Source organism: Cannabis sativa, chromosome 4, assembly GCF_029168945.1.
Source record: "Cannabis sativa cultivar Pink pepper isolate KNU-18-1 chromosome 4, ASM2916894v1, whole genome shotgun sequence".
NCBI classification, from domain to species: domain Eukaryota; kingdom Viridiplantae; phylum Streptophyta; class Magnoliopsida; order Rosales; family Cannabaceae; genus Cannabis; species Cannabis sativa.
The window spans coordinates 66,811,764-66,872,711 of NC_083604.1; the positions used below are offsets into that span (position 1 = coordinate 66,811,764).

At 35.3% G+C, this 60,948-nt stretch overlaps 5 protein-coding genes across 5 annotated transcripts; 3 read left to right on the plus strand and 2 right to left on the minus strand.

Annotated features, from left to right (window-relative positions):
- Positions 1-4,632: 4,632 nt before the first annotated feature.
- Positions 4,633-6,352, minus strand: LOC133037325 (uncharacterized). Its single transcript, XM_061114356.1, has 4 exons — positions 5,803-6,352; positions 5,517-5,708; positions 5,104-5,429; positions 4,633-5,024 (listed from the first exon to the last, which is right to left on the minus strand). Exons 1-4 carry the CDS (start codon positions 6,304-6,306, stop codon positions 4,886-4,888), a joined length of 1,161 nt encoding a protein of 386 aa, XP_060970339.1. The 5' UTR covers positions 6,307-6,352; the 3' UTR covers positions 4,633-4,885.
- Positions 6,353-16,623: 10,271 nt separating this feature from the next.
- LOC133037088 (uncharacterized) lies at positions 16,624-17,235 on the plus strand. The gene has a single exon (XM_061113902.1). The coding sequence runs from the start codon at positions 16,624-16,626 to the stop codon at positions 17,233-17,235; it is 612 nt and encodes a 203-aa protein (XP_060969885.1).
- Positions 17,236-34,434: 17,199 nt separating this feature from the next.
- LOC133037089 (uncharacterized mitochondrial protein AtMg00820-like) lies at positions 34,435-34,800 on the plus strand. The gene has a single exon (XM_061113904.1). It carries the CDS (start codon positions 34,435-34,437, stop codon positions 34,798-34,800), a length of 366 nt encoding a protein of 121 aa, XP_060969887.1.
- A 6,522-nt stretch (positions 34,801-41,322) lies between these two features.
- Positions 41,323-45,638, plus strand: LOC115714864 (O-fucosyltransferase 31). Its single transcript, XM_030643628.2, has 10 exons — positions 41,323-41,897; positions 42,857-42,919; positions 43,001-43,082; positions 43,212-43,282; positions 43,363-43,451; positions 43,561-43,764; positions 43,886-44,156; positions 44,353-44,580; positions 44,700-44,897; positions 45,107-45,638. Exons 1-10 carry the CDS (start codon positions 41,763-41,765, stop codon positions 45,314-45,316), a joined length of 1,551 nt encoding a protein of 516 aa, XP_030499488.2. The 5' UTR covers positions 41,323-41,762; the 3' UTR covers positions 45,317-45,638.
- Positions 45,639-46,820: 1,182 nt separating this feature from the next.
- On the minus strand, positions 46,821-53,416 carry LOC115712865 (mechanosensitive ion channel protein 2, chloroplastic). The gene is made up of 14 exons (XM_030641269.2): positions 53,234-53,416; positions 52,161-52,426; positions 52,016-52,075; positions 51,767-51,930; positions 50,772-50,895; positions 50,570-50,667; positions 50,066-50,179; positions 49,718-49,778; positions 49,146-49,295; positions 48,923-49,033; positions 48,646-48,813; positions 48,433-48,546; positions 48,212-48,268; positions 46,821-48,056 (listed from the first exon to the last, which is right to left on the minus strand). Exons 2-14 carry the CDS (start codon positions 52,236-52,238, stop codon positions 47,118-47,120), a joined length of 2,238 nt encoding a protein of 745 aa, XP_030497129.2. The 5' UTR covers positions 52,239-52,426; positions 53,234-53,416; the 3' UTR covers positions 46,821-47,117.
- Between the last annotated feature and the right edge of the window lie 7,532 nt (positions 53,417-60,948).

Genomic DNA, 60,948 nt, shown 5'->3' on the forward strand with positions numbered 1-60,948 from the left:
AATGAGTGATCACAATGACCAAAATTAAAGCATATTTGTTCTCAATAATGCTTTCTTTAATTGAATGAATGATTATAGTGACCAAAATCAAAGCAAATTTCTTTAATTAATAAGGGAAATTTTACTTTTTGGCTTTAATAATACAAGCCATATCAAAATTTATACCCTCCCTTAATTTGTACAAATTTAGTCCATTAATTACATGAACTTCCCATTTTACCCTTTTTTTTTCAAAAAAATAAAATAAAATAGGTAAAATCTGAAATTGATCTTTCTCTCTCTCTTCCCTCTTCCCTCTCTCTCGTGCACCACTCTCTCTCTCTAGAAAAAACTGAAAAATTTATCAAAAAAATTCTCTCTGTCCGTCCCACTCTCTCGTCCCTCTCTTTCTTTCCTCTTGAATGGTTGTTTTCTCGGTGGGTGTTGGTGGAAAACCGAAGCACAACCCAATATCACTCAAGAATCTTACACCATTATAATGGGTAAGTTGTGTTTTAAGCATTTTGTTTGACTTTATGTAGTTTAAAATTGTTATATGTGTGTTATTTGTTGGAACTGCTGTTTTTTGGTCTGAAATTGTTGAGATCTGGCAGATCTGGTTTTCAGTCGAATTCTGGGTTTTCCAGTGTTATCGATGATATATCGATAATATGTCGATGGTTTGTCGATGATTACAAAAGGAAAGGTCAGTGACGACCATTATCGACGTTATGTCGACATAATGTCGACGTTATGTCGACATTAAGCAGCAAACATATTTTTTACAATTTGTCGACAACTTGTCGATAGTTGTCGACAGCATGTCGACAACAAGCGTTTATCTCTTTTTAGAAGTTGTCGATATTTTGTCGACACCATGTCGACAAAATATCGATGCAAATGAAAAAAAGCCGTAAATAACATAACATAACATTAAAATAACATAAAATTAAAGGGAAATTTCATTAAAATAAGAAAAAAAACATAACATAAAAAAACATTAAAAAAAACAGAAAATAAAGTTCATAAAAAAAAAACAAACATTAAATAAAACTCACCACAAGCCATAACATAACAAATTATTTTTTTTTTAAATTCTTTGGCTTGTGGGTGAGCCTTGCAATACTTGCATAATGTTCCAGGCTTCACCGGTTTACCGTTAAAGATGCCTAGTTTGCAACGACGGCATCCTTCGGGGAACCCTGGTGGTGGAGCCGGCCATACACTAGTTTTGCAAAAATGTGCTTCAAGTTGCCTGAACCTGAACTCGTTCCCACATCGTTCTCTTTCGAAAGCTCTTTAGGCGTCAAAAACTTTCTGCATTTCAGGAGTAATTATGCCAACATCAGGCTCCTGCTTCAGCTCTTCAGGAGTTAAGATGGGGAACTTGCCTTTGTTCTTTCTTGGGGCCATATTTAGAACTTAAGAATAAGAGAAATTTTTAAGAGGAAGAGAGAAGTAGAAGACAAGAGCACTTATGAATAAGAAAGGGATTTTCTTTTATAGAGCAGTAAACATGTTGGGAATGTAGGAAAATTTAATGGTCATTAAATGTGTAACTGTACAGGTAAAACGCATGAAATGGTGTATTTGTCGACTGAATGTCGATACTATATTGACATGATGTCGACAACATGCCAATTTAGTGACACTGCTAACTTATTTGTCGATACCATGTCGACGTCATGTCGATAGCTTGTCGATAGGACACGTGTCTGACATGCAACGTGTCAGTTGGGAAGGGTTGTTGGGAACGTAGGTAAAATTTATTAACATTAAATGTGTAACCGTAAAACACGAAACGCATACACTGTGTGTTTGTCGATTAAATGTCGATGGTATGTCGATGTTATATCGATGGCGAGCATGCTTGGTGTGGTTGTCGACGTTATGTCGATAGTATGTCGACACAATGTCGACAATTAGTGCCCTAATTTCTGATGTTGTGATTATCGACATTATGTCGATTGATATCGATGGGATGTCGATTTTTATTTTTTTTTGGATGTTTTTTCCTTTACTCACCTTGTTTTTTTGGTTTGCAATTGCAGGAGAGAAAGTGTTCCTTGTTGTATCGTACGATGGTGTTTGGTTATGTGAGAATTATAATTGGATCTACAAAGCAAATAGCAGCTTGATGTTGACAGTTACAATTGAGACAACCCTACAAGAACTGCGACAAATTTTATATGAAGAGTTGGAAGTTGATCCGGTAGCGTATGATTTAAAGTTGGAGATTTGTTCCTTGTACATGAAGGGAAAAATGGTTGCGCCAGAGGTTATTAAGAGAGAACGCCAACTGAGAACGTTTTTAGAGATGAGGGCAACAATGTCAAATACAGAGTTTGTGCCATTATTCGTGACCAAGGTGAGAAAAGTTGGGAATTCGGAGCCTACGCCGCCTACTAATCCTCTCCCTCGAAGTGTGGTAGGGTCTTGCGTTCCCGAAACAGATGTTGGGATTGGTGTGAATGAGGAGGTTCCGACCAATTTAGAGGTTCCGACCAATGTAGGGCAAGAACAAGAAGCGACAGGATTTCATCAGTTTGAAGAGTTCGATACACCCTTCTACAATAACGATCCTATTATAGATTTGAATATGGACGATGAACATGATTTGGCAGTCGATGAAGCCGTAGCGGGACCATCGTTGAGGTTAGAGTGTGTACCGAGTAACCAAGGTACACAACGAGAACGACAACCTCGTAGTGAAAATCGCACTACACCTGGAACTAGCAGTAGTCGACAAGGCAGAACTGAAGAACATGCTCGTCATGCAACGTTCTCAACGTTCTACTCTTTTGAAGTTTGTACCAAGTTCAAAGCTCCCATGTGGACAAAGGAAGATATAATGGAAAATCATGAGCTAACTACTTGTTTACATAGTAAGGAAGCATGGGTGATAGAGCTTGGTAATTTTTATGAAAACAAGGAAGAACTGAGACAAGTAATGGGTAGGTTTGCACTTAATAACAATTTCGAGTGGATGGTGAAGAAATCATCCCCTGATGTGTTGTACGTTACATGCAAGGCTCCAGATTGTAAATGGAGATTGAGGGGGAGGAAGAAGATGCATTCTGACAACTTTGAGGTCACTGTATTTCACAATGAACACACATGTAACTTGAATGCGAGACGTTCAGATCACCGTCAAGCAGCACCATGGGTAGTTGGCCACCTTATTAAGGGGAAGTACACCCAAGATGGAACTAAGTACAAGGCTAAAGACATACAGAGGGACATGTTTGACAACTATGGTATCAGTATGAGTTATGTGAAGGCGTGGAGGTGCAGGGAGATGGGACTTACGTATGCTAGGGGTACGCCTGAGTTTTCATACATGAAGCTTCCTGGGTACTTGTACATGCTGGAACAGAAGAATCCAGGTACCATTACTGACTTGTACTTAGAGGATGAGCGGTTCAAGTACTGTTTTATATCACTCGGTGCATGTAGAAGGGGATTTTCTTTTTGTCGTCCTGTTTTGAGTATCGATGGCACCTTCTTGAAGACGAAGTACGGCGGTATAATGTTAGTTGCTGTGGCATATGATGCGAACAACCAATTGTTGCCGGTTGCTTATGGTATCGTTGACAGTGAGAATAACGACTCCTGGACGTATTTCTTACAGAAGTTGAGGGTAGCAATTGGCGTGGTTGAGAACTTAGTGTTTGTGTCAGATAGGCATCAAAGCATTGATCATGCTGTTGAACTCGTTTTTCCCGAAGCAGTCCACTGTGCATGCTATCACCACATTGTTATGAACGTGAACGCCAAATTCAAGACTGATGCTTTTCACAACCAAATATATAATGTTGCTTACGCATGGTCGAAGACTGAATGCAATAGAGAGTTCGAGAAGCTTAGAAAGATGAATCCGGCCATTGCTGCATATGTGGAGAGTATAGGGTTTGAGAAGTGGGCTCACCCTTATTGTTTGGGCGATAGATACAACATCATGACGAGCAACGCTGCTGAAAGCTTCAATAGTGTCACAGAAGAGTTCAGGAAATATCCAATAACTACTTTGGTTGAATTTATCAGGTTCACACTCCAATCGTGGTTCGTTGATCGCCTCGAAAATGCTGACAAATGTGCCACCCCTTTGGCCACGCTCTTTGAAAAAAACTTGGCAAAAATTCATGAAAATGCAAGGTACAGGCGCGTCCAACGAAATGGAGCCAATTTGTATAACGTTGGTAGGGGACCTAACGGTGAAAGAGGTGGTGATGTGAATCTAGTTGAAAGAACATGCACCTGCGGCGTGTTCACGTTATTGAAACTCCCTTGCCTTTATGCATGTGCCGCGGCATTGAAAACGAACACAAGTGTGTACACGCTTTGCTCATCTTATTATTCAAAAGAAACGTGGAGGAAGATTTACGATAATACCATCAATCTTGCTGGTGACGAGGATGATTGGGTTCTCCCAGAACACATCAAGAATATGAAAGTTGGGGTACCTGTGGAAAAGAAGCCTGTAGGTCGTCCAAGAAAAAGCAACGCTGGAAGAAGACGGGAGAACCGTTTCCCGTCTGGTGATAAAAAAGGTTCTGTACCACGAAACTGCAGCCGCTGTGGCAGTTCAGGCCACAACAGAGCAACATGCAAAGCCCGCATTTGAGGCGTCTTGTACGTATTCGTTGTAATAACATTTTTTCTATTGGGAAATTTGATATATTGTAATGATGCATATTTTGTCATAGTTATTTTTGTTGAGGTTGAATATTTTTCAAATATTTTAATTATTTTTAGGTTTAATAGTTATTTTTGTTGAATAATATTGATATTTTATATTTGAAACCACGAATAATTATCAAAATTTGAACGAAAAGAAAGTCTATATATACATAACTGTAATGTTAATTACACAAAATATACAATGTCCCAATAATTACACATATAATCAGCCGACATTTTGGTAAAATAAATCAACACACCACCGTTGACGAAACATAGCTATCCGGTCTGGCGTCACATCGGTCAATCCACGCTGCATCATGAGATGCTCCACATACTCAATGCAATAGACGCCACAATCACCACTAAATGCAAAATAAAATGTAAAGTCAGTCTAACGTAAAACATATTTTAATACTATAGTACTTTTTTATCGCTATGTACCTGGTTGTTGACTTCGGAACTAAGTCGTGAGTGGCTCGAGTCGAGTGCATTTTTGGAAGCACCGTGATGTCCCTGTTAGTTAACGCCATGATCTGGTTGTTATGTGGAAATTCCCCGGTTGCAAGGATTAGCGAGGGCAGCAGTTCTCCCCAAGTCTTCAGGATGGGTTCCATGGCGGTCCAATGACAGACGCTGGAATCACAGTCGTAGACATTAATTTTCCACAGCTCTATGTCGACTTCAAGTGTGACCCAGTGCCTTGCCTCGGGAAGGTTCAGAACGAAGTAAATAAACTCGTTACCCCTCCATCTCTCAAAGACTTGGGACTGTAATTACAGAGAACAACGAAACAATTAACAAACCATAATAATCTTCCCAAACAATTAACATTTAAAATCTTACTAAAACAATACCTTATGAACCCCTCTGCAGTAGTCCAGGATATAATCCTCCCACACAAAGTTTTTCCTCGGACCCTTGTGGCTCGTCCATGCACTGCTGATCATGCTGGTCACGAATGTGGAGAGAATGACACCCTTCTGAGGAAATGTCAGTGGATAGTCGGTGCGTCGCCTCCTCAGCATATGCATTGCTGCATCTATATGCTGCATATAAAGGGAAATGTCAGTTAGACAAAAAAATATATTAATTGCACATAAAGTTGTAAAGTGAAGTAATATTATAAAATACTTTACTTACGTCATCTGTAAGCCATTCCTTTGGTGTGAGCATTATCCAAAAGAATCCTGGACCGTAATCACCACTTCTCAAATCCCGAAGTCGGTGGTTCGGAATGAGTCCAACACACCACTTTCGGAAAGTGGTTAACAATTTCTCATCCGGTGGCTCCAGGGGATCAAAAGTCGAAGATGGCCTATGTCTCCTCTTCATCTCCGTATAGTCACCGAACCATACAGGAGGCTTTCTCTTCCTCTTCCGACTCTTAACCACTGCAGGTTGTGCCTCTATCGACAGAATCTCACCCTGCGACTCGGTGTCATGTACATGGATAACAGGTTGTGCCTCGATCGGAGTCGCTGGAGCTCCCTCATAAGGATCGTAATCGTCGGGGAAGACCTCCTCCTCTTCTACTGGGGGTGAAGCAGCTGGTGGTGGGGTAGATGGATCTGCTGGGGCCTCCGGTGCTGAAGCTGTCGTTGGCGGACGATTCAACATGGCCAATATGTCTCTGAGCTGCTCCATAATTACGTTCTGACCACCCTTCAGCTCTACATGGCTGGTCTCGTATGCCTTCTTCAAATTTCGACATGAGCGGCATACAAACCCGAGTGTCGGCCCTCGATCCTATCCAACCTCGCCACTAAATCGCTGTACCTCGCACCCCGAACGCCTGATGAAGATGGTGCACTGGGCTGAGGTTCTGAACCAGTGGCCTGAAAAAATATTTATCAAAAAAATACGGTAAGCATACGATAATTCCACAATGTAACAAATATCACAAAACAAAAACAATAAAAAATAAAGACATAAAAAAAAAAGTTCCAAAAATTGGTACCTGAGTGTCTGGGACCTGAGTCTCTGGTACCTGACTACCTGCCTCAGCCTCTGTGTCATCCACACCATCATCAACCAGGTTCTTCACACCATCGTAAGATATGGTCCTCACAAATGCCTCCTCCTCTGTCCGTGGAAGTAGCCCCTTCACCACTTCAAGATTCTGTTTATGGTTCAAAAAATATCAAAATAAAACCATTTAGCATTTATTACAAGCATTTATGTTAAATAATTATTCTGAACATAAGTAAAAATCATACCCGTCTAGAAAATAATGCGCTGACGTCTTTCTTCCCAATATCGCCTTTGCTCGTCCAGCTAAGCATCCTGGGGAACCGAATCCCGCGGTTCGTGCCATACCTCTTCCCAACCTCCAAAATGGCCTCGTACGCCCAATATTGTACTGCAGGTGCGAAGCCATATGCTGTGTATTTGCACTCGTGCTGAACATCCGAACTCAGCTTCTTCTCGTAGTTGACCTTCTGTTTCAACATGTCTTTTTGAAGCGAGTGCATGAGTCTGGCGAATGAGTGCTTCTCCCAAGGAATCCGGAAGAAGAACTCGAGGTCTTCCACATATCTAAGTATGTGAGGCATAATCAGCGCGTTTGCCTCGCGGCCCAGAAGCACTGACTCCACAAACAAGCACAAGCCGAGCTTGTACAAGTCTTCCGGGTTCTGACAGTTTGTGAACCTATCTTGGAGTGCTTCTGTCTTCACACTATCAGACCGGTTGAAATATCTGTTGATCAATCGGTCTGACCCCGAGCGCGCGACCTGCGCAGCCTTCTCCTCTTCTGTTGGCCCCGAGGAGAAGTCCAGGCCTGTAATGAGTGCAAACTCCAGCACCCCGAATCTGACCTCCTTCCGACCAACATAAAACCGCATCCTCAACTCCTCCTGAGCATCCACTTTCATTTTGTGGAGCATCAGCTGGTGAAATAACACCGAGGAGAATGTCAAGGGTACGGCATTCCAGAAGCTCCCGAAACGGCTTTCCTTCGCCGTGTTATTAAGGTTGAACTCCTCAAACCGAGCTTTGATTTTTGCAAAAATTCCAGTGCCTCTATATGTGACGCGGCCAGTAAAATGCTCGGGTGCTGGAATAATGAGTCTGGGAGCCATCTGAAAAATCAAAGACCAAAAAAATTTAAATGTAAAAAAAGCTAAGAAATGTCGACATAACATCGACATCATGTCGATATTCTGTCGACATTATCAAACATTCATAACTGGTCGACAAATCGTCGACATACAATCGACATGCTATCGACATTATCATAAGAGCAGTGACAAACGACCAACATCGACAACTTATCGACATACAGTTGACAAATCGTCGACATTCTAACAGTAAACTACCACAAGAATCAACTACACTTATTATCGACAACCTATCGACATACTGTCGACAAATTGTCGACATTCTAACAGTAAACTACCAAAAGAATCAACTACAACTTATTGTCGACAAACTATCGACATATAGTCAACAAAATGTCAACATTACAGGGCAAAACTACATAACATCAAACAAAGGTAAACCATCGACAAATTGTCGACATGATGTCGACAACCTGTCGACATCAATGTTCAAACACATAAACAGAAACCTATACATATCGATATCCTATCGATATCCTATCGACATTTCATCGATAACTATGTAAAAACACACAAAACACCATTGAAACATATCCAACATATACAACATGCAATAATTGACACCTAGATTCGCATATACAATCTAAAACAATGTTATCTGAAGCACATACACAAATTCGCATTGAAATTTCTAAAATTTAAACAGAAAAAAACTTACCGTTGGATTGGATTGGTTCAGTGGTTCGTCGTCGTGGTCGTGGATCGCTGTCGGCCACCGTGGGTGTTCGTCCTCTTCGTCGTCGTCGGTCGCCTTGGGTTTCGTGGGTTTCGTGGGTTCGTGGGTTCGAGGGTTTCGTGGGTTCGTGAGGCCGTTTCGTGGGTTGTGGGTTCGTGAGGGGTGAGGAGGACAGAGAGAGAGAGAGAGAGGGAACGTCTGGTTTAGAGAGAGAGGAGGACTGGTTCGTGATCGTGAAGAGAGAGAGAGAGAGGGAACGTCAGAAAGAGAGAGGGAACGTCTGAGAGAGGGAAAGTTTAATTTAGGGGGTATTTTAGGAATCTTTTAAAATTAGAGGAATAAATTTGTACAAATTATAAAAAGGTATAAATTTTGATAAAGGTTATATTATTAAGGGCAAATAATGAAATTTCCCATTAATAATCTTTATGATTAATTATAAATTAAAAAAATATATTAATTATAGTCTAGGTTTTAAAAGTAATTTGAGTTATTAAATTAATTAAAGACTATAAATTACTATTCCTATTAATTGGTAAAATATTTAATCCTTATCATAATAGCCCCCTTTATTTTATTTATTCAAACCTATTGAATAATGACGGTTATAAGTAAGATACAATGATAACAATGACTATGAATGCAATGACAATTATTAAATGGACGTACTGCTGTAACGCTCTATTTCATAGGGACGTCACGTGTGTGATTTTATAAATTAATTTAATACTAATATATTAATTAATTATTAAAAACTGTGAGGATAATAAAAATTTGACTAAAATAAAACACTAAAAACTGACATTATAATGACAGTAAAAAGGTGTTCCAGAGATACCTATTATAAAAGATTTACCCAAAAGACTATATACAATAGAAATTCGAAATACAATTCAAAATACAACAGATACAATTAGTCCAAAACAACTCCTGGCAATCCAACACGCAGGCCGGTGAGGTCAATATGTACATTGCTGGAGAAGACTATCATCTCATGGTTGTTCTAACTTTTTCTTGCCCTTACCTGTAGCACAGAGCACACGTGAGTCACATAGACTAGCAAGAAAAGTAATAAAGCAGGATACATTAAATAGCTAATTATACATCTCATTATCATAAAATGATTAAACCATAACATTTAACAGTATGTAATATAACCACTCATATGCATAGAAATAGATATGCTCATATATTTGTATTGCCTAACCAGGCAAGCCCGTATCATCATGTAATATCATATATAATATCATTGCACCACCTAATCATGTAAGCTCGTGCACAACTTGACATTAATATATCGCATCGTCTAATCAGACGAGCCCTATGCCCGGTAGTTATCATATGTCATTGACGCCTGTACCTACGCTCGATACATCGTCAGGAAAAAACCCAACAATAATTTTGATCTATGTCATAACTAGGCATTTTTATATCACTGACGCCCATACCTACGCTCGATACGTTGCCAGGAATATTGCATCACCTAATCAAATGAGCTCGTACCTACGCTCAGTACTCATCATATGTCACTGATGCTCGTACCTACACCCGGCACGTCGCCAGGTATACCGCATCACCTAATCAGGTGAGCCTATATATTATGTCCATAATATCATCACATTATCATTGCCTAATCAGACAATCGGTAATTTCATAACCTGTCATGCCATGTGGTACATTATACTAGTTTTCTTACCTCAAATTTCGGTTTAGGTATGTTGGTTGACATGCTTGGAGAACGATCGATAATCTCAGGTCCTATGTCATAACAATAATAAACTAATAAGTATTTATCCAAAAACACTACTTAACAGTTGCAAAGGACAACCTAGGGTTTCTTACCAAATCCCGTAGTACAAATAAACTCAAATAAAACTTATATTTTGGCTCTAAATCATACACCATATTGTAGGGCTCGTCATGAGCTTCGAAACGGTATATAGAACGTCCAAAATAAACACTCGAGTGAAAAGTTATGGACAAAATAAAATTTGGCTTTTCTAAAAACTGACCAAACGGAATTCCAGTTGGTACGGAATTCCGATTATGAACAGCCAGAACACGATTTTCCTCAACTTTAAACCCTCCAAACTAGCTCCAAACCTAACTAAATTATTACAAACTTCACAGGACACATATATATATCATTCATATAACAATCTCAACGTAACAAAAATAAAAAATAATTCCTCAAACGAAAGATGCCATGAAAGCCTAAACTTTGAGCTTTAAACTCAAGCTTGGTGCTTTTCCACCCCACAACCATCAAACCTACCAAATAAGCATCACAAATAGTCCTAAAACATCCTAGAAAAAAAACCCAAAACTCAACTAAACCCTATACATCACATAAAGAAATTTTAATTTCTCAAACCTGTAACTTCTAGCTTGAAACTTTAAGAAGTGCTATACCTTACCTCAAGTCCTACTAGGGTTATTTTTAGATTGAAATTTGAAGAAAAAGGAGTGGTGGTGTTCCTTATATCACGAAGAGGAAGGAAGAGAGAGAGCTTAGTTTTAAGTTTTTACTTTTCAAAGTAATAATATATATAACTTTTAAATTTTATTAATAATAATAATAAAACTTTATAATTAATAAAAGTTATTTATCAGTTTTTAGTCACTAAGAAATATCTAATCCTAGGACATTAGACCAAATCTCAAATACTTCTAATAACCCCAATACTTATACCATTAACTTATCATAATATTCTCATCAAATCTATTAACTAAACATGTTATGACATTTTTGACCCCCCGATTGAGTCTCTAAAGTCGCGAAACCTAAAAAAAAATTATTCCACAATAGCTCATATATAATTAATAAATTACGTTTATTTGTCCACTTATACCACATTTAACATTTATGCTAAAATAGATTAGTAGGATCATAATCTCACTTATTACCGATTAGCCTATGATATATATATCCTAATTATTTATCATTAGGCTTATCGGGATATTACAACTTCAATTTTAAAATTATATAATGAGTTTTCTATAGATTTATATTCAAACCTATTAGGAAATATATCAACAATTACAAATGAGATATGTTGATAATAATGACTTTGAATGTAATAGCAACTACAAGTGAGATGCGGTGATGATAATGATTTTGAATGTAGTAGCGACTACAAGTGAGATACGGTGATGGTAATGACTTTAAATGTAATAGCGACTACAAGTGAAATACAGTGATGACATTAATTTTAAAATTATACGATGAGTTTTTTTATGAATTTATATCAATTGTTAATTATATTTTTTGAATTTTAATTTAATTTACTCAAATGATATATATTTTAAAAACTAATTGTATAATAATATATATAATAAATCAATTTAAAAAATGAACATATAAAAATATCCAAAAAAAAAATAATAAATTTAGTGAATTTATTATTCAATGTTGGAATTTGTCATTATAAGTTCGACAAAAAATTTACCACTCAAAAGAACAATTCTCATTCTCCAAGGGCTTACTTAACTGAACAAGAATCCCTTGAAGATAATGATCCTCAAGCTCATGCTACCACCTCTGGTCATGACTTTGGAGATGATATATGTGACAGTCAGTAGTCCCGTGATCCGTAAGGGGAAACACCGGGTAAGCTGTGCAATCCCACACCGCCTGGGAAGGTCAAGTGGGATGATTCTGAGACTGTGTAGGTATGGGACTACACAGTTGAAGAGAGCTTAAATGGATTGATTGGTACTACCTATGTCAACAAGGTGCATCTTGTTTTTCGGTAGCCCATCTCGAAAGAACTCCACAGTTAAGCGTGCTTGGCCTGGAGCAATTTCAAGGATGGGTGACCTCCTGGGAAGTTTTCCTAGGATGCGTGTGAGTGAGGACAAAGCACGCTGAAAACACTCGTGTTGGTCTGTAGGGCCAGTCATCAATCCAGGAAGCAGCTAGAGTGGCGTACTCGTGTATAAGAGCCATTCATTCCGTGGGTGTAAGGACCCAATGGAGGCTTGAAGCGGGGACGTTACAATATGGTATCAGAGCAATACGGTCCTAAAGAATGTGGTTAGCCCTAACATGTAAAGTTCACCGCCATGAGATGAGCTCGACTCACTGTACTGTAAGTGGTTATTACTTATAATTAAGTTGCCTTAAATTTCTGCATGCGAGAGGGTAACATTATTTTCATGTAAAATTGATGATCAAAATGATCTTGATGTGTTTTGGTTTGTGTGGTTCAGGAGTTTAGAAATGCCTCCTAGAAGGTCAGTTAGAGTGGGTCGAGGTCGAGGTCGAGGCCAAGGCCAAGACCGAGATAGAGGCCGAGGTGATGGAGGGAGCAATGAACCACCTTAAGCACCACAGGGATGGGAAGAGTGCCTTGCCGCACTGGAAGGAATCATTCATAGGCAGGATGAAGAACTTCGTCAGCTGAGACGTCAACCGGAGCCGCCAGTCCAAATAAGGCAGGATCCAGAAAATAGAGACCCACCAACTGCAGTGGTATATCCTGCTACAGAGGCTAGACATGAGTTGTTAGCAGAGAGATTTCGGAAACAACACCCACCTGAGTTTGAGGGAGGCATAGACCCGGTAGTGGCTGAGGAGTGGATAAGTCGCATAGAAAGCATTTTGTAGATGCTAAGGGTGGATGGGAATGACCGAGTGAAGTGTGCATCTTACATGCTGAGGAAAGATGCTCGTATCTGGTGGGAGGTTGTGGAACAAACAAAGGATGTAGATACCATGAACTGGGACGATTTCAAAAGGGTCTTTAATGAGAAGTATTATAACTCAGCAGTTCTAGCAGCAAAGGTCGATGAATTTACTGGGTTAGTCCAAGGGAGTCTTACTGTGACTGAGTATGCACAAAAATTTGATAGATTGGCGAAATTTGCTCCAGATCTGGTACCTACTGATAGAGTGCGAGCACATTGATTTGTGGAAGGCCTGAAACCAATGGTTGCTCGAGATGTGGAAATTGTGTCAAGGGGTCAATTCAGTTCTGCTCAAGTTGTCGAAATGGCTCTTACGGCTGAGCGGAGTGAAAACAAAATTTGGAAGGAAAATGCTGCCAGGAGAGAATCGAAGAAAGGTGGAGCCAATTCTAATGACCACAAGAAACGAGGACAGGACCAGTCCGGGCAGCCAAGTCAAGACAAGAGGTACAAAAGTGATAATGACCAACGATTTAATGGCAGCAGTGGGCGAAACATTCCAGAATGCCCTAAATGTACCAAACGTCATCTCGGCGAGTGTCGCGCAAAAGCATGCTACAAATGTGGAAAAGAAGGACACATCAAACGCAATTACCCACTGTGGGGACAGACTGGGAACATAGCAGAACCCAAGAAAGATGACAAGTATGTTCCAGCCAGAGTTTTTGCCATCACTCAAGAAGAAGCTGAGGCCAGTCCTTTGGTTGTATCAGGTCAGATTCCTATGGCCAACACCACTTGTAAAGTTTTGTTTGATTCTGGTGCAACTCATTCCTTTATTGCTAGCACAATTGTTAATCATATAAATGCACCGAGTGAATTATTTACTGTGGGGTTTGGGACCATGTTACCATCTGGGGAGGTTGTAATCTCTAGAAATTGGCTTAGGGGTACACCTGTCAGGATAGATGGTAGAGAATTATTTGTAGACCTGATTGTATTAGATTTATTTGATTTTGATGTAATCTTGGGCATGGATTTTCTTACCAAATATGGAGCATCAATTGACTGCAAGCAAAAGAAAGTTGTTTTCACACCAGAAGATGGAGAGACATTCGAGTTCAGGGGGGTAGGAAAGAAACCCCGCACCCCTATTATTTCGGCAATGAAGGCTGGACAACTATTGCAGCGTGGGTGCTTAGGGTATCTAGTTAATGTGGTTGATGACACCAAGAAAATTGAAAGAAAGCTGGAGGAAACACGGGTAGTTGCTGAGTTTCTTGATGTATTTCCAGAGGAGTTACCCGGGTTACCACCACACAGAGATATCGAATTTGTGATAGAATTAGTGTCCGGGACGGCACCAGTTTCCCGCGCACCATATAGAATGGCACCATCTGAATTGAAAGAACTCAAAATACAGTTGGAAGAGTTGCTTAAGTTAGGGTTTATCAGACCTAGCTACTCTCCGTGGGGCGCACCAGTTCTATTTGTTAAAAAGAAAGACAGTACTATGAGAATGTGCATAGATTACCGAGAACTGAACAAGGTGACTATAAAGAATCGGTACCCATTACCGAGGATTGACGACTTGTTTGACCAGCTTCAAGGGAAAAAGGTGTTTTCTAAGATTGATCTTCGTTCAGGATATCATCAGCTAAGAATCAAAAATGAAGACATACCGAAGACAGCCTTCAGAACGAGATACGGGCATTATGAGTTCATGGTGATGTCATTTGGACTTACAAATGCCCCAGCAGCTTTTATGGACCTCATGAACCGAGTCTTCAAGGAATATCTGGATCAGTTTGTCATTGTATTCATAGATGATATATTGATTTATTCCAAGACAGAGGAGGAACATGAGGAGCACTTACGCTTGACCTTGCAGCGATTGAGAGAACATCAATTGTATGCCAAGTACAAAAAATGTGAGTTCTGGTTGTCCGATGTTGCATTTTTGGGCCACATTGTCACTAACGGGGGAATAAAAGTAGATCCTGCCAAGGTTGCTGCAGTGAAAGAATGGCCTAGACCAAAGACCGCCTCAGAGGTTCGAAGCTTTTTGGGTTTAGCAGGCTATTATAGAAGGTTTGTTGAGGGGTTCTTAAAAATAGCAACACCCTTAACAGAATTAACTAGGAAGAATCTAAAATTTTCCTGGTCATACAAGTGTGAGCAAAGCTTCCAAGAGTTGAAGAGTAGACTTACTTCAGCACCAATCCTTAGTTTACCAACATAAGAGGGACAATTTGCGGTATATTGTGATGCATCTAAACAAGGGTTGGGTTGTGTTCTAATGCAAGAAGGGAAGGTAATTGCTTACGCTTCAAGGCAATTAAAAGAATACGAACAAAGATACCTGACACATGACCTAGAATTAGCCGCAGTAGTTTTTGCACTAAAAATTTGGCGTCATTATCTCTATGGAGTGAAATGTGAAATCTACACTGATCATAAGAGTTTAAAGTACTTTTTCACCCAGAGGGAGTTAAACATGAGGCAGAGGAGGTGGTTGGAGCTAGTCAAAGACTACGACTGCGAGATAATGTACCATCCCGGCAAAGCCAATGTGGTAGCGGATGCACTCAGCCGTAGAGGTCCCTGACTAGTTTCCACTTTACAAGGGTATCAAGGGAATTAGTGGAAGACATGGAACGAGCTGGTATAGAGTTTATTACAGGGCAACTTGCAAAGGTCACACTCCAATCCACTTTGTTAGAAAGAATTAAGGAGGGGCAGACGACAGATCAAAAGCTCAGTGAACTAAAGTAAGAAATTTTGAATAGTAACGCCAAAGATTATGAAATATCAGACACGGGATTAATTCGGTTCAAGGGACGAATTTATGTGCCCGATAATGATGAGCTCAAGAAGGGGATATTGGTAGAAGCTCATACTACACCTTATTCAGTTCCTCCCGGGACCACTAAAATGTACCATGACCTAAAAGCATTGTATTGGTGGCCTGGTATGAAAAAGGATGTAGTTGAATTTGTGGCCAAATGCTTAACATGTTAACAAGTCAAAGCAGAGCATCAAAGACCAGCAGGATTATTACAACCACTTAAGCTCCCTGAATGGAAGTGGGAAGAGATTTCCATGGATTTTGTGACTGGGTTACCTAAGACTACAAAGCAGCATGACGCCATTTGGGTAGTTGTGGATAGGTGTACAAAGTCTGCTCATTTTCTACCAGTACGCATGACTTACTCCATGGACCATTTTGCTGAACTTTATGTGAATGAGATTGTGAGATTACATGGGGCACCGTATTCTATTATTTGTGATCGATATGCTCGGTTCACTTCATCTTTTTGGGAAAGCTTACAGAGAGCAATGGGAACTCGATTGAAGTTCAGTACTGCATATCATCCAGAGACAGATGGTTAGACTGAGAGAACAAATCAGATCTTGGAAGATATGTTGAGGGCATGTGTGATAGATTTCCAAGGATCATGGAGCAAATACTTGCCTTTGATTGAATTTTCTTACAACAACAGCTATCTGTCTACTATCGGGGTAGCACCCTATGAGATGTTGTATGGAAGAAAATGCAGGTCTCCACTACATTGGGATGAGTTGGGAGAGAACAAACTCCTAGGGCCAGATGCAGTTCAGCACACCAACAAAGCTATTCAGAAGATCAGGGCTAGAATGATCACAGCTCAGAGCAGACAGAAATCTTATGCAGACCTGAAGCGGAGGGACATTGAGTTCGAAGGGGGTGATCATGTGTTTCTTCGAGTGACACCACGAAAAGGACTCTCAATGAAGAGATTTGGCAAGAGAGGGAAACTAAGTCCCAGATATGTTGGTCCATTTCAGATATTGGACAGAGTAGGCAGTGAAGCTTATAGAATAGCTTTACCGCCATCATTATCTGGGGTGCACAATGTATTTCATGTATCTCAACTCCGGAAATATGTGTCAGACCCATCGCATGTTTTGAGCTATGAAACACTGGGTTTACAGGAAGACTTGTCTTACAATGAGCGCCCGGTAAAAATTCTTGATCAAAAAGATAGAATTTTGAGAAATAAGACAATTACCTTGGTGAAAGTCCTATGGAGAAATATCGTGGTTGAGGAAGCTACTTGGGAGCTAGAGTCTGATATGCGAGAACATTATCCAGAATTATTTGAGTAAAATTTCGGGACGAAATTTTCTTTTAGAGGGGGATAATTGTAATATCCGCTAACTCCGAAAGGGTATTTTTTGTAATTTTATTTAGTTGAGAGTATTTTTTTTTATTTTACATATTTATGGATTTAAATATGTATGGGATTATTTTTATGATGATATAATATTTGATTTTATTGGCATGTGCATAATGCCTAATGGATATATATATCTGGATATTATTATATGGGTATATTATTATAGTATTATAAATATTATTATTATTATTATTATTAACTTATTATTATTATTATTATTATTATTATTAATGTATTATCATTATTATTATTATTATTCTTATTATCATTATTATTACTATTATTATTGTTACTGTTATGCGATATATATGCGCACGTTCGAAATCGAACCGAATTTTTTGTGGAATGAGAATCGTTCTACTTCGGTTCAATGCGATCTCTTTGTTTGGGTTTAAACACGATAGAAATTAGGTTTTGACCTCTATTTTCGTACACCAAAAACAAAGAACGAACGAGAGAGAGTGAAATATACGGCGTATACGATACCGAAAATTTTCGTTTCTTCAAGCGGAGCACAACCTGGGTGAAAGTGGGGGTTTGGGATCACTTATATACGACCTAAGAAAGCTTTTTAACGTGGTATAAGGAGCAGAAGTCGTCGTTTTGAGATTCGCCATTTTTGAAGCTTCAAAGGTGCGGCTTGGATATGGACTCGAATTCGAACGTGTTTAAGCTTGTTCTTGGGTCAAGGGAGGTTATATTTGAGTGCATGGGATCCTAAGGATTGTTTTTGACGTAAGAAAACGAAGCTTTAACGTCTAAAACGAAAATATAACATTTTGACTCCATTAAAGACGGTACATCGCCAACGAAGAAACGACCCCGATCTGCCTTCTCGGACCACTTTTCTTGATCGTTTTGAGGTCCTAAGCACTGTGGAGAGCTTCCCCAATCAAAAGGACGCTTCAAGAGCAATCGGAGACAAAGTTACACTTTACCGGCGACGAAACCGACGAGAACACCGGCGACCGCGTTCTGACCGTTTCTGAGGTGTTTTTCTTAGATATTTTTGTATATTTTGATTCCTTATTTTATTCTAAGGTGCTTGGTGAAGTTTCATAATTTTCTGAATTTATTTGGAATTATTGTGAATTATTTAGTATAATTAATAGATTAATTATGAAAAATACTTAGGTTGTTCAGAAAAATCTAGATTTATTTTATATGATGGGCTATGATATATAAACTGTTATAAAATTGGTAGATTGAATTTTCAGGCGATTATGTATTTTTCATGAATTATTGATGTTATTTCTTATTTTAATTATGAAAAATATCTAGGTTACTTAGAAAATTCAAAAAAAATTATTTATGACTTAGTAAAGATTATAAACTGTGTTAGAAGAGTTAGATTCGGTTTTTAATCAATTTTAATATTTTTCATGAATTTGCTTAATTAATGCTCAAGTTAATTATGAAAAATAGATAAGTGTTGTTAAAATAGTAAAATGTATTTTTGTAATACCATTTACTGCCTATGATATCAAAAGGAATAGGTTTTATTATTTATTAGTTGTTGTAGGTATTTATTATAATTATTGGTGATTAATTAACTATTTATTTGAGTTTTAATGAGAATAAATAGTATTTTAGTAAATTTTAGGTAAAAAGGTGTTGTATGAATTTATGTTTTACGTTAAGAATGTTTGTTTGAGTCCATGCAATATGTTTGTGTGAATCAAAATAATAAATGCTTATGTATGGTGTGTCATACAAGTGAAATGGACCTATGTGTTACGTATTTTTACGTAAGTTTCTGTATGAGTTTAGAGATTCATACTTGAATGTATTTTGAGTGTATTATTGTGTTAATGAATGTTTAGGATCTTGTTCTCAACAAGGAATTTTGTTGAGGTGCTCGAGGTAGCAAGTGTGGTCTTAGCAACTGAGGTAAGAAGAGTGGACATCTGTACACAGGGTGTATGTTATGCATACAACTTGGGATGGGTTGCTATTTAATTTGATTGTGTTGTGATTTCCTTATATTTTGTGAGCATCGTTAGCATGAGAATAATATTAGGGTCTTGCTGCTTGTGTGAGCATAACACTTGCAGGTTATGACTTTATCATGGGTGAGTACAACTTATGGTAATTAATTGCCCTGTTAATTGCCAAGTGTGTGAATAACACAAGGCAGGGTAGGTTACCTCATGTCTGATCAACATGAGAGAATAGTTGATTATCGTATGTGAGTATAATGTGCGGTATGAGACTTGATGTGTGCATGTGAGAACAACATGCGTTGTGGATATATTTATGGAATGTGAATTACTGTTGATTAATATTAAAGAGTAAATTATGTCAAGTAACTAGTTAGGAGGGTTATGTCCTACATAGCTCTTCTTACTGGGCGTTAGCTCACGGGTACTCTGTGTGCAGGTAAGGGTAAGGCTAAGCAGTGAGAATGAAGAGCTCGAGGCGTGGACCGCATGTTAGGGGGCTGGCACAGTATTTTGCTTTTAATGTTTTTAATTTGTAAACATTGTGAAACTGTTATTTTGATTTAACTAGTTCTTATTTAAGTTTACGGTACTAAAAGTATTTGGTTTTAAACAGTGAGATCTCATGCTTAGATATTTTTTTTCAATAAAGAAGTATTTTATTGTCTTTATCTTATTAAATTGTTTTATACGGACTATCCTATGTGACATCTCGGGAAATCAGGTAATTGTAATATCCGCTAACTCCGAAAGGGTATTTTTTGTAATTTTATTTAGCTGAGAGTATTTTTTTTTTTATTTTACATATTTATGGATTTAAATATGTATGAGATTATTTTTATGATGATATAATATTTGATTTTATTGGCATGTGCATTAATGCCTAATGGATATATATATATCTGGATATTATTATATGAGTATATTATTATATTATTATAAATATTATTATTATTATTATTATTATTATTATTATTATTATTAACTTATTATTATTATTATTATTATTATTATTATTATTAATGTATTATCATTATTATCATTATTATTATTATTATTCTTATTATCATTATTATTACTATTATTATTGTTACTGTTATGCGATATATATGCGCACGTTCAAAATCGAACCGAATTTTTTGTGGAATGAGAATCGTTCCACTTCGATTCAATGCGATCTCTTTGTTTGGGTTTAAACACGATAGAAATTAGGTTTTGACCTCTATTTTCGTACACCAAAAACAGAGAACGAACGAGAGAGAGTGAAATATACGGCGTATACGATACTAAAAATTTTCGTTTCTTCAAGCGGAGCGCAACCTGGGTGAAAGTGGGGGTTTGGGATCACTTATATACGACCTAAGAAAGCTTTTTAACGTGGTATAAGGAGCAGAAGTCATCGTTTTGAGATTCGCCATTTTTGAAGCTTCAAAGATGCGGCTTGGATACGGACTCGAATTCGAACGTGTTTAAGCTTGTTCTTGGGTCAAGGGAGGTTATATTTGAGTGCATGGGATCCTAAGGATTGTTTTTGACGTAAAAAAACGAAGCTTTAACGTCCAAAACGAAAATCTAACATTTTGACTCCATTAAAGACGGTACACCGCCAACGAAGAAGACGACCCCGATCTGCCTTCTCGGACCACTTTTCTTGATCGTTTTGAGGTCCTAAGCACTGTGGAGAGCTTCCCCAATCAAAAGGACGCTTCAAGAGCAATCGGAGACAAAGTTACACTTTACCGGCGACGAAACCGACGAGAACACCGGCGACCGCGTTCTGACCGTTTCTGAGGTGTTTTTCTTAGATATTTTTGTATATTTTGATTCCTTATTTTATTCTAAGGTGCTTGGTGAAGTTTCATAATTTTCTGAATTTATTTGGAATTATTGTGAATTATTTAGTATAATTCATAGATTAATTATGAAAAATACTTAGGTTGTTCAGAAAAATCTAGATTTATTTTATATAATGGGCTATCATATATAAACTGTTATAAAATTGGTAGATTGAATTTTCAGGCGATTATGTATTTTTCATGAATTATTGATGTTATTTCTTATTTTAATTATGAAAAATACCTAGGTTACTTAGAAAATTCAAAAAAAATTATTTATGACTTAGTACAGATTATAAACTGTGTTAGAAGAGTTAGATTCGGTTTTTAATCAATTTTGGTATTTTTCATGAATTTGCTTAATTAATGCTCAAGTTAATTATGAAAAATGGATAAGTGTTGTTAAAATAGTAAAATGTATTTTTGTAATACCATTTACTGCCTATGATATCAAAAGGAATAGGTTTTATTATTTATTAGTTGTTGTAGGTATTTATTATAATTATTGGTGATTAATTAACTATTTATTTGAGTTTTAATGAGAATAAATAGTATTTTAGTAAATTTTAGGTAAAAAGGTGTTGTATGAATTTATGTTTTATGTTAAGAATGTTTGTTTGAGTCCATGCAATATGTTTGTGTGAATCAAAATAATAAATGCTTATGTATGGTGTGTCATGCAAGTGAAATGGACCTATGTGTTACGTATTTTTACGTAAGTTTCTGTATGAGTTTAGAGATTCATACTTGAATGTATTTTGAGTGTATTATTGTGTTAATGAATGTTTAGGATCTTGTTCTCAACAAGGAATTTCGTTGAGGTGCTCGAGGTAGCAAGTGTGGTCTTAGCAACTGAGGTAAGAAGAGTGGACATCTGTACACAGGGTGTATGTTATGCATACAACTTGGGATGGGTTGCTATTTAATTTGATTGTGTTGTGATTTCCTTATATTTTGTGAGCATCGTTAGCATGAGAATAATATTAGGGTCTTGCTGCTTGTGTGAGCATAACACTTGCAGGTTATGACTTTATCATGAGTGAGTACAACTCATGGTAATTAATTGCCCTGTTAATTGCCAAGTGTGAGAATAACACAAGGCAGGGTAGGTTACCTCATGTCTGATCAACATGAGAGAATAGTTGATTATCGTATGTGAGTATAATGTGCGGTATGAGACTTGATGTGTGCATGTGAGAACAACATGCGTTGTGGATATATTTATGGAATGTGAATTACTGTTGATTAATATTAAAGAGTAAATTATGTCAAGTAACTAGTTAGGAGGGTTATGTCCTACATAGCTCTTCTTACTGGGCGTTAGCTCACGGGTACTCTGTGTGCAGGTAAGGGTAAGGCTAAGCAGTGAGAATGAAGAGCTCGAGGCGTGGACCGCATGTTAGGGGGCTGCACAGTATTTTGCTTTTAATGTTTTTAATTGTTAAACATTGTGAAACTGTTATTTTGATTTAACTAGTTCTTATTTAAGTTTACGGTACTAAAAGTATTTTGTTTTAAACAGTGAGATCTCATGCTTAGATATTTTTTTTTCAATAAAGAAGTATTTTATTGTCTTCATCTTATTAAATTGTTTTATACGGACTATCCTATGTGACATCTCGGGAAATTGGGGTGTTACAATATGGTATCAGGGCCTTGACCCAGCCGGAAGTGTGGTCGACGAGGACGTCGAACCCCGTAAGGGGGGTGATTGTGACAGTCAGTAGTCCCGTGATCCGTAAGGGGAAACACCGGGTAAGCTGTGCAATCCCACACCGCCTGGGAAGGTCAAGTGGGATGATTCTGAGACTGTGTAGGTATGGGACTACACAGTTGAAGAGAGCTTAAATGGATTGATTGGTACTACCTATGTCAACAAGGTGCATCTTGTTTTTCGGTAGCCCATCTCGAAAGAACTCCACAGTTAAGCGTGCTTGGCCTGGAGCAATTTCAAGGATGGGTGACCTCCTGGGAAGTTTTCCTAGGATGCGTGTGAGTGAGGACAAAGCACGCTGAAAACACTCGTGTTGGTCTGTAGGGCCAGTCATCAATCCAGGAAGCAGCTAGAGTGGCGTACTCGTGTATAAGAGCCATTCATTCCGTGGGTGTAAGGACCCAATGGAGGCTTGAAGCGGGGACGTTACAATATAAGATGGTATGTTGACTTTGGGGCCACAAACAATGTTGCTCTTGGTATGGAAAACCTGGACAGTGCCATTCCCTACCATGGTTCAGAGACCCTTATAGTTGGAGATGGTTAGAAACTTATAATCTCTCATATAGGCAAAGAATTTATTCCCTCTAATTCTTCTTCCCCTCTACAATTCAATTCCATTCTAAGTGTTCCTACTATTATAAAAAAATTTGGTTAGTGTGTCTAAGCTCACTAATGACAATAGTGTTTATCTTGAATGTCACAAAAATTATTATTTTGTTAAGGACACGGACACCGGAAATGTCTTGGTCAAAGAGAAACTTAAAAGTGAACTATATGCTCTTGGTGAGATTTCTTCCAATTTCTCCTAATCTACTTTCCAGTGCCAACTTGCTACAATATCCAAGTCTGATGCGCCTTCATCAAGTCTCTCCAGCAATGAGCTTTCTTTCTTTAATAATGATTGTAATTCTACTGTAGTGAATCCAATATGTCATGACAATTTTACTCAAAATTTTATTAATAAACATTCACATTTTTTTTTTTAATTTCAATCTCAAGTTTTTTTATCCTCTGCTGCTAATGATGTTAATTTAGGGCTTAGAAAACTTGGTCACCCTTCACCTAATACTCTAAGACAAATTTTATCTCAAATGTCCTTGTTTAGTTAACTTAAAAATCTAAATTTCTGTGATGCTTGTCAAAAGGAAAAAAGCCACAAGTTTCCCTTTCCCTTGTTCTCCAGTAGGGCTACACAACCTCTTGAATTCCTTCACACTAATGTGTGGGGACCTTTTCACACACCATTCATACATAGTTTTAGATATTATCTTCACTTTATTGATGATTTTAGCAGATTTACTTAAGATTTTTCCACTTACTCTTAGATCTCAAGCTTATGATGTTTTTAAACAGTTCAAAAGTCTTATTGAAAAAAAAAATTCAGGACCAATAAAATATGTCCAATCTAACTGGGGAGGAGAATATAAATCTTTGGAAATTTTTTGCAGGATCAAAGCATTACATTTCAGCATCCCTACCCACATTCCCATGAACAAAATGGATGTGCAGAGAGGAAACACATGCACATCACAGAGACTAGTCTCACCTTCTTAGCTCAAGCAGGTTTGACACGTTCTACTAGTGGCATGCCTTCTAATGTAGTGTTTACACCACTAATAGAATGTTATATTATTTATTATATAATATAATATTTGAGATTAAAATTGTGATATGTTATATATATTATTACATATAATATAATTGGGAATTATATGCATGTAATAATCACAATATTATGTGATTGGGAGTTACATATAGTTGTAATATATAAGAGGTGGAGTTAATATTTTATAACTTCCACATGATCACTAATTAGTGTGTAAAGAGTGGTTACACAACTTAATTTTTGAAATTCAAAAACTATAATTCAAATATAGTTGTTGGCGATTGAATTTTATCATTTATAATGTGTATAAGTGATATAAAATAAAGTGTGAATGGTAGGTTGGAGTGTTATTTGCAAAAGCTGAAAAATTTAATAACTAGTTACTATTTTTTCAGCATTAATAGTAAAACGTTTTTTGCTATTGGGATGGCTTTTAACAACTCTCATAATCTCTAAATCACCCATTTAATCCCATTTACACCCCATTAAGAAATGGTAACAACCATTGGGTGTGTGATGTTTGAATTTCAAAGTTTGTGATCCTAAACACTATAAATAGAGGCCTTGGTTCACCCTTTGAGACACACTCTTCTCTTCTATCTTTCAAATACAAAACTAGAGAGTTCTAAGGCTTGATAATTCCTAGAAGTATTTCCACAAAGCCCTAAGTGTTTCATAGAGGGGAAAATAATCTTCTTAGGCAAAGGTGTAGAAACTTTGTTCAAGCTTTTGGTGATCCCCATCTCCACTTTGGGTGTTTGTTCTTCTTTCTTATTTTGTTCTATTCTCAAGTTTTATATTGTTCTCTTATTCTCCTCTAAACACTCCTATATATATCCTATCATATATTTATATTTTGACTATATAGTATTATATATATTATATATACATACTATATATACACTTTTTATATCTCTACTATATATCATCTATTATATATATATTCTATATCATATATATACACACTATTATATATATGCTTTATATAATTTACATTTACTTGTATATTTGAGTTTTGAGTTGTAACTCTTTTCTTTTATTTGTATTTTGTGCTTTGGGATTGTAACTCTTTATTTAATATATTGTCCTTGTAATATTTTGTTTAGAGTTGTAATTGTCTTAGTCTTTTATTCATCTTATTTTATTCTTCCATTGTAATTTCTTTATTATTTCTAACAATCAAGAAGATTATTTTTGTTTTCAATGGAAGGAGAAACTATCAAGATGATGAACCAAGACTTGGTGAGATTGGACCGCTTTGATGGCACCAATTTCACTAGGTGACAAGACAAGGTGAGGTTCCTCCTAACCACTCTCAAGATTGCCTATATTCTTGAGTCCACCTTGGAGCCCTTTCCTGCACCTACCGACAAGGATACCGATGAGGTCAAGGCACAAAGGAAGAAGAGAGAAGATGACAATCTTCTATGTAGAGGACACATCCTCAACTCACTCTCGGATAGGCTTTATGACCTATACACCGACACTAAGGATGCCAAAGAAATTTGGGATCACCTTGAAAATAAATTCAAGGCCGAGGAGGAAGGTACAAAGAAATTTTTAATTTCTCAATATTTCGATTTAAAATTTCTTGATGGTAAACCTCTTTTACCTCAAATTCATGAGTTGCAAGTTATTGTTAATAAATTCAAAGTGCTCAAAACTGAACTTCCCGAGGCATTCCAAGTTGGTGCAATAGTGGCAAAATTGCCACCATCTTGGAAGAATTATAGGAAGAGAATCCTTCATAAAAATGAGGATTACTCTTTGGAAGAAATCCAAAAACATATTCGAATCGAGGAGGAATCGATATGTAGGGATAAGCTTATGGAGGGGTCTAATGATGAGACTTCCAAAGCAAATGCAACTTCCAAAGTTCCTAATAAGAACAAGGGAAATACCAAAAAGGGTAATACCTTGGGTCCAAAGTCTAAACCAAACCAATTTAAAGGTGGAAAAGGTCCATGTTTTGTGTGTGGCAAACTTGGACACTATGCTAAGGATTGTAAGCATAGGAAAGACTTTAAGGGACCCAAAGTAAATGCTATCGAGGAGGATATCGTTGTTATCCTTAGTGAGGTGAATTCCATGCAAGGGAAAGTGAATGGATGGTGGTATGATACATGTGTTGGGTTTTATGCCCTAAATAAAACTCTTTACAATTTGATCAGTTATCAATATAAGAAATTTGAAGTGATTGATGTTTGCATGAATTTTACATGCTAATGGTTTAATATGTTTATTACTATTATACACAGAATCAGTTAAATCCAGATCATATGTTCAATCACAATTACAGTATCGTCAACACAGTGGAATGTGATTGTGATCATATGAATCAAAAGACTTGGTCCCTGTTTCATAAGTGTTATTGAATTTACACTAATGTGATAATCATGGATGATGTATACTTACACTTGGAGTAAGTGTTATGTTCTTTCCAGGACATTAGTAAAGTATACTAGTTTTGAATGTATGGAGTATACATTGGACTGGACCGATATTGCAACTAAGTTAAGATATTACAAACTTACCGTTATATATATCTTTCCAAGTCAATATCAGTAGTTAATCTTAAGATTAAAAGAATCTCAATCCTGATATGCTTAGGCTCAACTTAGGAGTACTATTCATGTTCTTTGATTTATTAGTTAAGCCTACTTTTAGGTCAGGGTGATACGTGTATTTTGGGAACATGATAGTATGATTGAGTGGGAGTGCTGAACATAAATATGGAATCTATAGCTTCTACTGGTGTATAGAAGTCAAGTGATGATTCCCTTCGAGCTTAGCAAATAGAAGTAAATGGATGAGCTCTTGTTTAACTGACTAATTATTAGATCACTAAACACCATTTACAGGTAGCTAAGTGTTTTAAGGGGCAAAATACATTGAGGGGTGAGAACGGTAAAGAAATCCCATCTCGATGTAGATCATCTATATAGAGGATCTTTAAATCACAATAAGATTATATCAATGGTTAAATGAGATAGCGTATTGATATCGTGGAACATACAATATGCTCTATATAAGTCTGAGAGTGCAATTCTAAGTTCTAAGAGTGGATTCAACAAAGAATTAATAAGTAGGAATTTACTTGGTAAATTTGGTTCACTTATTGGAAGCTCAGCATATAGATCCATGGTCCCCATTCTAGTTGAGAACATTCTGCTTGTAAGACTCATTAATTGATTCGTGATTGATCAATTATAATTCTAAAGTTAGACTATGTCTAATTTTATGAATTTTCACTAAGCAGAGGTGAAATTGTAAAGAAAAGAGATTCTAGGTTTATTTATTTATTAATGGACTTTATATGTCTAGTTAATAATTAAATTAAATGACAATATTATTTAATAATCTATTTTAGTTATTAAATAATTAGTTTTGACATTTAAAAGGTTAGAATTGGAAAATTGGCGTTTTTGAGAAAATAGAAATAAAATTTGATAAAACTGCAAAATCAAGTGGGGCCCATTAACACACCATGGCCGGCCACTTATTGTGGAATTTCAAATTAATATTTTCATTATTTTAATGCTAAATAATTCCTAACCTAAACCTAGTAGTTACCTATAAATAGAAAGTGATGGCTCAGTCAAATAACAAGTTTTCATAAGCCTTTCTGACAGAAATTTCTCTCTTCAGAAAAACTGAGCCTTCCCTAGTTTCTATACCTGGCCGAAACCCTCTTCTCTTTTCTCTCTTCATAAATTTCGACCCTAGTGAAAGAGTAAGTGCCCACACACAGCAAGCAGTAACTCAATCATAGATTGGAAGACTGTGAAGGATAAAACTTGAAGAAAAAGGACATTCGGGCTCAGATCTTGATTATACTCTGCTACAGAAAGGATACAAGGGTTAGAGATCTGAGCGGAAGGAGACATTAATTCTACTGCATCAATGTAAGGTTTTCTTAACTTGATATTTGTTTAATTTATTTAGAAAGTTCATATTTAGGGTGTTTAAACAACATACTTGTGAGTAGATCTAAGATCCTGGTAAAATAAATTCCAACAACATGTGCCACCGTTCATGTCACATATGACAAATCATTGTTCAAGACCTTTGAAGAGTCAAAGGGTAACCATGAGATCCTAATGGGCAATGAGGTCAAATCAAAGGTAATAGGCAAAGGTACCATTGATGTGTTTTTCACCTCCGGTAAGAAAGTCACATTGGTGAATGTGCTTTATGTGCCCGACATGAATAGAAACTTGATTAGTGGTGACTTATTTGGAAAGCCCGGCCTTAAGGCCATTTATGAATCCGGTAAGCTCATACTTACCAAGTCTAATGTATTTTTGGGCAAGGGGTACTCTTGTGAGGGAATGGTGAAATTGTGCACCAATGATGTAACTTTTAATGTTAGCAATAATAAAGCTTCTAGTTCCACTTATATGATTGAGCATAATTCTTTATTTTTGTGGCATCTTAGATTAGCTCATATTGGTTTTTCTACTGTGAAAAGAGTTAAAAAATGTGGCATGATTGATTGTGATATAAGAAATTATGGTAAATGTGAAACTTGTGTAAAAGCAAAGATGGTTAAAAAACCTTTTCCAAATGTTGAAAGAAATTCAAAATTGTTAGATTTAATTCATAGTGATTTATGTGAATTAAATGGAATTCTAACTAGAGGTGGTAAAAGGTATTTTATTACTTTTGTTGATGATTATAGTAGATATACTTATGTATATTTGTTAAAGCAAAAGGATGAGGCCTTTAGTGCTTTTAAGATTTTCAAAGCGGAGGTTCAAAATCAACTCAACATGAAAATAAAAGTGTTGAGAAGTGATAGAGGAGGTGAATACTTCTATTATAAATTTACTCATTTTTGTGAGGAAAATGGTATAATTCATGAGAGTTCGGCACTACATACACCACAACAAAATGGTGTAGCCGAAATGAAGAATAGAACATTTCTTGAAATGGTCAATTCTATGATAGTGTACTCCAAGTTGAATAACAAATTATGGGGGGGGGGGCACTTTTAACCGCATGTCATATTCTTAATAGAATACCTATGAAGAAAAATGACATGTCTCCATATGAGTTATGGAGAGGAAGAAAACCAAATATTGGTTACTTCAAAGTGTGGGGGTGTCTTGCTTATTGTAAGAAGACCGAACCAAATAGAACCAAGTTGGGTTCAAGGGCCATAAAATATGCATTTGTTGGTTATGCCAACAATAGTAAGGCATATAGGCTATTGGATGTGGAATCCAATGTTGTAATTGAATCTAGAGAAGTAGAATTTTTTGAGAGTAAGTTGTATGAGGACAACTCTCAAAGTTCCACACCTCTAGGTGAAAATATTTTATATGAAAATAATTCTCAAGCTTCTACTTCTAAAAGAAGATCTCAAGAGGAGAACACTACTAAAGTTGTAGAACAACCCATTGAACCTAGGAGAGGTCAAAGGGTGAGAAAAGAGAAAAGTCTAAATAAGGATGAAATAGATTCTCAACTAATTTCTTTCTACGTGGTAGAAGGGACTAGAGAAGAAGTAATAAGGAAAATTCCTTTAATACTTCTTATTGAGGATGATTCTAAGACTTTTTTAGAAGCCATGCAATCTAGAGATAGTGCATTTTGGAGAGAAGCAGTTGATGATGAGATGGACTCAATTCTCTCCAATGACACCTATGATTCTATCTCTTCTCTTAGCAAAGTAGGTTCAAGTAACACTTTTGGCTTGCGGGCTCAGGGACTGCAGTCAGCCGCTTCCCCTGTAGTCGTCACTGTCCCGACATCCATAAAGTCTTTAGTCCCGATCATCAACACTCGACTGAAGGGAACGAAAGAAGGGGAAGGAGAGGGAGGTTTTTCTTGGCCCGGATTACCTGCCTAACCCCTCGCTCCGAGGGACCGTAGATCGGAAAGCACCTTCTAAACCACCCCATTCATCCAAAAGAGAAGGGAAGGGGCCTATGTATTTGCATGACCCCTGCAGATTTTACCCTATCTACACCCGGAGCCAATCCCCTATCGGTCCTGCCGCCACGCCGCAGAACGGGAGCTCGTGTGAAACCTTTTATTTCTGGCGTAACAGCGGTGGAACGTAACAAAATATTACGGTCGTTGGATCTTCCGCAAGGATGCAAAGCAATTGGGTGTAAGTGGATATTTAGAAAGAAATATCACACTGATGGCTCTATACAAACCTTTAAAGCTAGGTTAGTTGCTAAAGGTTTTAGGCAAAAGGAGGGCATTGATTATTTTGATACTTATGCTCCTGCTGCTAGAACAACTACCATAAGGGTGTTGTTTGCATTGGCTTCATTACACAACTTGTATGTTCACCAAATGGATGTAAAAACGACATTCCTAAATGGTGACCTTGATGAAGAGGTCTATATGGAACAACCTGAGGGGTTTGTCCTACCAAACAATGAACATAAAGTGTGTAAGTTGAAGAAATCCTTATACGGATTAAAGCAAGCTCCGAAACAATGGCATGTCAAGTTTGACAATGCTATTCTTTCAAATGGCTTTAGGCATAACAATGGAGACAAGTGTTTGTATAAAAAAACTTGTAAAAATTATGTGATAATTTTTTGCTTATATGTGGATGACATGTTAATCCTTAGTGATAACATGAAAGGAATAGAAGAAACTAAGAGGTTTCTTTCTTCAACCTTTAAAATGAAAGACCTTGGGAGAAGTGGATACTATTTTGGGTAACAAAGTTACAAGGCATAGTGGGGATTTTGCTTTAGGGCAAGCACAGTATATTCAGAAAGTGTTGAATAAGTTTAGCCATCTAAAGGCTAAAGAGGCCAACACACCATTCGATCATAGTAAACCACTAGTTAAAAATAGTGGTAGAGCAGTGGCTCAGTTGGAGTAAGCAAGTGTTATAGGGAGCTTTATGTACGCTGCCCAATGTACAAGGCCCGATATATCATTTGCGGTGAGTAAACTTAGTAGGTTTACTAGTAATCCAAGTGTGGATCATTGGAAGGCAATAGGGAGAGTTTTGGGTTATCTAAAGGAAACCAAAAACCTATGCCTTCACTACTCCAAATTTTCTTCAATTTTAGAAGGATATACTGATGCAAGTTGGATAGCAAACCTTGGGATAATTTGTCCACAACTGGTTGGGTATTTACCCTAGGTGGAGGGGCAGTTTCTTGGGGGTCCAAGAAACAAACTTGCATTTCTCATTCCACAATGGAAGCGGAGTTTATAGCTCTATCTGCCACTGGAAAAGAGGCTGAATGGTTAAGAGATCTCTTAATTGAGATTCCAATTATTAAAGAGGATGTATCTACAATATAGCCAAGCAACATTGGCTAGAGCATATAGTGGAGTATATAATGGGAAGTCTAGACATATTAGTCTAAGATATGGATATATAAGTGAGTTGATTCAAAGAGGAGTCATCTCAATATCCTATGTGAGATCAAGTGAAAACTTGGCGGATCCGTTTACAAAGCCACTAACTAGAGATTTAGTGGAAAAGACTTCTAAAGGGATGGGACTAAGACTCCGTAAATCGGTTCACAATTGAGGGTAACCTATCTTAATACTAGTAACTTTACTAGTGTTAGGTTCAATAAGTAAGAACAAATCAATGTGTGAACAAATGTGATAAGTACTATATGTCCCATCCTATAAAGTTGTGAAGTACTTAGTGAGTTACCAATTTGAGGGTTAGACTTTTCAAAAGTCTTTAATATAATTCAGTTTGGAAAACAAGTATTTTGGTAACAAATACTGTAAGAATTCTACCTATATTGACCTAAGGGTGGTGCCGCCCTAAATGAGAAATAGGGAGTATATTTTCTCAACAAGGTCAATGAATGGAATGTGCACAAGGCCATTAACGGTGCAAAGCGAGACATGAGGTCTTGGGTGAACCTAGCAAAGGTGTGTGTGTCATTACCATTTTATTATAAAGAAAAGTTGGTTCAATGCTTTGTCAACCAAATTTTCAATAAAATTTGTGATGATTACACTATGGTTAAGTTCAAGTTAAAAAACACTTAACTTTATGCACTTAAGCAAGGACTATACAGAGAGTGTTGATTTATTCAATCAAAGTGGGGGATATATGAGATATTTGATTGATTAAATAAAGTGTTACAATGAGGTATCACAAATTTTAATCTAGTGGGGGAATGTTATATTATTTATTATATAATATAATGTTTAAGATTAAAATTGTGATATGTTATATATATTATTACATATAATATAATTGAGAATTATATGCATGTAATAATCACAATATTATGTGATTGGGAGTTACATATAGCTGTAACATATAAGAGGTGGAGTTAATATTTTGTAACTTCCACATGATCACTAATTAGTGTGTAAAGAGTGGTTACACAACTTAATTTTTGAAATTCAAAAACTATAATTCAAATATAGTTGTTGGGGATTGAATTTTATCATTTATAATGTGTATAAGTGATATAAAATAAAGTGGGAATGGTTTGGAATAGGTTGGAGTGTTATTTGCAAAAGCTGAAAAATTTAGTAACTAGTAACTAGTTACTATTTTTTCAGCATTAATAGTAAAATGTTTTTTGCTATTGGGATGGCTTTTAACAACTCCCATTACCTCCAAATCACCCATTTAATCCCATTCACACCCCATTAAGAAATGGTAACAGCCATTGGGTGTGTGATGTTTGAATTTCAAAGTTTGTGATCCTAAACACTATAAATAGAGGCATTGGTTCACCCTTTGAGACACACTCTTCTCTTCTATCTTTCAAACACAAAGCTAGAGAGTTCTAAGACTTGATAATTCCTAGAAGTATTTCCACAAAGCCCTAAGTGTTTCATAGAGGGGGAAATGATCTTCTTGGACAAAGGTGTAGAAACTTTGTTCAAGCTTTTGGTGATCCCCATCTCCACTTTGGGTGTTTGTTCTTCTTTCTTATTTTGTTCTATTCTCAAGTTTTATATTGTTCTCTTATTCTCCCCTAAACACTCCTATATATATCCTATCATATATTTATATTTTGACTATATAGTATTATATATATTATATATACATACTATATATACACTCTTTATATTTCTACTATATATCATCTATTATATATATATATTCTATATCATATATATATACACTATTATATATATGCTTTTATATATCATATATATATACACTATTATATATATGCTTTTATATATCATATATATACACTATTATATATATGCTTTTATATAATTTACATTTACTTGTATCTTTGAGTTTTGAGTTGCAACTCTTTTCTTTTATTTGTATTTTGTGCTTTGGGATTGTAACTCTTTATTTAATATATTGTCCTTGTAATATTTTGTTTAGAGTTGTAATTGTCTTAGTCTTTTATTCATCTTATTTTATTCTTCCATTGTAATTTCTTTATTATTTCTAACATAGCATGCCTACTAGAGTCCTTGAAAACATTAGCCCTTATCAATGCCTCTTTAACAAATGCCTAACTATCAATTTCTCAAGCCTTTTGGTTGCATCTACTTCCCTCATATGAGGTCATACTATTCTCACAAAATCAGTTTCAGATCAAAACCATGTAGATTTTTGGGTTACTCACCAAACCACAAAGGCTATGTCTGTGAAAGCACTACTGGCAGAAAATACATTGCAAGAAATGTAGTATTTAACGAGCATCAATTCTCATTTCTTACACCAAATGCTACAGATTAGGTACTTCCCAATCCTTCCAACTCCTTACCTTCAGCTTAGTTTTCACCTAACATGGTCCAACAATATTCTAACATAGATGCTTTTGTTGTGTCTAGTGCTTCTGTCCATGAAACTACTGAGCAAATTGACTTTTATAACACCAAAGTTCTTGAGGTGTCTGGTGATGCAACACAATCACCATAGTCTCCTAGCTCCTCCCTGTCTCATGTCAGCCATACTACTACAGTTATTGAGGCTATTGCCACTACTGATACTTCCCAACAGGATTCCCCTTGTTGTGACACATTTTCTCAGCCTCTAATTCATACACATCCCATGACAACTAGATCTTAAAGGGGCATCCACAAATCTAAGGTCTTTATGGCCACCAAATATCAATTGTCGTCTTCCTTGCTCCCAACTGAACTAATTTCCACAAAGGCAGCCCTTAGTGACCCTAAATGGTATGCCTCTATGAATGATGAATATATTTCCTTGAAGAAACAATATACATGGACATTGGTCCCTTACGCCCCAGGAATGCAGGTGCTAACCAACAAAAGGATGCACAAGATCAAACTGAAAGAAGATGGTACAATTGATAGATTTAAATCCAAACTTATTGCAAAAGGTTTTCTACAAACACTTGACATTGATTTTGAGGACACCTTTAGCCATGTGGTCAATCCTGCCACAGTTAGAACTGTGCTCACTCTTGTCGTCTCTTATGATTGGGAAGTTACTTAACTTGATGTGAGCAATACTTTTCTGCATGGAACTCTAAATGAACTTGTGTACATGCAAAAACCAGCTGGATTTGTTGATCCAACTAAGCTTACCCATGTTTGCAAACTGAACAAAGCTCTCTATGGGCTTAAGCAATCCCTAGAGCTTGGAATGACAAGTTGAAACAAATACTTCTGCATTGGGATTCACACAATCCAAATTAGACACCTCATTATTTATTTTTAGTTCAGGACCAACACTCATCTTGTTATTGGTGTATGTTGATGACTTTCTCCTCACAAGTCCAAATAAAGCTCTCATACAACAACTGATTAAGGATCTCAATGCCCACTTCTCACTAAAAGATCTTGTCCCTATCCATTACTTCCTTGGTGTGGAGATTGTTCAAAATTCTATTGGTATGTACTTGTCTCAAACAAAATACATTACAAACTTATTGGTTAAGCTCCATTTGGAAGGTGTCAAACCCAGCTCAAGTCCAAGAAGCTCAGCTCACAAACTCTCTCTCACATAAGGTGACCATTTTCCTAATATGCATCTCTTTTGTAGCACCATTGGAGCCTTGCAATACCTCACTCTCACCAAGCTAGATGTAGCTTTTACAATCAACAGACATAGTCAATTCATACATGCTCCTACTACAACTCATTGGGAGGCACCTGAGCGGTTAATGAGATATTTCAAAGGCACAATTATTGAAGGCAGTCTCCTCAAACCAACACCTTTTCTCTCCCTATATGGTTACTCTGATGTTAATTGGGCCAGCTACCCTGATGATACATTATTAACTGGGGGTTATGCCATGTTCCTTGGAGATAATCTGATATCTTGGTCTGCCAAAAAGCAGCCAATTGTTGCACAACCCAGTACCAAAAGTGAACTTCGAGCCTTAATTAGCGAATGATGACTCTAAATAAAGTGGTTTGTCTCCCTTTTTTCTGAACTTCAAGTACAACTGCACAGACCACCAATCTTATGGGTTGATAATCAGGGAGTTGCTGCTCTTGTAACTAACCTTGTTTTTCATGCTCGGTGTAAGCATATCAAAATTAATATGCACTGTGTCAGGGATCAGATCATTGCAAATCAACTTCATGTTCATTATGTGCCATCTGTTGATCAAGTTGTTGATTTACTCACTAAGGCCCTCTCTACTGACTGATTACAATACCTTAAATCCAAACTCAAAGTCAATCCTACTCCCTTTCGTTTGAGGTGGGAATATTAGCTAATATTAACTAATAAATCGTTAGTTAAGTCAATTAGAGTTGGCTATACTATTTAATTAGTTAGATTATTAACGTTCTTGTTGATTACCGACTGTAACTAATTCTTTTATATTTTTTAGGGTTCGTTTGGTACATTGTATTACACCGTATTGTATTGTATAGTATTATATTAAATTGTATTTTATGTAAAACTATATGTGGTATTAACTTTTATGGGCACCTAAATATATAATATTTTAGTATAAATTAAAGTTTAACATAGTATTACATAAAAATATGCTATATAATCCAATTCAATATAATACAATACAATACGACATAATATGACGTTCCAAACGAGCTCTTATTCTATAAATAAAGGCACTTGATCATTTTAGATTAATCAAGCATTTTAATGATAATTCAGTGTGTTGTTTTTACAAAACTCTCTCAGCTTAAAAGTCTTTTTACATTAATCTCACTTTATTTAATTTAGCGAACTTCTTTCATAATCTTAGTACATAGAAATATCCCATCAATTATAGGTGATATTATAATGTTTTGAAACAAAAAAATTAAATTAAATCAATATATAGGAGAGTTTTAAGAGATTGAGTTGGCATCCTATATGAGTTTTCTTAGCTATTCTCTATTATTTCAATTTTTATCATTTGTTTAATTTTAATTATTCTTTTCACTTAATAATCTAATGGCTTTTCAGTTTTTTGTGGTTGAGAGAATGACTTTTCAGTTTTAATGTAATGAATAATAATTGATAATTAAGTATATATCTTTTTTTAAGAGTATTTACGTTCTCTTGAATATTTAATATAATTAATAAGGACACATCAAAAGTTCCAAAAAATAACTGAAAATATGAAATAAATAAAAATTTTGACTCTTTGAATGTTTTATCGATTTAGTTTTCAAAAAAATACACATATATATAGGTAAGTATTTCAGCCAAGCATCTAAGTTGGAGTATATATCTAGAACATGAAATCCAATTTGTTTTAGTTCAGAAGAATAATATTCTGTTTTGCTTTAAGAATACACAGTAAGTTCTTCCACCATATATAATTATATAATATAATTAAGCTTCTTTTCTACTATTTTCATTTTTAATAATCTTTTCTTGATTACATATTTATATATAATTATTTAGCTGGTTATTAAAATTTGATTAGCTTTCAAAATACAGTAAAAAAATTTTGTCTCCATATATACATATATTTATATATAATTTAGAATTTAGATTACCCAACTTTTTTCTTTTTTTTTTTCTCTAAAATTTTTAATATTACTTCATAAATATAATATTACTTTTTTTGCATAAGACTTTGACAATTAGAATTCGCTGAAAATACATATATATATTCGTATCAATCGAATAGATTCATGTTTGAATATCATCAACTATTATTATTATTATTATTATTATTATTAAGGTGTAAAACCATTATAATTACACTATTCTTTTATTATTTGAATTTGGATTAATGTAATTTTTTTTTTTTTTTGGAAGATTAGTGTAAATTTTGTTTATAGTATTAAACTCTTCTTTTTAGTAATATTTCTTTTTTAAATTTACCTTATTAATTTAATACTTAATCAACAAATTTTTTAATAATAATATTTTTTTTTCAAAATAATAATAATAATAATAATAATAATTTTGATCATAATAATAATGATGAGATTGTGTTTCACATAGAAAGAATTATGTTTCTTCTGTTCATTTTTTTTTTATAAAGGATATATTGAAATAAAAGTTTTGTTATTTTAATATAATTTATTATTATTTATTTTTATTTTTTTGTTTTTTTTTCAGTAAAAGAAGTGTATCATTTACTCATTATTATATAATGAAGTAATATTTATAAATATCATGCCAAAGTAATTCATATAATTATCTTAATTATTTGTTAAAAAAATTATTAAACAAATGTGTTGAAATAAAAATAAAGATAATATAATAATATTTTTACATATAGAATTTTTATATATTCTCGTATGGATTAATTATGTTTAACTTTTCAAATAAGTTGGACATTTTTTTTTATAATCTAATATATAGTTTCTCCTTTTAATATTATTTTTCTTTTGTAGTAGTCAAAATGAAAGGCAACTAACCGGAATTTAAGAAAAAAAAAATATAATTACTTTTACAATTAATAGTTATTAGTATTCTATTAAAAAATATAAATATATATTTGTTAGTATTTACATGTTACATCTTTTTATTTTTTGGAGTTTTTTTTTTGTTTTTATTTTTACACTTCAAAATAATTTATTTTTGTATTTTTACGGAATTTCACACAGAAATTCCTATAGCAACTAACGGAGCAACTAAAATCGCAACTAAAATCCGTATAACAACCCATATAGAAACCATCGGAGAAATCACCAGAGCAATCTAAACCGTAAATTTGAAAAAGAAAATGTTAAAAATTAATATATGGGATAATTCTTCTTATTTTTTTTAAAAAAAAAAATTAATAACAACAAGAAAAAGAAATAATAATAAAATTAAAATTGTGATTAGTATATTGATACTATTATAATAATGAAAATTGAAATAGTATAAAAAAAATCTAAAAAAAATCTCGAGTATGTATATTTCTCCACTGCTTAAAAATATGTAAGTATATATCTATTTATAAAAATAAAGATATATTTATGTTTATATATAAGTTTATATTTATCAAAATATTATATTTTACATTATATCACTTAATTTGTAAAATAAATTTTACAAAACTAGGATCGCTTCGCGCGGCTTTATTCTCTAGTTATTTAATAATATGGAATATTTAGTTGACTACGCCAACCTCAAAATAGCTTATAATAAACCTTTGAGATCTTGAGCTGGCAGTGTAATTAGTATGTAAAGTCTCTCATTATATATATTCATATGATCCTAACCAACTTTTCAATGTCATGAGAGTAAACCAACCTCCAAAAATATAATTTATTTGAGATTTTTAGCACAGCTACTCATATAAATAGGGTTAATAAAAGTAGTAGATATAACAGATGGAGACTCACTATACTACAGTGAGGTCAATAATAGAATGTAGAGAACCATTATTTAATACGTACAAGTAAATATTCTATGGATTATGGAATTCTGATTAAGAAAGGCACTGAAAAAAAGAGAGTTGATGAAGAAGAATCTCATCACTATATGCCAAATATTTCTTTTCTAACTAATGCATAAGTATCCAATTATATGCCCCCCACCCCCAGGCCCCATCTTTCTCTTACCATTAAAAAAAATCCTCTTACCAATACTGGGATAATATTACTATTAATTATATATATTAATTGGTTTGATCAAATGAAGAACTTTCAGTAACAAATTACAAGGTTTCAGTTTTGTACTAGACCATATTTTGTTTTGAGAAATTAATAAAAATTCATTATATCATAAATGTTACTTTGCCAGTTATAGTAGCAACCATATACCTGAAAAAAAAGGGTTTGCTTTGGGTTTTTTCCATTATTTGTACGAGTAGTGATATTAACACTTTTTTTTTATCACTTGCTGAAATTAAAGAAAGTAAAAAACCAATTTTTTTATAAAGTAAATACTATTTTAGACTTTATGTTTTATAAAAATTATTAATTAGACTATCTATTTTGTTAAATGATAAAATAGACCCTGCATTTTTTAAAATAGTACAAATAGAACCTTAAATTAATTTTTTATCATAATAAAATTTAATTATAATTTGATTTAAAAGTGTCATGACAAAATTATGTGTATTTTCTGTATCTGTTCGTAGTAAGAATTGTCTTCAAGTTGGTTATATTAAAAGAAAAGTTATCGAAAATTAAGCTCATAGTTCTACTTTTACTATTTTAGAAAATACAATGTTTATTTTGTCATTTAACAAAACAAATGGTATAATCAGTAACTTTTGCGAAATAGTCCAAAATAGTATTTACCTAATTTTATATCACTATATTAATTTTTTCCTTCCCTATTATTATTGCTGTTGCTTGACACGTGGGTTTTAATGAATTATTTTACATCTCAGTTATAGTATACACTATCAATCAAAAGTTTATTATCATAGGGTGTATTTTCTTTTGAGTATTGTATTATAAAATTCCATCAAATATATGTTATTGTACAGTACTTTTGATGTGATTATAATATAGTAATACATGTATATACACAGTGAAATATATAATAAACATAATTAGCATGTGAACTCACTATGCTAGATACGGCAATAGAATTTTATAAGAAAATAAAAAATATAGAACAAATAGAAACTAATTTATCCATCTTTATTGATTGGGAGGGAAATTTTTTGTTTATGCTACAAACAGAAGCAAATTCCCAACTTTTGTGAGTGTCTTTTTATTTTTTTCTTCTTGTGTTCTATACTACTACGCTAACAGTTACTATAGTCATACATATTATAATTTATAGTGATAATGGAGAGTTGTTCTTTTAAGTGTGCCAAAGTAAAAGTTGGTATTTTTTTCCAACGCATATGGAAGGATATGTTTAATATGGTTGTATAGTATAACACCATAAATATATATTTTTGACAGAAAAAAAATACAAATATATTACCATGCATAATAAAACTCGGTGCATAGTTATGTTAATGTGAAAAGGATTGATCATTTTTTTGTAATAAATAAATAACAATAATGAACCAAATCAAAATCTATTCTCTCAATTATCAAATTAGGGAATCCAAAATTAGATCTTTAGACCCGAGATGTTTTCTCATCTACTAAAAAAAATCAAAGGGAAAATATATAGTAGCCACAATAAAACAAAATACATTACATTTTATTTTTCAATGTATATATACAAATTATTTTGGTTGAATATATACAACAAAATAAGAAATAATAATTAATGGAAATAAAATAAATCCAGCTCAAATAAGGTTGGCCTAATTTAGACAGAAATAGCAGACACTGACTGGAGCCCCCCATAGCCCATATCTCAACCACCATACTCAATTCACTCATGCAAAGTAAGAACTTTGATAGATACATAATTAATAATTAAAAAGAAGAGGCCTTTTTATTTATATTTTTTCCTAAATTAAAGAAGATACTATTGTGTCGGTGAATGGAAATGCAATAATAAAGAACAGAAGTGTATAGTGATCAACTCCAACGGTCCAATCTGCGAAACTCATACAACCCATTATTGAGAAAGTACTGTAGAAGTAGATTGATATAGAGATATAGGGGTGTAGACTCCAATGGCCTGTTTCTGTCGCTTTGTTTTATTTTTACTATGTTGTTAAACTTTCACATGAACCCAAAGGCATAGAGCAATTGCATTTTTGTAAGTGTTAACGGACAAAAAATCTTAAAGAAAATACTTTTATCCATGAGGCCCCTTCTGAAAAGGACACGCTCTTCTATAATTTTTATGTGGTGGAAAGTGACCAGGTGTCACTCTATATGAGCTTTGCTCTTTCTTTCTTGTACTCTCTATCTCTCTCTCTCTCTCTCTCTCTCTCTCTCTCTCTCTCTCTCTCCTCCTTTCTATCTCTTTCTCACTCTATCTCTCTACCATTAATGATGGCTGCCTGTCTTTACTTCTTTTGCTAGCTGTGTTTTCTTTCTTTCTTTCTTTCTTTCTTCTTCTTCTTCTTCTTCTTCATATTGGGTCTAAAGGTCTTCGCTTTCTGACCAAAACCCACCTCTCAGTTTAGATCTTGAGGCTAAGGCTGAGATTGAGTGTCTGAGCCACCCAATCCTTTTTGTGGGATGACGAGGTTTCATCACCACATTCATCATAGTCATAGAGCTGGAGCCATGGCTGGACTTTTAGTGCTTCTTTTTCCCATTTGGTTTCCCAGTTTGTTCTCCCCATTGAGCCATGCGTCCCCTTCCGCCTTCGCGGTATGCTCTTTTTTGCTTTGTTGATTTTTGTAGTTTCTATTTTCATATTGCGAAAAAAGGGTTTCTTTTTTTCCCTCTTAATTGTTTGTTTTTCCTATAAAGTGGACATTTTTGTCTCTGTTTCTATAATGTGAGTGTTCTTTTGCAATGGTTTTGGATGAAGGGTTTTTGCTTTATTAATTTTAGTTCCTTCATTAATGGTTGGAAACAAAACAAAACTATAATTGTGGGAGATGATTGCAAAGGCTTTTTTTTGTTTTGTTTTGTTTGTATTTGATTGTGTTCTTCATTCCTCTTTCCCCAATCAAAACTGACTAAAGGCTGCGGAACTATTCATTGGATGACAAGTAACTACCCTGCCACTGTTATGATTTTTCCTTTTCGTTGGAGGGCAGTTAGAGAAGAATTCAAAGGTGGTCATTCATAGGAGTTATCCTGCAGTATCCAAGTAGCTCTAGTAAAAATTCAATTAATAGATTTGGTAATATAGTTCTCAAAACTTGTGTAACTTTGTGTGTGAAAAGGAAGAAAAAAAAGTGAGCAATGGATTGAGGATCATTAGGTTATTGTGTTCACATGTGAAAATACTTCATGGATTATAGGTCGTATTTGGTCTTTATCATGTATATCTAACTCTTTTAATCTGTGACACACATGGAAAGTGGTCACGGATGGATAGCATACACTGAAGTTTCATGCAAAAAGAAGGGGAAGTGATTATGTGATATGGTATCACGGAGGATCACCCTTTGTTCTAGAAACTTTATAGCACCATTCTATGATTTTCTTGGTAACATCACATTGATTGAAACGTTTATCATTTTTTTTACACCATTTCCATGTATTAATTTTAACAGTACTATGAATTGAGGGGTATCTTAGTCTGCTACTAAAAGTTGTAGTTTATCGAAAATCAAATTGTTATGTACTTATACAAATGCTAATGAATGAGTTTTCAGGAATGGAATGCTCCTAAACCGAGGCACGCAAAGCTACTGAAGAGTGCTTTGCAAACTGAAACGGTAAGGATTTGACTGCTAGATAGTTTGATCCTGTTATGAGTAAGTACATAAGTTTCTAAATTTGGTTTTTTATTCTTGCAGTCGAGCCTACAGCGATCAGACCTCTGGACTCCACTAGCCAATCAAGGGTGGAAGCCATGTGTCGAATCTTCAAGTGTTCCTTGTGAGTGATTAGAAAAATTGGATTCTACAATATACATCTTTTGAATTATTCTTTGACATGAGATATAAGATCGTTGAACTATTATCTTTTTTTATTATTATTGATATTGGTGTGTTTTGGCAATTGTAGCATTACCAGAGACATCCACAGGATTTATTCAGGTCTTTCTTGACGGAGGATTGAACCAACAAAGAATGGGGGTAGGTATTTAAGGTTACAGATGTTCTTCAATATGATTTTCGTTGACATATATAATCAAGTGCTAATACTCTGTTTGTAGATATGTGACGCAGTAGCTGTTGCCAAAATACTGAATGCAACTCTCGTAATTCCATATCTAGAAGTGAATCCAGTTTGGCGGGATGCAAGGTACTTGCAGAGCCCAAAAATTGTTTCATTTTTGTTATGAGTTCTTCATTTTTTATGATTTTGCGTGGAAGACCAATCTGAATTAAATACCTTTTTTTTTTCCTACCAGCTACTTCAGTGACATATTTGATGTGGACCACTTTATTGATGTGTTAAAAGATGATATTTCCATAGTTAAAGAGTTGCCTTCTGACTTTGCCTGGAGCACAAGGGAATACTATGCAACAGCCATCCGAGCAACGAGAATCAAAACAGCACCAGTTCATGCTTCGGCGAACTGGTATCTGGAGAATGTGTCACCCATACTAGAGATGTCAGTAGCTATAAACCTGTTGGTTAATGTTGTAAATGAATTGAGTTTTTGCGCATATGTAACTTTTTCAACTCAATGCTGATTAATGGCTAAAAGTTCCAGTATGTTGAATCTTTTTTAGGTATGGGATAGCTGCAATTTCTCCATTCTCTCACCGTCTGGCATTTGACAATTTGCCTATGGACATTCAACGGTTACGCTGTAAAGTCAACTTTCAAGCATTAGCTTTTGTTCCTCATGTTAGAGCACTCGGAGATGCTCTTGTAAACAGACTTCGATATCCTTCTGACACAAGATCTGCACTGGGAACCAATAACCTTCGAGAGACCACTGATGCTAATGATAAACGCCAGGCAGGGAAATTTGTTGTGTTGCACCTTCGGTTTGATAAGGTACACCCCTGTTTTGGAATGGATATACTAGCTTGTAGACTTCATGGTTTCTAGCATTTATTTACAAACATTTAATTTCAGTCATTTAGGTAGTACTATGTATTAATCATATATTCAAGTTTAAAGAATGTCCGAAGCATATCTGCTGCTGATGGTCTCTTTCCCTATCTCTGTCCCTGATATTGTTATTCTACAGGACATGGCAGCTCATTCAGCCTGTGATTTTGGTGGGGGGAAAGCTGAAAAACTTGCTCTCGCGAAATACCGACAAACTATATGGCAAGGAAGAGTCCTTAATTCCCAATTCACTGATGAGGAGTTGAGGAATCAGGGTCGTTGCCCTTTGACTCCAGAAGAGATTGGATTGCTTCTAGCTGCTTTGGGATTCGACAATAATACTCGTTTATATCTTGCTTCCCACAAGGTTGGAATTAAGTTCTATTTAGTCCTTGTGGCTTTTTGGTTGGCAACTAATCATTTTATGGACACAAATTCATGCTCCAGTTTCCCAGGGTTCTTAATTTGTGAAATTGGCTTGTTTAGGTATACGGTGGGGAAGCTAGAATTTCAACTTTACGAGCATTGTTCCCACTAATGGAAGACAAGAAGAGCCTTGCTTCTTGGGAAGAACGGGCACAGATTCAAGGAAAGGCATCTTTGCTAGCTGCTGTGGACTACTATGTTAGCATGCACAGTGACATATTTATTTCTGCTTCTCCTGGAAATATGCACAATGCCATGGTGAGTACTTGTAATGTGCTCCCACACAGAAATTTCTTATTAATCTTTTGACTTCCTATTTTCGGATTGTATAGTCTAGTGTTAGTAATAAACCGAATCTATTAATCAAAAACAGATGGACAAGAAAGTCATTATGAAATTCTGCCATGTAAGTGAGTTAACATGATGCTTTATGAATCAATGGTACTTAGTTTTAATTTTGTCAACAGGTGGGACATCGTACTTTCAACAACCTAAAGACCATTAGGCCAAACATGGCATTAATGGGTCAGCTATTCCAGAACAAAAGCATTAGTTGGTCTGAATTTCAGCAATCAGTGATAGAAGGGCACCAAAACAGACAAGGGGAGATCAGATTTAGGAAGCCCAAACAATCCATTTACACATATCCTGCTCCTGATTGCATGTGCCAAGCCTAAGAAGATAAATAGATATATAATATAATGTGATATTGAAGTTGGCTTAGGAGAAGAGGAGGCTTCCCTGTGTCTCAAATTTGTTTATCACAACTACTGTTTGTTGTTTGTACTGTTTGATAAATAAGAAGAGAATAGTCCTGTTTTTCTGAGTCATAGAACTAGACAGGTACTTCTAGATTCTTATGGGATGGATGTATTATTATTAGACTACTACTAATCAATGTGTTATTTGTTTGAAACTACACTTATTTGTCTGTAATTGTTATACTGAAACACCAACACGGTTGTGATGATGATATACATAAAGCAGTGGTTCTCACAAGATGTGTTTGTTGTTTTTTTTTTGTTCCCATCTGTGTGGATGTTATTTGAGATATACCATACTCTATTGTCAAATTCGGCAATTGGATTTACATGGTTAACTAGCCAAGTTAGTCCACACCACATCCAACCAAGAATGCGAGCTGTAGTTGATTGGCTGTTTTTTGTAACTTCCACCAATGTGTTCATACCAAATAAGTAAAACAAAAAGAATGTGAAACAGTAGCAACTGGCCAACTGATTACTTGTGTCACTTTTCTCCACACAGCCAGCTGTTGAGGAATCCTTTTCCTTTTCACCCTTTTTATGCATTTTGCCAGAAGACTTAATAAGTTACCTATGATTAATAAAGGGTTTCCTCTTACTATTTCAGCCCTAAAGTCAAGAAAGAAGGTATACCATCTGGTGAGTGGTGAGGAATCAGGACCCATGTCTAAAATATAATTTTACCTTACTTTAACCATAATGTGCGGTAAAGTTATTTAGTTTAGCCAACAAGATATACAGCCTTATAAATTGCCAAAGTTTGTTCAGCCTTTAGTCATTAAAGTATTACCAATAATGTTCCATCATAGGAAAAACTGAGTTTTAATGGGATTCTTTTCTTTTACACTAAGCACCCAATTTTGTAGTTGTGATGTGACCTTAGTTGGCTTTAGGATCTATCTAATGACATGTGGGGTGTCGTTGAGGAAGTCATTTCAGCTTGACGCGTGCCCCCTTTCATAAACTCCAATCACCACACTTCCAATATTTCTTCCAACCCGGTCGATTATTTAATACTTATATTTCGTTTTATTTTATTTTTGGGAAGTGACATTAACATTTATGACAATAACATTTAGTAAATACAAATGATCTTCTATTTTATTTTTCAAAGCACCAAAAAAGAACAAGATTGGGTCAAAGGTTTTGATTTGAGAAGTGAAATGTATGAAGCCATACCAGATCACATTTCTTAAAGTCACGTGATAGTTTTTGTTACTGTCGTTCAGTGACAACTGACAAGACAAAATATACGTTACATTCCCACTTGAAACTTTTAGTCCACCACACAGCAGTCAAAACTACGTTACGCTGTCTGTCTGTCTGTCTGACTCTGAAGTTTGTATGAAGCAATCTTAATTTTCTTCATTTCGATGTATTCTTTTATGACTAAAGTTGATAAAAATGCACATATTCATAGTTATAAAACTGATAAAGCTGCATTGTCTTCAGTAAGATATTATAATCACTTTAACTAAATTAGATTATGGCATAAGTTTACATTTCTATTTTGTGGCTGCATGTTGCTCAATGATGAGGACCATCAAGGGTACAGTACACAGACAGTGATAACAATAAAAGTATAGTATGTTGGGAACATGTACATGACTACATTGTATGATAGCCTAAAATCAAAACCTCCATGAATGAGTAGTTTTAAGTATTTGCAGTGAAAGCAAATAAGAGAACTTGGAACCCATCTTTCTAACTTAACTCACTTGTCAAGAGACGGTGAACTGGGAGAGGATGGAGTCTGGCCATCTTTCTTATCCTTATCAGTACTTAAAGCCCCTTGTCCATTGCGGTGAGCAGCCATTTCTGCAACCTCAGTATGAGATGGAGGAGATATCATATCTTCCTCAATAGGAAGTGTTCTTTTTGATCCCTCGAGGGCGACACCAAGTACTATATTTTCTTCCAGAACAGGCTTCGATATGGGTTGCTTTGGAGCTGGTGTCCTTTCACTTTCTTGTTTCACTTGTGAAGATGCTGTTGAAAAACTAGCTTTGTCAGTGCCCAAAACTTCCGACGAAGAAGTGGAATTATTTGTACTCTTTTGACGTCCCAAACTAGCATCCTTGGGTTGTTTAGTGCTGCTTGAAGACTTTGGAGTTATAGTACCAGATAACGAACCCATCGATCCATTGTCTGATTTTGAATCAACCTCTGTTAACTTAGAATCTGTTTTCGAGTCAGGTCTACCCGGTACATTGGTACCAGTTTTTAAATCAGCAGTGGGTGCTACACCAACCTTGATATCCTCTTTGGCATCAACATTTGTTGGTCCTCCAGTCTTGGCATCTGTGTCGTTGTCGGATGTTTCTTTGGTCTTAGAGTCAGAAGCAGGTGCTGCTGCAACTTTAGCATCTACCTTGGTATCAGTTGCTGGTCGCGGTGTATTCTTTCCATCTCGTTCTCCATTTGTGCGCGTTGTGCGGGTTTTTGGTTTATCTTCCCCATTAATTTTGTACGGAGGCTCAATCAGTAAGTATGGGCGAGTAGAAGCAACCCCACCGCGGTTAAATACTGAATCTGTGAATGGAATATTTTCCAAGTCTGCATCACTATATATTTTTTGCACTGTACGGATTGGTGTGGCAAGTCTGGCCCGGTGATGGCTGATAACTCTAAGAAGATCCAAGAGTATAGCTTCCTGATGAAGTAGTAATCAATAATTAATTTTGATCTTCACCAGTGTTGATACAATAAAAGAAGCAGTTCATGTCGAAGCATAACAGATTGACAATATATTCTGGTAACTGAGTTAGCAATGATCAATAAGAAATTTTCTGGAAGGAAGCGATTTACCTTGACACATAGATACTCTTCAAAATGTGAGGTCTTTACAAAGCACGAGATAAGGATCTGTAATGTGTAGGTGTCAGGTATCCCAAAATGCACATGTACACAAATATTCTTGATCAAACAGACTGGCGTGCAGGTGGGTGTGAACGTGCAAAAAGTTTACGAAATTATCTATGAACAATACTGAAGCATTAGACTTAAAGTCTTAAAATGCTAGAACTAACCAAAAGCGCTTGATTTTCTGCATTAACATTTTCCAGAAATACTCTTCTATGCAATCTCTGTTGCTCAACTTGAGGATTCTTTGCTAAGACTTTACGCATATCAGCCACAATATTCTGCATAGAGAAAAAGGCAATCAGCATGGATATTCCATAAACTATGATAATGTGGAGCAGCTAAGTACAAACATAGAATCACTAAAATCAAATCCTCACATTTATCTTATGGACATCTAAGTGACTAATCGCAAGGTGGGTTTTGATACGCCAATGAGTTTTTTGACTGAGATTTCTAACAACATTCACTGTAAATTTATGGTTTGGAATGTGAACTGCTTCACGATCTTCACCTCTAATAATTGTTGGTGACCACCATCCCACGTGCTGAATTCAACCAAATACAGACAGCAAAGTTAAATTGTTACTTCATACATACATTAGGCCAATGCATTTTACTGGGATGGCAATGGTTGTGTAAAACTCAAATACAAACCTCAACAGTACCAGAAACTTCATAGCCTTCTATTTTTGTTTGAATCCATTCATTCATAACAAAAGGTCGAGTTGCATGAATCATTGCACTTGAAAGGAAATTTGTAAATATCTAGTTAGCATGAGAAAAAAAACAAACGTGTCAGACTCTTAACAAGAAATTCAATTAGGAGAAAAAAACATGAAAAGATAAATAAATAAAAAATGTTCAAAGAACAAAGCACCTCTCGACCAGCCAATGTCAACAATACTGTCCCAAGACCTCCAGCAGTAACCCACTTCTGGGTAGAGAAACCCAACAACTCCATAAATAATGAAAAAGCAGCAATCCAGACTGCGGAATAAACAGCTTTGCCAGCAAAATGGAAACCCATCTGCCCAGCATAAAACCAGATGTAGATGAGCACATGAATATTGAATAGGTATTGAAATGAAAACCGAGACTTAAATATCCTATTAATCTCACTAACAAAATAGTAAATTTATCCTTAGCAAAATTAATATACATATCAGATGTTGTGGGATACTAACACAAGAATGAAATGTATTAGCTTAAGACCATGTTTGGAAAGAAAATAAATTGCCTGGATAACATGAATGTTAGTATAGAAACTGCATGGAACTTGTATGGTACTACTTGACTTGAAACTTGTAGTTTGTACATTAAATGCATAAGTAATGCATCAAATCAATGAATGCAAAAAATTATACCATGACACAAGATAACATTTTTACAGCAAAGTAAATTAATGATATTAAACATGAGTATAGGATTACACAGTAGCACCAGACATACATTTCTTGTATCACTGGACTCATTAGTCTCCATAAAGAACTTCTGTGCTTGTTGAATAACACTGCATGAAAAGGGTAATATTTGTCACCACGAATAAGAACTCAGAAAATGTCACAACTGGTTTGAAGGGTGGAAGTAGTATGATTTATGAAGATAGACATTAGCATAACAAAATGCATTAGACATGACTGATAGGTCCAACAGAATTCCTCAAAAAAAAAAAAAGAAAATAGAAGAAAGAAAGAAAGAAAAAAAGAAGAAGAAGAGAGAATGAGACAATATCCAGAAATCAGAGACGACGCAAAAGGGCATTTATAAAGACCAAGACCAATGCAAGAAAACACTGACCTTGATAAACAATAGGCAAAAGCCAGCACAGTTGATAACGATCTTACAAAATTCAGAAGCCTTTGTTTAACAACCAGGCCAGCTTCTGAAGGTAAGACCACTGGATCCAATGCCCTGCAAGAGTACAAGATTTTCACTACAATAAGAAAAATCAACAAATAAAACAGCTTGTGCCCCCACCCCTTCACTCTCTCTCCCTCTCCCTCTCTCAAGGGTAAACTTGCCAATGCTCAAAACATTCTAAGATTGTTAAAGTGCCACAAAGCTAATTACATTTGTGTCACATGGACCACTGAGATTGAAGATAATAGCCAACTCTTTTTTGACAAACTTCAGGAAGTACTACTCATTATTCAACTCTCTTCTTTCCCCATAGAACTGAAATGAAGAGTGGGTAAGTTCTTTTTTGTTTTCCTATATGTATAAGATATGAGTGGATGACTTGTAACTTCATTCCTTCAAAATTAAAAATAGACAATCAAAACAGAATAATGAGAAGGATACCTGCAAATGAGTATCGCTGCTGTCCATAAAAGCAAAGGTTGAATATATGATGTTGTTATATGATATGTATTACTCTTTTTCCAGTTGTTATCATTCTTCTGCCCAATTTTATGCAATATTAGACAGAAGAAGAGGCTATAAACAAATTAGAAATACAGAGATTAGACAAATTCACAAAATGGAAAGAACAAAAGACCCATACGTTACGAAACAGGTTTCTCGTCAGACGAATAAGTGGCACAAGACCCCAGACAGAAAATATAGAGAGACCAACAGCTATAGTCAACTTGGGAAGAAGTGAGCAATCCTGTATAGCATTAAGGGACCTGGTATATGATAGGTGTTTAAAGTCAGGAACATTTAGAATAAAAATTGCACAAAATAACGCACTGACGCTGATACCAATTGAATTTATATGAAACTTAAGAGCCAATATTGACATTATTCAACAATTGAGGAAAACAAAATGATATAAATTGCCAAGGGCATTTTCTAATGAGCATATCACACTGCTATATTTGAAAATCATTCTTACAGGTATAGCATCTATGATCTTCCAATAAGTAGGATGAACATATCAACATAAAAAAAGAATACAATATGAAGAAGAATACGAAGAGGTTACTATATTTGAGAATTATTATTATAGGTATATCTGGTCTTAAAGGTACCTAGTCTTGTATCAATATTTGAGAATTATATTAGAGGTCTGGTCTTGAAGGTACATATCAATATTTGAAAATTATTATTAGAGATATCTGGTCTTAAGGTACAAAGGATGGATCAATTTCAGCAAAAAAGAAAGCAGTGAGAAAGCTCAATCAATACATCAAAACAGATTGTACAGAATAAGCAAGAATTAAAAGACATGACCAAGCTCAATCTGCTTACATCGAAAACATATGTTACAAAATAGGCCATATATCAAAACAGGAGAAATAAATTATAACAATGCAAGGGACTCGCCAAAATTAGCATTGCATAATAACCCCATGTTTCAACTCTAGAATAAGCCTAAGAACTGCAACATAATGAAATCCATTTGCCAAAATTACTTAAGAAAACGGAAATAAGAAGTTACCAGACCTAGAAATATAAAAACGTATAAGATACAACCATGCATGTAAAACTGTGGAAAGCAGCTGGAAAAAAAAAACTCAAGTTTTTAGTAGTGTACGTAAATAAGAGAAAAAGTACCTTGTGAATGCTGTGGCAGCTGTTTTTAGCCTGGTGAGTTCAAATGGCTGTCTTGGTGCCAGAAAAGAATGACACTTGAAGGCATTGTATCTGTAAGGTAAAGTATGTATAGGCCTGTATACATTGTCTGCTAATGATATGCTCCAAGAATTTTGTCGATGAAACTGAAAGCACAAGGGAAAAAAAATTATAACAGAACGGGAAGACTATGCATCATGCGGAAAAGAAAGACCAACCAAAGAAATATACCGAAACACGTGATGAAAGGGTAGATCCAAATGAATGTAACATGGTAGTTCTTATTCCATTCTGTAAAATAAACAAATTCATTAAACCTTTTGGATATAAAGGGAGGAGTTTGGTGGAACTAAATTTGATTGGATGAAAAGTGTACCTTAAATTTTTTATTGCTCTGCTGGTTCTTGCAGAGTCCCAGTCCATGAGACAATTGCAAAGAACCAGCAAGAACCATTCCTAGATGCAACTGGTACGTGAGAAGGCTCAACTGCCTGCATAAGGATCAGAACAGCAAGCTAATATACTTATTAGCCCTTAGAAGCTACCACTGACTTATATCTCAGAAGCCAAACAACAGCGAATAGGCAAGCTTTGATACTCACGATTCCGGAATCAAACTTTAACTGAATTAATGATTATAAACTGCACAGAGAAAATAAAAACGAGATCAGCCTGGCTGTCTACCTGAAAAACACACTATAAAATCCTACTTCTTGATTAAATACACTGCTCTATTCTTGGTCACTCCTCCTCACCTCTCCACTATTTCAAGGGACGGAAAAAGAAGACTATTAATGAATAAGCAATGCTGAAATTACAACATTTTCACATAAAGATTTTGTGACATTTATATACATATTTCGGAACTGGAATTACATCTCTTTTTCATTTCCATTCAAGAGTTCTTATGTGTTTCCACGCCCCTTCAAGATATATATACATATAATATATATATATATAATTATATATGTGTGTTTCCAAACTCTTGACCATCAACTTAAATACATTTCCCCTCAAACATCGTGGGTACTGGGTAGTGAAGAGATACCCTGTTTATTGACAGTCCATTATTCTGGTCAAATTCTTCAACTTGAATTAAAAGGAACCATTTTGTCTTCACTAAGAACCCATACCCTCACATATTGAAAACCATATTCGTACCCCGATTAATTATTGTATCAAAAAAATCAAAATTAAATTTAACAGCATACCATTTCACCTCTACAAATCCAACAAAACCGAAACAATGTCCATCATACTAAAAGTAAATAAACATGCAATCTAAATTCGAAATTCTACCAAGTAAATTAAAAAGGAAAATTCCCAAGTAAAAGAAATACTCCTTTCAATAAATGAAAAGAAATTATAATCCAGAGTCTAAACATGTGTAAAATAAAAAATAGTGGTGATTGTGAATATGAAATTAGGGCTTTGAAGAAGAACACTTACGGTAGAAAAGGGAAGAAGGAAGGCCAGAAATTCCAAGCAGAACGCTACGTTGCGGAGTTTTGGTGATGATGTGTTATTTTGCGCTTTCGAATATTAACAAATAATTTTTTTTTTTGTTTAAAAAAAAATAAAATAGCCGCGGAGGCGACAAGAGAATAGAAAATGACTTCTATCCACCTGTCCAGTGTGCGCCACACCTAGTTACCACGCGCCTAATTTTGATGCATCTCCCTTCAAATATTTGTAACTTTTTTGTGAGAATTAACTTTTATTATTTTTTTTTTTTAAATTTATGGTTTGAGTTTTTAAAGTGGTTGCAGTGCTAGTTGTAATAGGGATTTTTGTACGATTTTTTGTTGCAATTTAGATTACAGTTTTAGTTGCAATAGGGATTTCTATGTAGAATTCCGTAAAAAATGTAAAAAAAAAAAAAAAACTGTTTTGAAGTATAAAAATGAAAAAAAAAATCCTTCTTTTATAAAAAGTAATTTCATTTTTTATTCTTTGATAATAAAAAGATTAATGATAGATACATATTTAAAGGGAAAATTGAATTTCTATCCTTACATTACTTTAAAAAAAAAAAATTCTAAACTATACTTACCAATATTTCTAATATATGACAACTTTATTGTTTTCTCCAAAATACCCTCCCCCAATTACATCAACTTCTCTCTTCCCATCTTTTTCCCTAAACGTAAATCGGACCCATCGGGCCCAAAGCATCGGACCCCATCGGGCCCAAAGAATCGAACCCGTCGGCCCAAGGAATCGGGCCCATCGGACCCTCCTATATCGGGCCATCATGCCCATCGAGTTGTCATCTTCAACCTCCAGCCATGCTCCCATCGGACCCGACCATCGGACGGGCATTGGGCCCCATCGGGCTCGATCTAAAAAATCCCATTTTCGACAAATCTCTTCCTAATCTTCCTAAATCTAACCTTAACTAACAGATTTCACACAAAATTGCAACATATTATTCTATTTTATGAATTTAAGCACCAAAAATTAAAGGAAAAAATTGAAGAAAAAAATTATATTAGACATTTTGGGTGGTTTGGGCGGTCGGCGTGAGTGATGTGGGTTTAGGGGGCGGTCGGCCGTGGGTCATGTCGGCCGGTCGGCTGTATGGGTGGTCTGCCGTGGGTGGGTGGTCTGCGCGTGTGGGTGCGGCACCGAGCGAAAGAGAAAGAGAGAAAGAGAGGTGAAAGAGAGAGAGAGAGAGAGAGAGAGAGAGAGAGAGAGAGAGAGAGAGAGAGAGAGAGAGAGAGAGAGAGAGAGAGAGAGAGAGAGAGGGCATGTTTCAAATGGGGGAGGGTAATGTGGGAATTAAATAAATGTTATCCCATTTTACCAATACCCCCTATTTTAAGTTTAGGGAAAAAATTATCCCCAAATACATGCATAGAAATTCAAATTTCCCTATTCAAATTCGACATATTTATTATAGGTAATGCAATTAAATATTGATCAATACATTACTTTTACTTTTATTAGGTAGAAAATGGTGAATGAATTGTGTGTAATTAGCATATATTTATATAACTTAACAATGTTAGACTTTTATTTGGGCTTACATTATATTTTATTGGTTTTATTAAAACTTGGGTTGATTGGATAGTTCTTTGCTGTATTAGCCCATGTTGTTGGTGATCAATTGTTAATGGGCTTAGCATCTGTGAGTAAAGTCTAGGTGAAGCAGAAGTGTGGGCTTTTCTAGTTGACTGAAGCCTTTGATGAGCAGGCCCAGCCCAACTAGGGTTTTGTAGCTAAGTCCCCTCCCTAACTCTATAAATACATATTGTCTCATCACAATTGTATACCTTTTGATAATCAGAGAAAATAAACTGCTTCTGATTTAGAGATCTAGGGAGGAAGACTTAGTTGATAGTATTGCACTATCAAATTGGAGTAACTGCTGTGGATCAATCAGAGATAATTGTTATGGATCAATCAGGTACACATACTCAATTATCATATACTACTATTGTGTTCTATGTTATATACAAATAGATCTTGGGTTAATTGTTAATTTATATAACATATGGTATCAGATTGCCTATTGTATATGATTTAGAACCTATAATTAGTATAATTAATTTGCATATGTTAATTATCCATAATTACATATGAATTTCGTTATTATTTTATGTGCAATTTTTTGTTTATTAATCTTGAAACTTTAGGGGTTTTATTGATCGTTAAATTCTCTTTCAATTGATATATTATATGCATGAAATCATTATGTATATTAAGAGAATTTTAAATTTAAAGTTTTAGGGTTTATATAATTATAATATGAAATTATAATTTGTGTTTTTTAATTTTATAGTTTTTGATCTAAAATTGATTATAGATAACTCATTATCAATTGTTTAAGAATGTTCTTGCATGATTAATTTCGGATTCAAACCGAGATTGGCATTACATTTTTTTTCTATTGTGTTTTTCAATTTCGGTTGGATATTTGCTATGAAATCTAGAGATTTAAACCTTAATACCCGAAATTAGTAGTGTACATGAATTAGAAATCCAATCCCGAGCAAAACCCATCCAAAATCCCCACTTTTCGACGAATTTTTGGCCGGAAAACTGTTGCAGACCCGACTGGGGCCGAACCGGGTCGTCTGACCCGCATGCTGGACCCGCTGGAGGTTGAAGACAACTCCCAGCCGCGAAGCCCACTCGCGCAGGCGGCGCGTGGGGGCGCGTGGGGCCGGCTGGGAGGTCCGTTTTCGACGATTTTTTTTCCAGCGTGCTTAGAATTAAATTTCTGATTTTTCTATGATTTTTAATTAATTTTTTGACTCCGTTTAATAATTATTATTATTTTAATGATAATTATGTAGTTAAAAAATTATTAAAAATATTTTTTGATAATTTTTCGAAATTTGTCAATCATAGAAAATTTTTTGAGTTTCTTCTCGTTCCATAAAACATAGTCACTCTCTTATTTAATTTGTCTTGACTATGTAATCTCCACCAATATTCTTTATTTCACATTTTCCATTAATTGTTGTTCTAAAGTTATAAAACTTGATTATTTGATATAAAAATAATGTGTTATGGTGGACACTTTATTTTTTTTTATTATCAATATAATAAAAGCAATTATATATCTCTTTTGGAAATTTGGTTGAAAATTATTAATTTTCAATGATTGTTTTATCACCAAATTTCACATGTTGAAGAAAATATTATATTTTTGGTTGACTATATGTGTAATTACTTGCCCAAAGGTAGTATTTACATATATTAGTTCACATTCCATGAAGTGAGTTAATATTAAATGTATATATTTTAATTATTTGCCCAAAGATAATAATTTAAATATATAAATTTATTATTATTTTTTGTTTGAATTAATACATATTTTTAAGAAATTTATTTGCCCAAAGGTAATAAAATTCTTAAATGATATGTATTTTTTCTTTGTTGTTAACTTCATGAAGGTAAATCATGTGTGTGTTATATTCTCACCCCAAAGGGGAGTTTATAATGACCAGTTGATTCTACAATATTTTCTAATACATTGCTCATATTGCTTATTCAAGTTTTAATTTTGAATTTTTCAGTCTCCTTTTCTGTGAACAACAATAATGCTTCCATCCATATTTTGAATGCTTCCAACTACAAGACATGGAAACGAGATGTGGAATTTACTTTAGGCATAATGGATATGGACTTGTGCCTACGAGAAGAAAAACTCCGCCGATCTTGCGACTCGATGATACCGCCGAGAGAACTCATCATGCACAATGGGAAAAGTCTAGTCGACTTAGTCTTCTTACTATGAAAAGATCCATTCCTGAACATCTATTGAGTGGTTTGCCAGACACTACAAATGCCAAAGAGTTTTTCAATGCTGTAGAAAAATTATACGACATTGGAGAAAACGCTGAAGCTGGACATCTTATGGATGAAATGACAACCATTAAGTATGATGAATTAAAAGGAGTGCGAGATTTTATTCTGAAATTGGTGAATGTTCGGTCCAAGTTAAAAGATCATAATATTCCTCTTCACGACTCTTTCATTATTCATCGAGCTCTTCATGCTCTTCCCGCCTCTTTTCGACCTAATCAAGACGGCCTACAACACTTACAATCAAACATGGACTATCGGCGACCTAATTTCTCGGTGTGTAGTGAAGAAAGCAAGCTTAAAAGGGAGAAGAATGAATCGCTAACTATGTTTCTCACCTCGAAGCCCAACAAAGGAAAAGGAAAATTCAAGAATAAAAATGATGGTGCTACAAAACAGAATGGTAATGGTAAGGAGCATAAGAATAAACAGAAGAATAACAATGGAAAGTCCAAATACTCTAATGTGAAGTGTTACTTTTGTGAAAAATTGGGGCATCGGAGAACGGATTGTCACAAATTTAAGACTTGGTTAGAAAAGAAACAAGCACAATCGGGTAATCCATTGGCATGTGTTTGTTTTGAATCTAATCTAGTTGATGTTCCTATTGATTCTTGGTGGTTAGACGGTGGTGCTACTGTTCATGTTTCGCTTCCTTACGGGGGCTAAGGGATCTCGGGAAGCCAAGTGAGAGGGAGTCCAAGCTTAAAGTGGGCAATGATGTTGGAGTTGACGTTATCTATGTTGGAACATTTATTCTTGAATTACAGTCTCGTGATAAGATTATTCTGAACAATACTTTTTATGTTCCTACTTTTAAAAGGAATTTAGTTTCGCTTCCGCTTTTGGTTAAACAAGGATATTCTTTTCATTTTGCAAATGATAATGTTGACATTATGCTTGACTCTCGAATTATTGGAAATTGCTTTTATTACGATGGTCTTTACAAGTTGTCATTGGCTCCTTTAGATTCCTCTTTTAATGTTGTGAATACCGTGGGTAAAAGACCTCATATTAAGGAAACATCCTTATTGTTATGGCACAAAAGATTGGGTCATATTTCCGGAGAAAGGGTTGATCGTTTAATTAAATGCGAAATACTTCCTCCTCTTGATGCCTACGATTGGGATACTTGTGTTGATTGTACTCGTGGAAAATTGACTAAAACAAGAAAGAAGACTGCAAACCGCAGTCAATCTTTATTGGAAATTATCCACACAGACATCAGTGGTCCTTATTCCACCACGTTGTGCAGAAATAAGTATTTTATCACTTTTATCGATGATTTTTCTCGTTATGGATTCACCTATTTAATTAAAGAAAAATCTGACGCCCTTGATAAACTCAAAATTTTTCGAAAGGAGGTTGAGAAACAATTAGGAAGAGTCATCAAAGTTGTTCATTCTGATCGTGGAGGAGAATATTATGGTCGTTATACGGAATGCGAATGACACATGGGGCTTTTTGCAGAGTACTTACAAGAAAATGGTATAGTTGCTCAATACACTATGCCCGGTTCACTGAGCAAAATGGCGTTGCCGAAAGGAGAAATCGCACTCTCATGGATATGGTTAGAAGTATGATGAGTAGAACAAATCTTCCGTAGTTTTTATGGGGTGAAGCACTTATGACTGCAACTTATATTTTAAATCGTGTTCCCAGTAAATCTGTTCCCAAGACCCCTTTTGAGTTGTGGACTGGGCGGAAGCCTAGTCTTAATCATCTTCGAGTATGGGGTTGTCCAGCTGAAGTAAAGATTTATGATCCTAATTTGAAAAAGTTAGATCCGAGAACAAATCGCTGTTATTTCATTGGTTATCCAATGCGCTCAAAAGGCTATCGCTTTTACTGTCCCACTCGTGGTACGCGAATTGTTGAATCTCGATCGCTAAATTTACGGAATTTGATGTTCTTTGAAAAAATTCCTTCAACATCTCTTGAAATGGGGAGTCCTCTAAAGGAATTTGTATTCCTATGTCATTTTCAAGAGCTGATAATAGTAGTCTCCATCCTACTCCGGTTGGTAATGCTCCCATTGTTGATGAATATATTGCTCCCGATATCGAAGATGATGAAGGTCCTATTAGTGATGAAGGGCCTATTAATGATGAAGCTCCTATTGTTAATGAGAATCTGTTATTGAAGAAATTCCGGTTGTGGAAGATGTTATTCAAAACAATGATCAACAAAGAGAAGTTATTCCGAAGTACCTCCTCTAAGAAGATCTCGAGACAAAAGAAGTCAACAAAGTGTCATGATAATTTTGTTTATCTTGGAGAAGGAGAATATGATATTGATCATTTTGTAGATCCCGTCACTTTTAGTGAAGCACTTAATAGTCCACAATCTTCAAAATGGTTAACGGCTACGGATGATGAGATCGACTCCATGAAGAAAAATGGTGTATGGGAGCTAGTTTTATTACTCGATGGTTTTAAACCAATAGGTTGTAAGTGGATTTTAAAGGCTAAAAGGGATAAAAAGGGATGATTGAAAGGTTTAAAGCGCGTTTAGTGGCTAAAGGCTTTACTCAAAGAGAAGGTATTGATTACACCGAAACTTTCTCACTGTTTCCACTAAAGATTCATTCGAATTATTATGGCCTTAGTTGCGCATTTTGATTTAGAGTTGCATCAAATGGATGTTAAAACTGCTTTTCGAATGGAGAATTGAATGAGGAAGTCTATATGTCTCAACTTTGAAGGCTACAAGGAGAATGGAAAAGAACACTTGGTTTGCAAGTTGAAACGATCCATTTATGGTCTCAAACGGGCATCTCGCCGGTGGTACTTGAAGTTTGACCGAGTTGTGACATCGTTTGGTTTCGTAGAGAACAAGTTTGATCAGTGTATTTATATGAAGATCAGTGGGAGTCGTTATATTTTTCTTGTTCTTTATGTAGATGACATTTTACTTGCCAGCAGTGATTTGTCACTACTAAATGAGACCAAAAATTTTCTGTCTTCCAATTTTGATATGAAAGATCTTGGAGAGGCATCCTATGTTTTGGGGATTGAGATCCATCGTGACAGGAATCGAAAAGTTCTTGGCTTATCTCAAGAAGCTTACATTAATCGTGTGCTCAAAAGGTTCAACATGGATTTATGTAAAGTCAGTTCGTTCCTATTCGAAAGGGGACAAGTTCACTAAGCGCAATGTCCTAAGAACGACTTGGAAAGAGGAGCAATGAAGAACATCCCTTATGCAAGTGTAGTAGGGAGTTTGATGTATGCTCAGGTTTGCACTCGACCTGACATAGCTTTCGTAGTCAATGTTCTTGGGAGATATTTATCTGATCCTGGCCTTGATCATTGGGTTGCAGCCAAGAAAGTTTTGAGATATTTGCAAAGAACGAAGAGTTTTATGCTTGTGTATAAGCATGTTGACAATCTTCGAGTTGTTGGTTATTGATTCGGATTTTGGTGGTTGTGTAGATGATTTAAAGTCAACTTCGGCTATATTTTCACCTTGGCGAGTCTTGCTATTTCTTGGAAGAGTGTCAAACGAGACTTTGATCACGTCATCTACTATGTATCTTTGAGTTTGTTGCATGTTATGGGGCATCTTTGCAAGCTTTGTGGCTGAAGAATTTTATTTCGGAGATACGAGTGGTTGATTCTATTTTCACACCTATGCTAATCTATTGTGATAATAATGCTACTGTTTTCTTTTCAAAGAATAACAAGATTAGTAGTGCTTCTAAACATATGGAAATAAAGTATCTCACTGTTAGAGACTTGGTCAAGAAAGGAGACATTGTCATTGAAAATTGCAAGACCGAGTCGATGCTAGCTGATCCTCTAACCAAAGGGTTAAGTGCCGTGCTGTTTAATAAACATGTTGTTAAT

Excerpts from the sequence above, each read along its gene's own strand:
- LOC133037325 (XM_061114356.1), bottom strand. The coding sequence starts at position 6,306 with ATGGAGCAGCTCAGAGACATATTGGCCATGTTGAATCGTCCGCCAACG. Across the intron at positions 5,709-5,802 it reads AGGAATGGCTTACAGATGAC|CATATAGATGCAGCAATGCA; the intron begins GTAAGTAAAGTA and ends CTTTATATGCAG. Across the intron at positions 5,430-5,516 it reads ACTGCAGAGGGGTTCATAAG|TCCCAAGTCTTTGAGAGATG; the intron begins GTATTGTTTTAG and ends CTGTAATTACAG.
- LOC133037088 (XM_061113902.1), top strand. The coding sequence starts at position 16,624 with ATGTTGTATGGAAGAAAATGCAGGTCTCCACTACATTGGGATGAGTTG.
- LOC133037089 (XM_061113904.1), top strand. The coding sequence starts at position 34,435 with ATGGCCACCAAATATCAATTGTCGTCTTCCTTGCTCCCAACTGAACTA.
- LOC115714864 (XM_030643628.2), top strand. The coding sequence starts at position 41,763 with ATGACGAGGTTTCATCACCACATTCATCATAGTCATAGAGCTGGAGCC. Across the intron at positions 41,898-42,856 it reads CGTCCCCTTCCGCCTTCGCG|GAATGGAATGCTCCTAAACC; the intron begins GTATGCTCTTTT and ends ATGAGTTTTCAG. Across the intron at positions 44,157-44,352 it reads TGCACCTTCGGTTTGATAAG|GACATGGCAGCTCATTCAGC; the intron begins GTACACCCCTGT and ends GTTATTCTACAG.
- LOC115712865 (XM_030641269.2), bottom strand. The coding sequence starts at position 52,238 with ATGGTTCTTGCTGGTTCTTTGCAATTGTCTCATGGACTGGGACTCTGC. Across the intron at positions 49,779-50,065 it reads TTTGCCTATTGTTTATCAAG|TGTTATTCAACAAGCACAGA; the intron begins GTCAGTGTTTTC and ends CTTTTCATGCAG. Across the intron at positions 48,269-48,432 it reads CAGAAAATCAAGCGCTTTTG|ATCCTTATCTCGTGCTTTGT; the intron begins GTTAGTTCTAGC and ends TACACATTACAG.